The following is a 72,089-nucleotide window of genomic DNA, read 5'->3' as shown; positions in this document are numbered from 1 at the left end:
CTTCAAAACCAGCACTAGAGAAAATACTCAAAGAGATTAACTATAAAGAAGAAATAGGTAAAACACATCAGAACTAGAGAAACAAGATTTTCCATCCAACAGACAACTAAGATTGGTTATCTATGGAGATTCATTACTTATGTTAGTCTTTTACCTATCTGTAAAGGGTATTGTTTGCCTTTATTGTTGTTAATTTTTAGGATTTCTAGTTGGAATATTAATATAGCTTCAGATATAGCATTTGGAAATATTTTATCCCATTCTATTAGTAACTGTTAACTCTGTTTACATTGTCTTTGGATATACAATATGTTTTTTATTTTTTAGGGAGTTTGTATACTCTTCTGTTGCCTGTGCCATTGAAATCATAACCAAGAAATCACTGCCAATTTAATGTTGTGAGGTTTTATGACCCAGATTTTCTCCTAAAAGTTTATAGTCTTAAGATTTATATTTAGGTCTTTTATCTATTTTGAGTTAATATTTGTATATGGGATTAGGTAAGGGTCCAATTTTATTCTTTTCCATGTAATTATTATTTTTCAACAATATTTAGTTAAAATATTATTATTTCTACCACCAAATGTTCGTGGAAACCTTGTCAAAAATAACTTGGCAATATAGGGAAGAATTTAGCTCTAGGCTTTTATTTAACTCCAATGGTTTATATATCTGCCTTTAGAATAGTACTACACTGTTTCAATTATTGTAGCTTTATATGGTTTGAAATCAGAAAATATACATCTTCTAGCTTTGTTCTTTTTCAAGATCGTTGTGGGTACCTAGAGGCCATATTCCATATTAGGATAGATTTTTTTTCTGAAAAATAAATATATAAATATATGATAGTTTCACCTAAAAAATAGAAAAAATAGATTCTCTGGTAAGAAAGAAAGCAAAAAGAAATATTGAAATGTTATCTTTAAGTCATCAAAAGCTTGGTATCAGAAAAATGAAACTGTTATGTGAGATTATCATTTTTAATTTTTGATAAATTGCTATAATACTAGATGTCAATCACTAAGCCAACCATGGGAAGGAGGGATAGGGAGAGAATGGGGTGGGGATTGGGTGGGGGCTGACTGGGCAATGTGTGCATGTATGTCTACAAAGTATGTATCCCACTATGATGTATGAATACAGTGCACCAATTAAAAAAAATAAACAGAAAAAAAACATGAATGAATGGATTACAAAACTATAGGATATGTACAGAATGAAATTGTACTCAGCCATAAAGAAGAACAAAATTATGTAATTGGCAGGGAAACTTATGAAACTGGAGAACATTATGCTAAGATTAGTCATAAAAAGTAAGAAATAGGCTGCTGCCCCTAATATTCAGAAGCTAGGGAGAAAATGGGTCTTAGGAAGAAATCTAGATGAAGAAGGAGAAACCATTGATTAGCAAATAAGGTAACCTAACTGAGGGGGATAGGAGGGAGGAAGAGGGAAATTCCATAATGTACATGATGTATATTCATAAACATATCAGTGTCTACACTAAGCCAAACATGAGAGTGAGTGGGGAGGGAATGGGGTGAGAATTGGAGAAGGGCTAAATGAGTGTGCATGTATGCCTCTACCACCTTATACCCCATTAAAATGTATGACTACAATGTATCAATAAGAAAAAAAAGAAAAAGAAAGGAATTTGCCAGGCCTCCTGGTAGCCCTCACCTGTAAGTCCAGCGACTAGGGAGGCTGAGGCAAAAGATCGCAAATTTGAGGCCAATCATGGCAATTTAACAAGACACTGTCTCAGTTCACACACACACACACACACACACACACACACACACTCACACATATGGCTGGGGATATAGCTCAGTGGTAGAATGATCTTTGTGGCCTGAGTACCAATCAGTGACCTGTGTACCACTCCTCACAGACACACACATAGACCAAAAAAAAAAAAAAAAAAAAAAAAAAAAACAGTGTTGCCTAATCAATTGATTTTTTTTTTTTTTGGTGCTAGAGATTGAACCTAAGGCCTTGAGCATGATAAGCACACAAACTGCTACAAAGCTACATCCCCAACTCTAATCAATTGTTTTATAGATTTCTAACAGATTATGGAAAATAGGCATAATCTTAATTATAAAATATAGCCAGGCGTGGTGGCACACGCATGTAATCCCAGCATTCCGGAGGCTGAGTCCTGAGGATTGCGGTTCACAGACAGCCTCAGCTACTTAGTGAGGCCCCTTGCAATTCAGTGAGACTCAGTTTCAAAATAAAGGATAAAAAACAGGGCTGGGGGTGTCACTCAGAGGTAGAATGTCCCTGGGTTCCATCCCCAGTACCGCAAAATAAATAAATAAGTAAGTAAGTAAAATACACCTACTCATTTTAGCATTATTTCTATTCATGCTGATATTCATCCTTTAAACTAGCTTCTTATATTAGGAAGCCATTCCCAAATATAATCCCATAATGCATGTTCAGTGGTATATGTTTCATGTAGCCTATGAATCTGGGTAGATCAAATGCCCTGCTCAGGTCCATTTACCAGCTAGCTCTCTCAGACCACATTTCCATCAAATGCAGCTTGCCCCTCTTTGGTTAAGGAGTAAGTTATTTGCCCTGGCCTTATGGGAGCCTGAGACATTATGTTCCCCATCTTCCTGGACAGACAATTATTTTAGTAGCAGCCAAGGAGCCAATCAAGCTTTAGTTTAGAAGCTTAAATTTAGATGAGAGGTCCGCTGGTAATGATTTTTTTTTTTTTTGCTACTAGGGATTGAACCCAAGGATATTCCACCTCTGAGCTATACTCCTAGTCCAGTGTGTGTGTGTGTGTATGTGTGTGTGTGTGTGTGTGTGTGTGTGTGTGTGTGTGTGTGGTTCTGGGGATTGAACCCAGGGGCATTCTACCTCCAAGCTACATCCCCAGTCCATTATTCTTTTTTTTTTGGGGGGGGGGTCTGGGGATGGAACCCAGGGGCATTTGACCTCCAAGTTACACCCCCTACCCTATTTTTTATTCTTTATTTTGAAACCGGGTCTCACTGAGTTGCAGAGGGCCTCACTAAGTAGCTGAGGCTGTCCGCAAACCGCGATCCTCCGGTCTCAGCCTCCCAAAGGTTGGGATTACAAGCGTGCACCACCATGCCCAGCATTATTATTATTTATTTTGAAAGAGGGTCTCACTAAGTTGCAGAGGGCATCACAAGTTGCCAAGGCTGGCCACAAACCTGTGATTCTCCTGTTTCAGCCTCTTAAGTACTAGGATTACAAGCTTGCGCCACCATGCCCAGCTCCTAGTCCAAGTCCAGTTTTTTTATGTTTTATTTTAAAACAGGGTCTTGGTATGTTGATGAGGTTATCCTCAAATCAGAAATTCTCCTATCCCAGACTCCCAATTACTGGGATTTATAGACCCCCAAACACAAATGATGCAGAATTTCTTCTCTCTCTCTCTCTCTCTCTCTCTCTCTCGCTCTCGCTCTCGCTCTCGCTCTCGCTCTCGCTCTCTGTTCCTGGAGATTAAACCCATGGGTATTCTACCTGTGAGCTATGTCCCCAGCTTAGTTTTTATTTTTAATTTGTTTTTTTTACATTGCCATTTGAGTTTTTATTTGTGCATTATAGTCTCACATCATGACATAGATCATGCTGACATTGGCATACATTCACAGTACTTAGTGCTCTCCCCTGCTCCCACCTCCCTCTTGATGCTGAGTGTCCAGGTTAACAATGTACACATGTACACACATAGTTGCAGGTAGCATTTCCATGACTGAACCTCAGCCTTCTTTCTCCCCTACTCTTCCTCCCTGGCTTCACTGAGGATATCCTCCATTATCTGGAGTCCCTCTGGTATCCCAAATACTCTCTGATTCAAGCATATTAGAGAAAACATATGTCCCTTCTCTGTCTGTGCTTAGCTAATCTTACTTAACATAATGTTGTCCAGGTCTTTTCATCTTACAAATGACATAATTTTGTTCTTCTTTATTGCTGAGTAGAATTCCATTGTGTATATTTTCCATAATTATGTAGTCCATTCATCCGTTGATGGATACCTACATTGGTTCCATAGTTTTGCTATTATGAATTGTGCTGCTATGAACATGGGTATGTATATGTTACTATAGTTCTCTGATTTCAAACCCTTTGGAAAGATACCTAGTAGTGGTATAGTCAGATCCCATGGTGGATCCATTCCCAGTTTTCTAAGGAATTTGAAACAGAGTTTCCCTAAAGTTAATGAGGGCCAGGCGTGGTGGTGGCGCACACTTGTAATCCCAGCACTTGGGAGGCAGAGACAGGAGGATCACACAGGTTCGAAGCCAGCCACGCTGTCTTAAGAGACCCTGTTTCCAAATAAAAAGTATAAAATAGGTCTGGGAGTGTATCCCGGAGGTAGAAGGGCTTCCAGGAACTTCCATACCACCAAAAATAAAAGTTAATGAGGGCCTCACTAAGTTGCCTAGGCTAGCTTCAAACCTGTTATCCTCCGGTCTCAGCCTCCCACATACTGGGATTACAGATGTGCACTACCATACCCAGCTGCTAATGAATTTTTAAGAGAATGTAGAAATAAAAATGGCTCGGTGGTAGAGTGCTTGAATGAAACCCTGGGTTTTATCCCTGTTACTGCAAAACAACAACAAAAAGCAACCATAGCAATTGACATACTTTTAAGTCCAGAATTGGAAATGGAGTTAAAAAGAAAGAGCCTTTGTTTATGCCCGTAGAAAAACAGGAGGGACACAAAACAATGTCATATGACTCCCAGACAAATCACCACAACTAGATTTCTTGTATCAATTTTACTCAGCCCTATTTGGTTTTCTCATAGTTTAGCAGTCTATCTTGATGAAGCCATCTGCTTTTGGGCTAAAATAGTTCTCAAAATCACTAGTCTTTTTTTAGAAAAAATTATTTTTTATTTGTGATACTGGGGATGAAACCCAGGGGCATTGTACCTCCAAGCTATACCCACAGCACTATATTTTAGCCTTTTTATTTATTTTTTTAATTTTGTTGATTTTGGGGGTGGAACCCAAAGACTTCCTACCTCTGAGCTATACTCCCAGACCTATTGTATATTTTATTTGGAAACAGGGTCTCACTAAGTTGCCGAGAGCCTCACTAAGTAGCTGAGGCTGGCTTCGAACCTGTGCGATCCTCCTATCTCAGCCTCCCAAGTGTGGGGTTTACAAGCATGCACCACCATGCCCGGCTTTAGTCTTTTTTATTTTTGAAACAGGGTGTCACTGAGTTGCAAAGGGTCTCGTTAAGTAGCTGAGGCTTTCTGCGAACCCTGATCCTCTGAAAATTTATATTTTTTATTGGGGCATTGTAGTCATACATCTTAACGGGGCACAAGATGGTAGAGTCATACATTCATGCATCACTCATTTAGCCCTTCTTTACTTCCCTCCCTATTCCCTTCCCCTTTCCCTCCTTCTCGAGTTTGGCTTAGGGACTGACTTTGATATGTTTGTGAATGTACATCTTGTACATTAGAGAATTTCCCTCTTCCCCCTCCCATCACCCTCAGTTGGGTCCCATATGCACCAGGTAACAGATATTCCTAGATTAACCTTTCCTACTAAGGCTCTGAAACTATTCTTTTGTCATTCCCTCCAGAAGACTCACTGTCTAACCCAGGGCTCTATATAATTCTATGCAATGATGGAAATGTTCTACTTTTGCCACCATGCAAAACAGTAACCACTAACTACAAGCAGCCACTGAACATGCTAATTGGATTGAGGGACCAAATTTTAAATTTTTAATTAATTTAAATTTAGATATAAATAGCCATCTGTGGTTAGTGTTTGCTCTCTTGGACAGCATGGCTCTAATTTGGAGCAGGGATCTTTAGGCAATTGTAAATGGAGAGCAAAGGCCAGCAACCAAAAGACCAAATAGTTCTGGTTCTTTTATTATAATAACTTAAAGTATCAGAATGTAGGAATGTGGAATACTCCATTAGGGAAAAGTACATGTGTGAATGGACCTATCTTTAACTATTTAATTTATGATAACTCTGAGGGTAAGAACATATGAAAAGAGAAGGCATAGATCTCTGAGGTGTTAAAATCTGCCCTGCACAGTATGTGTTATAGTTCCTGTCAAACAATGGAGGTATTTTAAATGTAGCAATAATTTTTGTATGTGTGTGTGTGTGTGTGTGTGTGTGTGTGTGTGTGTGTTACTAGGGATTAAACAGAGGGAGGCATTCCACCTCTGAGCTACATCCCCAGACCTATTTTTATTTTTTATTTTGAAACAGGGTCTCACTGAGTTGCAAAGGGTCTAAGTATCTGAGGCTGTCCACAAACTGGGATCCTTGTGTCTCAGACTCCCAAATGCAGGCATTACATGCATGTGCCATTATGCTTGGCTACCAACACTTTTTAATTTTTTTTTGTTTTGTTTTGAAACAGGGTTTTGCTAAGTTGCTGAGAGTCTCTTTACATTGCTGAGACAGACCTTGAATCTGCAATCCTCCTGTCTCAGCTTCCCAAGTATTGGGATTACAGCCATTCACTTATAAAATCTTCATTTTTTGTGGTACTGGGGTCTGAGCTATACTTCCAGCCCTATTTTTAGTCTTTATTTTAAAACAGGGTCTCACTAAGTTGCAGAGGGCCTCACTAAATAGCTGAGGCTAGTTATGAACCTTTGATCCTCCTGTCTCAGTCTCCCAAGTACTTGGATTACAAGCATGTGCCATCACATTCAGCACATTAAAATCTTCTAATAAAATCTTCTGTACAAGTCAGTTAATTTAATGTCTTCTTGTTAACTCTTACACTTAAACATGAATTTGTCACTACCCTGCTTGATCAGCTATAATCTCATTACAACATTTTACCTATATAAAATTATTAACCTAAAGTAAATTAGCTTGATTTTGACTTGCCGAAAGTTTTCCATATATTATGAGCCTACAATATAAAAGACTGTCATTTGAGTTCATTAAGAATATATGTCTGGACTTCCGGGAAGATGGCGACTGAGAAAAGCAGCATTTATGAGTCCTGTTAAAACTCGATCTCTATTGCCACAAAATCAGCGCTTTTCATAGCCAGAAAACACTATCAGCAGAGAAATAAAAAATGTAAACACAAGGGACAGAGGAAAGAAAGACTAGAAGAACAACCAGAGACCAGAAAAGAAATCAAGCCTGCAATGTGGCGGCAGAGCTGCGCTGGCACCATCTTCTCTCACAGCACCAGGCTCAAGAGAGGTAAACAAGGAGCTGAAGTGAGCAGCTGCGGATCATTCGGATGTATTTCAGCAGTTATTTCAGCACAAAGAACATCTAACACTCCGAGTGGCCAAGCTCATCACGCCTTCCAGGGACTCAGAACGGAGCTCAAAACCAGAAAAGAAATATGCCAGCCTCACGGCCGAGGGTGTAGCAGAGGCACCATATTGCCAGCAGCGACAGCCAGTTCACTGCGCCCCGCGACAGTTCCTGATCAGCATGCACAATATCCGTGAATGAAATTGCGGCCCCTAAAGGAGAAATCCCTGTACTGCACTCCCAGGGAATTGCGCGGCTTTGATAATCTCCTTGGGTCTGAGATTTTGCGGTCCAACCCAGTGAAGGAGTAGCGGTGGCAGAGATACCACACCCTAGTCACGGCTCCCCATGGGAAAATGCCCAGCCCGGCACTCCCACGATCTCACCCAGCCTCGATTAACTTCCTGGGTCTGAGACTTTGTGATACAACCCAGTAAAGGAGTAGTGGTGGCTAAGATTACCACAGACTCGAGATACAGAGCACCCTAAGTGAAGTCATAGTGATCCAGGGAAAGCACAAACTTCTGAAATCATGGGAAAGAGGAACCAAAATAGAGCAATGAATGCCCACAACCCCATATTATCAGAACCTGATAACACAGAAATTCAGAGATCTCCAGAAGATCAAATCAGGAATATAACTGTAGAAATAATACAGGACCTTCAAAAAGAATTTAGAGAGAGTCTATTTATTTATTTATTTGTTTATTTATTCATTTAGTGGTATTGGGGGTGGAACCCAGAGGCTTTCTACCTCCATGCTATATGCCCAGACCTACTTTATATTTTATTTGGAAACAGGGTATCACTAAGTTGCTGAGAGCCTCACTAAGTAGCTGTGGCTGGCTTCGAACCTGTGCGATCCTCCTGTTTCAGCCTCCCAAGAGCAGGGATTACAAGCATAAGCCACCATGCCCAGCTAGAGAGAGTCTAAAAGAAATAAAGGATGCAATCATTGAGGTAAAGGCCTCAATTAAAAGTATAAAGAATCGATTAGACCACATGGAAAATAGAATCTCGCTCCTAGAAGATGATCACTCCAAAAACAAACGCATAATTTATAACTAAGGAAAAAAAAACTCAGACAGCAGGAATCTGACATTGAAGAAATATGGGCCCATTTTAAGAGAGCTAATGTAAGAAAAGAAGGTGAAACCAAAGGGATTAATAATATCTTCAAAGAAATAATGGCAGAAAAATTTCCAAACATAGAGCAAGAGGTCAATACACAGGTCCAGGAAACTTATAGAACTCCCTTTAGACAGGATCAGAGAAGAGGTTCCCCACACAACATAATTGTCAAAATGTGGAAGCCAAGCAGAGAATCTTAAAGGCAACAAAAACAAAAGGCCAAGTGACATTGAGAGGCAAGCCAATTAGAATCACCCCAGACTTCCCAAACCAAGTCATGAAAGTCAGAAGGACTTGGAGTAACATATTCCAAACTCTGAAAGAAAACAACTTCCAGCCAAAAATTTCCTACCCAGCAAAACTATCTATCAAATTAGATGGGGAAATAAGAAGCTTCCATGACAAACAGAAACTGAAGGAATTTGTGTCTTCAAAACCAGCATTAGAGAAAATACTCAGAGATTAACTACAAAGAAGAAATAGGTAATACACACCAGAACCAGAGAAACAAGATTTTCCATCCAGCAGACAACTAAGCAAAGAAGAATAAACAGTATTTCAAACATAAATAAAATCTTAACTTGTTAGGAATTAAAAGTTATCTCTCAACAATCACATTGAATGTAAATGGCCTCAATTCCCCCAATAAAAAGACATAAAGTGGCAAAATGGATTAAAAACCAGAATCCATCCATCTGCTGCTTACAAGAAACACACTTTACAAGTAAAGAGAGTAACAAACTCAAGGTAAAGGGCTAGAGCAAGGTAATTCATGTTAAGCAGCCATCCTAACAAATGTGAAGTAGTATTTCACTATAGTTTTTATTTGTATTTCCTTAATAATTAGTTATATTATGATAATTATGAGTGATATTCATGTGTTTATTGGTTATATAAAATATTTGAAGATTCATTAGTTTAGTCTTTTACCTATTTCTAAATTGTATTCTTTGCTTTTACTGTTGCTAATTTTTAGGATTTCTATTTGGAATATTAATATACCTTCAGATATAGCATTTGGAAATATTTTATCCCATTCTATCAGCAACTTTTAACTCTGTTTACATTGTCTTTGGATGTACATTTTTTTTATTTTTTAGGAAGTTTATTATTTTGTTGCCTGTGCCTTTGAAATTATATCCAAGAAATCACTGCCAATTTCAGTGTTGTGAAGGTTTATGATCCAGGTTTTCTTCTAAAAGTTTATAGTCTTAAGATTTACATTTAGATCTTTTATCTATTTTGAGTTAATATTTGTATATGGTGTTATGTAAGGATCCAATTTTATTCTTTTTCATGTAATTATTATTTTTCAACAATATTTAGTGAAAATATTAGTATTTCCTCCACCAAATGTTCGTGGAAACCTTGTCAAAAATAACTTGACCATATATGGAAGAATTTATTTCTAGGCCTTTTATGTTACTCCACTCGTTTATATATCTGCCTTTACAACAGTACTACACTGTTTCAATTATTGTAGCTTTATAAGGTTTGGAATCGGAAAATGTACATCTTCTAGCTTTGTTATTTTTCGTGATTGTTTTGGGTATTTTTAGTTCATATTTCATGTTAGGATAGATTTTTTCTTGAAAAAAAAATACATGTATGATAGTTTCACCTTAAAAAAAGAAAAAAATATCCTCTGGTAAGAAAGAAAGCAAAAAGAAATATTGAAATGTTATCTCTAAATGATCCAAAGCTTGATATCAGACAAATGGTTCTGTTATGTGAGATTATCATTGTTAATTTTGGATAAATTGCTATAATATTAGATGTCAACCACTAAGCCAAGCATGGGAAGGAGGGATGGGGAGGGAATGGCGTGGGGATTGGGTAGGGGCTAACTGGGTGATGTGTGCATGTTTGTCTACACAAGTTTTTTTTTTATCCCATTATGATGTATGAATACAGTGCACCAATAAAAAAATTAAAAAAGAATATATGTCTGTGTGTGCTGACACATGCTTGTTATCCCAGTACTTGGAAGGCTGAGACAGGAGGATTGCAGGTTCAAAGCCAGCCTCGGTAGCTTAGCAAGGCTCGCAGCAATCTAGTGAGACCCTGTTTCCAAATAAGAAAATCAGGCTGGGTTTGTAGCTTGGAGACAGAATGCCTCTGGATTCAATTGCCAGTACCAAAAAAAATCCCCAAAAGTATATATGAAGCAATATCTGGTACATGCCTGTAATAACAGTACTTGGGAGGCTTAAGACAGGAGGATTGCAAGTTCAAGGCCAGCCTCTGCAACTGAGTAAGACTATTTCAAAAGAAAAAAGGTTGAGGGTGTAACTCAGAGTTAGAACACCCCTGGGTTCAGTCACTACTATCCAAAAAAATAATATTTGATGCAACCAGGTATATTGGTGCACAGCTGTAATTCCAGTACTTGAGAGTCTGAGACATAAGGATCACAAGTTCAGTGACAGCCTCTGAAATTTAGCAAGGCTATCAACAACCTCTCAAGACCTTGCTTCAAACTAAAAAAATACAGACTTCCAGGAAAACGGTGAACAAGGGAAGCAGCACATATCAGTCCTGCCGACACTCGATCTCTACCGCAATTAAAAAAAGAATTCTGAAAAAAAGAAGCCAGAATAAATTTGAACAGAGCACCGACAAGTGAAAGATGACAGAAAAAAAAAAAGCTACAGGGCAGATCAAAGATCAGAAAAGTACCCCATCCACCTCCAATAGCTTTGGCTGTGGGCATCGTGATGGTGGCATCTTGCCTCACTGTGCTGAGACTGCCAGGGACCCACATCAAAAAATGCCAGCAACTTGAAACAAAGTAAATGGCGGCAGCTCATGGGAATTGTCAACAGTCAGCCTCTCCTGTGTGGACATAGGTTACAACTTGCAGCAGTGGTGGCTGAGGTCACTGCACCCTCCAGAGAACCAGAGAAGTGCTCAACAGCACCCCTCTTTCCTCATGCATATCTACTCTCTTCTCTCCATCCCTTAACTTTTTTTCTCTTCTTTGTCTTGTATTGCATCTTCTTCATATCACTGTACTATATATACTACATTGGTTATTAGAATTCTATTACAGGCTGGGCGTGGTGGCACATGTTTGTAATCCCCGCACTTGGGAGGTGGAAACAGGTAGATCACACAGGTTTGAAGCCAGGTGTGCTGGCTTAAGAGACCCTGTTTCAAAAAAAAAATTAAAAATAGGTCTGGGAGTGTAGCCCGGAGGTAGAAGGGTTTCCAGGAACCCCAGTACCACCAGAAAAAAAAAGAGAAGAATCCTATTGCATATTCACTATATGTAATCTCTACCATATACAACCTACCAAGCTCATACTATCTTATTTTATTTGATCCTATCTGTGGCTTTACCATATTTTTGCATTTACAACTTCACTTTCCTCCTTACTCAATCTTCACCATTGAATACAAGAAAAATTGTCCTTGTATACAACAGCTGACACCTATAGATTGAGAGAAATCTATCAAAAGCAATAAAGACAAAAAACTTCTGAAATCATGAGAAGGAGGAATAACAAAGAAGCAATGATCTCCCACAAACCCACAATAACAGAACCTGACAACACAGAATTCCAGAGATCACCAGAAGGACAAATCAGAAATTTAACAGTAGAAATGATACAGGATTTCCATAAAGAATTGAGAGAGAGAGAGAGGCTGAAAGAAATAAAGGATGCATTGTTGAAGTAAAGATATCAGTACAAACTATAAGCAATATATTAGAATACATGAAGAATAGATACCTCAGAACTAAACAACACCATAAACCAAATGAACCTATTAGATACATAAAAATATTCCACCAAACTACAGCAGAATTCACATTTGTCTCAGCTGTTCATGGAACCTTTTCCAAAATAGATCAGATCCTGGGCTACAAAGTGAACACTAGTAAATTCAAAACATATGACATACTCCTCTGCATCTTTTCAGACAACAATAAATTGAAATTAGAAATCAACTATCAGAAGGCCCAGGGCAACAACATAGTAATGTGGAGATTGAACACCACATTACTGAACAAGGAATGGGTCATAGAATAAGTAAGAGGTGAAATTAAGAATTTCCTAGAAAAAAACAAAAATAGAGATAAAATATATCAAAACCTCTGGGACCCCTTGAAGGCAGTATTAAGAGGAAAATTTATAGCATTGAGTGCCCACATAAAAAGAACAGAAAATCATCAAATAAATAACCTAATGTCACACCTCAAAAACCTTGATAAACAGGAACAGTTTAACCCCAAAGCCAGTATAAGATAGGAAATTATTAAAATTAGAGCAGAAATTAATGAATAAGTGAATAAAAAATACAGAAAATTAGCAAAAGCAAAAATTTGTATCTCAAAAAAAAAACTAGATAGATAATCCACTGGCCAAACTTACCAAAAAAAGAGAGAATCAATTCAAATTACAAAAATAAGACATGAAAAAGGAGATATTACCACAGACAGAGTAGAAATTCAAAGGATTATCAGAAACTACTTTGAAAAACTACACTCCAATAAAATGGAAATTCTGGAAAAAAATTAAAACCTTTCTATATAAATACAACCTTCCTAAACTGAATAAAGAAAACATAGAAAACTTATACCAATGAATAGGAATCAAAGAGATTGAAACAACAATAGAGTCTACCACCTAACAAAAATCCAGGACCAGATGGTTTCCTAAGTGAATTTTAAAAAACTTTTATAGAAGAGCTAATCCCAATACACCACAATCTATTTTGTGAAATAGAAAGAAATGGGACCCTCCCAAATACATTGTATGAAACCAGCATCACATTAATACAACAAACAATTAAAGACAGCTCAAGAAAAAAAAAGACTACAGGCCTATATTGTTGATGAACTTAAATACAAAACTGCTAAATAAAAAAATAGCAACATCCATTCAAAACCACATCAAGAAAATCATACACCATGACTAAGTAGGGTTCATCCCAGGGATGCAAGACTGGTTAACATACAAAAAACAATATGTAATTCATCACATAAACAGAACCAAAGAAAAAAGTCACATGCTCATTTCAATAGCTGCTGAAAAAGCATCTGATGAAACCCAACACCCACTTATGCTAAAAGCACTGCAGAGAATCTGAATAGAGAAAAATATGTCTCAACATCATAAAGGCAATCTATAATAGGCCCACAGCCAACATCATATTAAATGGGGAAAATTGCAAAAAAATTATTTCCCTAAAAACAGAAGCAAGACAAGGATGTCCACTTGAGACTCTAACCACAGCAATAAGGGTAGAGAAGAAAATCAAAGGACTACCAATAGGAAACAAAGAACTAAAACTATCACTATTTCCAGATGACAAAATACTATACTTAGAATATCCAAGAAACTCGCCAGGCCTGGTAGCGCACGCTTGTAATCCCACACTTGGGAGGCAGAGACAGGAGGATCACCCAGTTTCTAAACCAGCTTTGTTGGCTTAAGAGACCCTGTTTCCAAATTTAAAAAATATAAAAATAGGTCTGGGAGTGTGTAGCCCGGAGGTAGGAGGGTTCCATCCCCAGTACCACCAAAAAGAATAAAAAATTAAAAAAGAATATCCAAGAAACTCAACCAAAAAGCTATAGAACTAATCAATAAATTCAGCAAAAATGTCTTGATACAAAAGCAATCTTTTTAAAAATCAGAAGCTTTCCTGTATTCTAATCATAAATCCACTGAAAAATAAATCCAGAAAACTCTTCCACTCAGGATATCCCACAAAAAAAATAAAATACCAAGGAGATAAAAGACCTCTACAAAGAAAATTATAAAACACTGAAAAAGAAATTAAAGAAGACCTTAGAAGATAGAAAGATCTTCCATGTTCTTGGGTAGGCAGAATAAATATCAAAATAGCCATTCTTCCAAAAATGATCTACAGGGTCAGTGCAATACCCATTAAATTACCAGGGTGATTTCTCACATACATAGAAAAACCAGTCCTTAAATTCATTTGGAAAATAAAAAACCCAGAATAGCCAAAGTAGTTCTCGATAACAAGAACCATACAGGAAGCATCACAATAGCTGACTTCAAACTATACTACAAAGCTTTAGTAATAAAAACAGCATGATACTGGCACAAAAACAGATACAGAGATCAATGGGCAGGAATAGAAGTCTCAGAAATAAATCTTCACACTTATAGCCAATTGATTTTTGCCAAACATCCAACAAATGTTGGCAAGGATATGGAGAAGTGGAAACTCTATTACATTGTTGGCAGGATTGCAAATTAGTACAATCTCTTTGGAAAACAGTATGGAGTTCTCAGAAGAATGGCAATGAACCTACCATATGATCCAGCAATACCACTTCTGGGTATCTACCCAGAATAATGGAAACCAAACTAATGCATGCATATTCACAGTCCCACAGTTCACAATTGTCTAAGTATGGAACCAGCCAAGGTATTCATCAATAGATGAATGTATTAAAAAAAACTATTGGATATGTACAGAATGGAATTTACTCAGCTATACAGAAGTACAAGATTACATCATTTACAGGTAAATGAATGGAACTGGACATTATGCTAAGTTAGATTAGTTAGTCACAAAAAGTAAGAAATCAGATGCTTTCCCTAATATTAGGAAGCTAGGGAGCAAAGAGTCCTAGGAGGAAATCAAATGAAGAAAGAGAAGCCATAGATGAGCAGATATGGTGGCCTAACTGAGGGATATGGAAGGTGGGAAGAGGGAAATTCTCTAAGGTACATGATGTACATTCACAAACATATCAAAGTCAATCACTAAGCCAAACAAGAGAAGAAGGGAGTGTAGAGGGTTGGGAATTGGAGAAGGGATAAATGAGTGACGTGTGCATGTATGCCTCTACCATCTTATAGCCCATTAAGATGTATGACTAAAATGCCTCAATAAAAACTTTTTGTGGTACTGGGGGTGGAAACCAGGGGATTTTCTACCTCCAGACTATACCCCCAACCCTATTTTATATTTTATTTGGAAAGAGGGTCTATAAGTTGCTGAGAGCCTCACTAAGTAGCTAAGGCTGTCTTTGAACCTGTGTGATCCTCCTGTCTCAGCCTCCCAAGAGCTGGGATTACAAGTATGAGCCACCACGCCTGGCTCAATAAAAATTAAAAAGAAAAATGACTGGAGGTAGAATGTCCCTGGGTTTGAGGTTTGATCCCCCCGGTACCAATCTCTCTCTTTCTCTTCTCTCTCTCTCTCTCTCTCTCTCTCTCTCTCTCTCTCTCTCTCTCTCTCTCTCTCTCTCTCTCTCATCAATTTTTGTGGGTTGGGACAGAATCCAGGGCTTTCTGCATGCTAGGAAAGTGATCTACTGCTGAGCTACATCACTAGCCTATACATATTTCTACCACATGCCTCACTCCTCTTTTGTTGCTTTCTCATATCATGTTGTGGGTCATGAGATGAAAGAGCAAACTTTTGATGCTAACATTTATCTAGGAGACCTCTAAAAATGGTTTTGTTGTAAGATAGTTATATAGAAAAAGCTGTTTGGGGCTGGGCGTGGTGGCGCATGCTTGTAATCCCTGCGCTTGGGAGGCTGAGACAGGAGGATCACACAGGTTCGAAGCCAGCCTCAGCTACTTAGTGAGGCTCTCAGCAACTTAGTGAGACCCTGTTTCCAAATAAAATATAAAAAATAGGTCTGGGAGTATAGCCCGGAGGTAGAAAGCCTCTGGGTTCCACCCCCAGTAACACACACACACACACACACACACACACACACACACACACACACACGCTGTTTGGTCTATTCTCAACAAAATGCTGACCACTTTTGTGACCAGCATGAGGGGGGTTCCATACACACACCAAAATCTTCTACAACAGACACCAGCTGGATGTCGTATAATTTGAGTTAGCCTCAGTCTTCACTGATTGGGGCTCTAGGGATTGAATCTAGGGGTGTTCTAATATTGAGATACCCCTCCAGCTCTATTATTATTATTATTATTATTATTATTATTATTATTATTTTATATATGTTCTTGGTAAGTTGCTGAGGCTGCCCTTGATCCTGCGATCCTTTTTCCTCAACCTCCCAAGTACTGAGACTGCAGGCATGTGCCACCAAACCAAGCAAACCCCATACATTAAGGGCTTAGTCCCACATGATTGGCCCCTCCCACTTCAGATGCCAACTGTAAGTCCCCGGTTGTAATCTGTATTGACCAGCTATGATTTCCATGATCCCCTCCTTGGGTTCAATTTACTTGCTGAGAGAACTCACAGAATTCACAGACACATTTATGTTAACCAGTTTATTATAAAGGACATTACAAATGATGAAAGTAAATAGCCTGATGCAAGTGATGTGTAGGACAAGGTATAGAGAGGGAACATGGAGCTTCTACACCCTTTCCAGGAAACTCTGCCCTCTCAGCAGTTGATCAATAACCCAAAGTTCATCAAATCTTATTGTCCAGCAGTTTTTATGGAGCCAAGTTTGGTAGTGCAAGCCTGTATCCCAGTATTTGGGAGGTGGAGACAAGAGGATCACAAGTTTAAGGACCACTTCAGCAACTTAGACTCTCAGTAACTTAGTGAGAACTTGTTTCGAAAATAAAAAATAGGGGCTGGGTGTGTACTTGGGAGGCCGGAACAGGAGGATAGCAGGTTCGCAGCCTGCTTCAGCAACTTGTGAGGCATTTTGCAACTTAGTGAAACTCTGTTTCAAAATAAAGAATAAAAAACAGGTCTGGGGGGTATAGCTCAGGGGTAGAAGGCCCCTGGGTTCAATCTTTAGTTCCATAAAATAAAATGAAAAAAAATAAAACAAAAATAGGGCTGAAATTTAGCTCAGAGGTGGAATGTCCCTGGGTTCAGGCCTCAGTAACACACACACACACACACACACACACACACACACACACACACACACAGAGTTGCTGTTTTGTTTTTTACAGAACCAGGGATTGAACCCAGGGGCATCCTACCTCTGAGCTACACCCCCAGCTGGAGTACTTCACTAAGTACCTGAGGCTGGCTGCAAACCTGTGATCCTCCTGTCTCAGCCTCCCATGCCCTAGTCTGGGATTGAACCTAGAGCCTCAGACATTGCTAGGAAAATACTCTACCCCTGAGTTAAATCCTCAGCTCTATAAGGAGGTCTTTCAGATCATAGCTGAGTTTATGGTAATAGATGATTTAGGGTGAGGCCCCTATATAGCCTCAGGATGGGATTAGTTGCCAGAAAGACCATGTAATAATTAGAAGGTTAGACGGTTGAAATGTTCAACTACACTTACCCACCTCTATCAAGTGGGAAGATGAAGCTCTATTAAAAACTCTTTGTAGCTGGGTGTGGTGCACGCTTGTAATCCCAGCATTTGGGAGGCTGAGACAGGAAGATAACAGTTCACGGACAGTCTCAGCTACTTAGTGAGGCCCTTTGCAATTCAGTGAGACCCTGTTCCAAAATAAAGAATTAGAGCCCCTGGTGCCAGCACCTTCTGTTCTACTTTCTAGACTACTAACTCCAACCAATCCAGAAACCACAGCTACTTCTTCTTATGGACACCTCACCTCTGGGCCTGAAGGAAAGGGGATGGGGGAAGCAGTACAGATGTGGATGGGAGGAAATTAATGTGATTTCTGCCTGAGTCCTTCAATCTCTTCATCAATTAATGGGTGGAACATGTCTTTTAGAGTACAGCTACTTAGGGTTGAATGAAGACTAAAGGTCAGAGCATTACTGAGAGGAAGAAGAGAGGGAGCTGATCAAACACTTGTAAAGGACTAAGGAGTGGCATTGAGGACCTAGTTAAGATTGAAGACCTTGCCGGGCGTGGTGGCGCACGCTTGTAATCCCCACGCTTGGGAGGCAGAGACAGGAGGATCGCGCAGGTTCGAAGCCAGCCGCGCACGCTGGCTTAGGAGACCCTATTTCTCGATAAAAATGCAAAAATAGGTCTGGGAGTGTAGCCCGGAGGTAGAAGGGCTTCCAGGAACCCCAGTACCACCAAATAAAAAAAAAAGAAAAAAAAGATTGAAGACCATGAATCTGAAGACACATTCCCAAAGACTGCAATACTGCTCCCTAGGGTTGCTGGAACAATGAGGAGGGTGATGACAATAGTAGCCTTAGGCTACTATTTGCAGAGGACATTGAATAAAAATAATGGGGCAGAGATGTACTGGGTGGGCACTAATTTTTTTTCTAAAAAGGGATCAATTAGCCAATAAATTTGGGGATGTGTGCAGAGGGACCTGTCTTCATGGTTCTAAGATTTTTTTCCAACACTATTCAGCATCCTAGTAGACATGATAGGCCAACCTACTGGGGCCAGGGTGTAGCTCAGTCATCTTTACAGGGAAGAATCAGAAGAGTACAAAGGACTTCCCGGAGTTGGGAGAAAGTGGTTGAGGTGGGATTCAAATGGAACTGGGGCTGAGCATAGTGTCACAGGCCTGTAATCCCAGTATTTGGGAAGATGAAATAGGAGGATAGCAGGTTCAAGTCCGCAGAAACTTGGTGAGACCCTGTTTCAAAATAAAAAATAAAATAAAAAGGGCTGGGTGTGTAGCTCAGAGGTAGACTGCTCTGAGGATCAATCCCCAGTACTCCAAAACAAAAAAAAAATGTAACTGAGAAGCAAGGGAACCTGGAGACAGGAGTAATTATAGAACTGGAGTTCTCCATGATGGCCTGGTAAGAGTGGCCAAAGATAAATGGAAAGGAAACAAATTTCGGTCAGAGATTAGGACCCTAGAGTTTAAGAGCTTTCATGAACAGTGTACATGGTTGTAGGAGAACTACACATTCCACTTTGCTTGGAACAGTCTGTTTTTCCAGCATCTTACCTAATTTAGTATTTATCCCAGATTTTCCATTTTCTAATGAAATGTATATACTAATATAATCATTGCATTGAAACAAGACAACATGGATCTGGTGGAGAACAACTTGTTCCTTCCAACTTCTGCCTTGGCCTCATCTGCTAGCTTGTGAGATTCACACACAAAGGAGTTCTCATTTTAACAGAGGGTTAAACAAAGACAACCAGTGATAACCTTTCTCCCTTTTCCTAATCTTCTTCAAACACAATATAATACCTCCCTCTCAGGGACAGCAGCAGGGTGTTTAGCAAGCTGTTCGCTGATAACAGAATAAGGGCACTCAGGACTCTAGGGAGTAGGGACATGTAACTCATTCCAGTCCCAAGAGGAGGTGAGGGAGTACTGATTGTTGTATGTCTTATTGTACCAACAAACTGTACACATGCCAGAGCTTGCAAGACAAAGGAAGCTTCCAAGTCACCAGTTGGTAGGTTAATGGAAGTAGAAGTCTGTATTTATATGTATGCAAAACATATTCATGAAGTAAAGGGAGAGGAATCCTGCCACAGAATGTATAGTTGGGAGTTTGAATTGCCCTTGGTTCAATGGTTATGTCATTCAATATAAGGTACAAATCTACAACCCATTATTTGAATGTTTGGTGTGGCTTTTTTAAATTTTGGATTCAACTCTTTCAGCATATGAGTTCAAACCTCAATTTAATGAAAATTAATCACCAAATTGCTCACAAAAGTTGGTGATGAATATGCTCAGTGTATAAAACATGTTTGGACATTTATCATCAACTCTTGGGGCACGATTCTGTCACCAAGAACATGAAAATGAGAAAACATAAACCTTCCAAGATAAGCAAAAGCATCAGCATCTACCTCAAAGGTGTTTAACTATTTTAAGAAGACTGTGCCCAAATATAATAATTTTAAAAGGTGCTGCTGCAGAGAGGATATTCACATAAGGCTCTGGGAAGCACTTTTGTTTAGATCAAATGACTTCTTTTCAAAATTCATTTGTGCATTTTCCATTTTAAGTTTCCTTGCATGTGACAAAAGTGAAGCAATACTTTCAATGCATAGCTCTACTAGTAGAAGAAATTCAAAGCAGTTAAATGAGGCCAATTATATAGTGATATCCTTGGATGCTTCAATTAGAAAACAAATTCTATCAGTCGAGGTTCTCCATAGAAACAGAACCAACAGGATGGATATACATACATATCTAGATATTTCTATTGAAAGAAAGAAAAAGAGATAGATTTTGACTTTTTCTTTTTTTTTGTGTGGTACTGGGGATGCAACCCAGGAGTATTCTACCTCCGAGCTCTACCCCCAACCCTATTTTTTTATTCTTTTTTGTGTGTGTGGTACTGGGGTTCCTGGAAACCCTTCTACCTCCGAGCTACACTCCCAGACCTACTTTTACATTTTTATTTGGAAACAGAGTCTCCTAAGCCAGCGCGCGGCTGGCTTCAAACCTGCGTGATCCTCCTGTCTCTGCCTCCCAAGCGCGGGGATTACAAGCGTGTGCCAACACGCCTGGCTATTCTTTATTTTTGAAACAGGGTTTCAGTAAGTTGTGGAGGGCCTCACTGGCCACGAAGCTGTGATTTTCCTGTCTCAACCTCCCAAGTACTGGGATTATAAGTGCTGGCCACCACACCTAGCTCGATTTTGAATTTTTTTAAGTTTATTTATGTGGCTTTAGAAGCTTAATAAGTCCAAAGTTTGATAGAGCAGGCTGGCAAGCTGGAAGGCTGGCAGCTTGGGGAGGAGTTAATGTTTCAATCCAAAGTCAGTCTGCTGGCAGAGTTTTTTCTTACTCAGGGGAGGATATTCTTTGTTCTCTTAAAGCTATCAGCTAATTAGGCCCATCCAAATCATGGAAGATAATCTGTTTTACTCAAGGTCCAATGATTTAAATGTTAATATCATCCAAAAAAAAAACACTTTCACAGAAACATCGAGAATAATATTTGATCAAATATCTGGGCACCAATGCTTAACCAAATTGACACACAAAATTAACCTTCATGGTTAATTCCAACGATGGTTCAGTTCTGCATCCAATTCATTGAATCAAAGCAAAACTTTGGGAATTTATTCTGATATATGTGAAACTTCTAATATTATGGAGAAACTATTGTTACTTCAGTTTAAAAACTTGACATTTAGGGTATTTCCATAGTGACAACCTTTTTTTCAGACAGATAAAAATTTTGGAGGCACACAGCACCATGATAAAAAACAAGGAGCTTAAATTAAGCATTGTGTAGACTGGGTATTTTGGTGCATGCCTGTACTTAATTCCAGTACTTAAGAGGCTGAGACAGGAAGATAGCAGGTTCAAAGTCAGACTAAGCAACTTAACAATGCTCTCAAGCAACTAAGAAAGACCCTGTTTCCAAATAAAAAATAAAATATGGCCAAAGGTATATATCAACGTTAGAATACCCCTGGGCTCAACTCCAGGTACCACAAAAAGGAAGGAAGGAAGAAAGGGAGAAAGGCAAGAAGGAAGGAAGGAAGGAAGGAAAGAAGGAAGGAAAGAAGGAAGATGTGGAGCAAAATCATAGTTGAAATTGGTTGTGATGCACAAATAATTCTCAATTGTGTTTAAAAATGTAGACTAAAAATTGATTCTGGAAAGTTAGGGACAGCAAAGGGAAATATTTTTATTTTTAACTTGGCAGTGCTATGTCAAACCCATACTCTCCCATATGCTAGGCAAATGTTCTATCACTGAACCACATTCTCAGCCCCAGAGTAGATTTTTATAACATCTCTGACACTATATGACAAAATTATTCTCAGTAGTATCATGTAAACATTAGTAATAATCATTTTTATTTCATCTTTAATTTGAAAGCAATTAAGAATTTATTTTTTATTTTTTATCTTTTTTTTGCAGTACTGGGGATTGAATACAGGAGCATTCTACCTCCAATCTACACCCCCAGTCCTATTTTTCATTCTTTATTTAGAAACAGGGTCTCACTAAGTTGCAGAGGGCCTCATTAAGTAGCTGAGGCTAGCCCAAAACCTGTGATCCTCCTGTTTCAGCCTTCCAAGTACTGGGATTACAAGCCTGGCAGCAGTTAAGAATTTAAAGGGACACATTTTAATGTTAAAAGCATCCAAGTTCAGTAAAGTTTTTTTTTTGTTATTTTTGGTGGTACTTGGGGTGGAATCCAGAGGCTTTCTACCTCCGGACTATACTCCCAGATCTATTTTATATTTTATTTGGAAACAGGGTCTCACTAAATTGCTGAGAGCCTCACTAAGTAGCTGAGGCTAGCTTCGAACCTTTGTGATCCTCCTGTCTCAGCCTCCCAAGCGCGGGGAGCAAATGTTACCCCCAAAATACTACATCTTGCAGATTGCAGTGTGCTGTTTTCCATTTATTATTTATTTATTTGTTTATTTATTTATTTATTTTTGGTGGTACATTGGGTTTCTGGAAACCCTTCTATCTCCGGGCTACACTCCCAGATCTATTTTTCATATTTTTATTTGGAAACAGGGTCTTTTAAGCCAGCATGGCTGGCTTCGAACCTGCGTGAACCTCCTGTCTCCGCCTCCCAAGCGCGGAGATTACAAGCTCGCGCCACCACACCGGGCTTGTTTTCCATTTAAACACAAATAAAAACGCCAAGTTGTCACATAGAATTTCAGAATTGAAATAACAGTATTCTTTTTTGTTCATCTGTACAACCACCTGGCTATCACTATTTATTTCAAGTCTACTGTTAAAATACAGAAGTATCTAGTTTTGGAGAAAGGAATGGCAAGCCAGAAGCAAGCTGGAAGGATTCCGAACTGTTAAGTACCTAATTTAGAAACACATGCTGGTATCTGAATCCACATTTGTTGGAGCCAAATATATAACGGAAGTTCTCAGAATTAACTTTCCCGTAGAGCACAATGTTTGTTGAAAGTATAAATAATGAGAATGTGCTGATATGAACTTCAAAGTCTATAAAAAGGAGAAATGCATTCATATATTCACTAAAAGATAGGTTAAAAACTTTTGCAGCAGCACTATAGAAACCTGGAAACTTCATATGTCTATCACCAGGAGGGAGAATGGATAAGAAGTCTTGGAGGCCAGAGGGATCGTATGAAGGACTGTTTAAAGCAAAATTATGGAACATATGGCATTGGTATTGTCATGTATTCAATCAAGTACTCTGCTAGATGCTTTTGCATACGTTTTTTAATCTTCACCATAACTTGTGATGGGGATAATATCCTCATTTGTAGTATGAAGATACTGAGGCACACAGACATCAAGGATCTTGCCTAAGGTCACAGTGCTCCTTGATGAGAAAATCTGCATTTGAATTTAGATCTAAATTCAAAGCTCTCATGTACCTTTTTTTTATTATAGCCTTTTGCCTCTTCATGATAGGAAGGCAGAGAAACTAGGGAAGTATAGAGTTCATATATTAATATACAGTAGCTGGGAGTGGTGGCACACACTTGTAATTCCAGTACATGGGAGGCTGAGACAGGAGGATCTGGGTTTGTGGCCAATCTCAGCTACTTAGTGAAGCCCTCTGCATCTTAATGAGACCCTGTTTCAAAATAAAGAATAAAATCGGGTTGGAGATGTAGCTCAGAGGTAATAGGCCCCTGGGTTCAATCTTCAGTACCACAAAAAATCTTCAACCCTCCAAAAAACATTAATATACAGTAAAATTATAGGAGCTAGTGTTTATTGAGAACCTACTATGTGACAAATGCTATGCTAGTTGCTTTAAATAAATAATTTTTATAGTTCTCATAGTAACTTTTTTGTGGTCCTGAGGATTGAGGCCATGGGCATTCTATTTCTGAACTATAACCTCAGGTCTTTTTGTTTCTTCTTATTTTTAGGGTCTCATTAGATTGCTGAGAATCTCACTAGATTGCTGAGGCTGGCTGAGAACCTGCAATCTTCCTATCTCAGCCTCCCAAGTACTGGGATTACAGGTGTGTGCCACCACGCCTGGCATATACTAACTTTTTACAGCAGTAATTATTTTTTGTTATTTTATTTTAATCAGAGAGCTCACTATCAGTCTATACAGTAGTTGGGACTACAAGCGCAGTCCACCATTCCCAGTTTATGGCTGGCCTCAAACTTGCATTTCTTCTGCCTCAGCTTCCTGAGTTGCTGGGATTATGCACATGTTTCACCTCACCTGATTATTCTCATTTTTTTTTAGAAGGAAAAGTTTAAGGTTCGGAGAAATGTAATGATTTGCCCAGTTTTGCGACTCTACAATCACGTATCTTCAATATCCTTAATTAAGAGGGAGGTCACTGACTCTATCCAGGTTATTGTGCTGGGTGTTGGGAGTTATACAGATAAGGCCATTAGGAATGGCATTGCTGGAAGCAACTGTTGGTTGCTTACCCGATCTATTTCAGAGTTACTAGGAATAAGTGCTTTTCCAGATTACATAGTGAATTGTGAGGGAAAAATAATCATTCCCGTTGATTATGAACTGTCCTAAGTATTGTCGGTCTCTCTCTCTCCAGTCTTCAAAGATCCTGTTAATGTCCTTTTACCATGCATACTTTTATATACTGAGGCAAAAAGAAGCTCAGAGGCTGCTCTGCACACGAACACAAAACAGTGTTTCAGATCTGTACCCTGATCTGGCTGCCTCTAGGCTTTAGGTCTCAATTTTTCCAACCAAGTAAGGATTTCTGAAAGAAATGGGCCACGGAGTCTGGAAAATGGAAGCCAACATATAGTGCAAGGTCTTAGCAAGGAGACGCCTGGGTCGGGGAGCCACGTGGTGACTGGAAGAGCAGGCGCCAAGTATAGGGGCACAGGTAAAGCGCGGGCAGAGGTAGGTTTGGGAATCCAGGAGTCCTCCGCATTGGAGAACAAGGACCAGAGAAACGCTGCTTCCGGAAAATTCCCACGGCTGCCTCGTGAGCGCCAACAGCAGCCGCCAGAGGCGGGGGCGCGCCGGGAGCGCGCGGGCGGGGGCGGGGCCGGGGCGGGGCTAGGGCGGGGCTAGGGCGGGGCCTGCGTCTCCTCTGATCTGAGCGGTTGCCTCCGCCGCGGCGAAGAGCGTTCGGGGAAATCTCACGGCTTTCCCGCGCCGCCTACTCGGCCTCTCCGCCCGCTTCCTTCTTCACAGACTGCAGCCAGTCTCCGCGCCGGCCTTCTCTGTTATGGCGACTCGCAGCCCTAGCGTCGTGGTGAGCAATTTCGCTAGCTAGCCTGGCCCCGGGCGCACGCGGCCAGCGGCGGTTGGGCCCTGAGGCATGGGGCCCGCACTGTGTGCTCTGGCCGAGGTGGCGCGGGAAAGCGCGGGGAGGGGGCTGGCGGGGGCGCTCACAGGTTCCCTGGTTTGGCTTTACGTCACACGAAGGCGGCGGGGAGGACGGAATGGCGGGGTTCAGGGTGGGTCCGTCCTTGGGAGAGCCCTGGGAAAGAGAGCTGCGTGTGGGCAGCGAAGGTGGAAATGGCGCTTTGGTTGACATGTGCCGCCTGCGAGCGTGCGGGTGGGGGGGCGTGGGCTGATTCGGGAATGATCCGGCGGGGCGCGGGCCTGGGAGCTTTCTCGGGAGGGGTCGTTCTCTGGAAGTTTGATGTGGGGTGGGGGATAGTGAGTGCCTCCCCCACCTCTGAGGAAGCTTCGGCACCGAAAACAACTGCTTGGGCGGGCTTATGTAAAACTGGGCTTTGCTTTTCTTTCTGCAGATGCTATAATTCATATTTGTGGGAATGCACATTGCCTCAGATTGAATCCTCACCACAGGCTCCTATTTTGAACGGGAAGAAGCTAGTGGAAAGACAGGTTATTTTTCCCACGGCCCCAAAGCAGCGGGCCTTAGCCTTGTGGGATGGCACACGCTTGTAATCCCAGTATTTGAGAGCTTGATACAGGAGAGTCGTAGGTTCAAAGCCAGCCTCGTCAACTTAGTGAGGCCCTGTTTCAAAATAAAAATAAAATAGGTCTGGGGGTGTAGGTAAAACTCCCCAGGTTGAATCCCCAGCAAAACACATACACGCACACACTAGCGGGCCTTGAAATAAGAAAAGCTTGAATCAGAATCCCTTGCCCTTTGATGCTGAAGAGGATAAAAAAAATGCCAATCTGGTTCTTACCTTCAAGAACATTCTTAATACAGTCAGCCTCTGATTGCATGCATCCACCATTTGTTTTTCTTGAACGAGTCAAGCTGTTGTCTCCCCAACCTTTCTGATCATTCCTTTGAAAATTGCCCAAACTCTTTTTCCACCACTAGTTTAATGCCTTAACCTGCTTTTTTTTATCGTTATTGTTGTTGATACAGTAATTACCTGTTTACCTGTTGATCGTCTCACACTTCAGCAAACTTATTTTTGCAATGCTATTAATTGAACCCTGGGCCCTGCCTTGAACATGCCAAGCAAATGCTCTACCACCAAGCTACTACCTCAACCCTTAAACTTATAGGTATAAGAATTGTCACTGTAACTCCAGCACATAGTGCCTAACTAGTAGGTTTTCAGTAGTGGTTTGTTAAATGAATAGCTACGTGTCCCCTAAAGATACCATTCTGTTTAATATTAGGCACTTTGACTTAAGGTGAAGAGCAGTGTTCTTAATAGAGCCTTACATGGAACCCTGCTTATTTAGGCTATTTACTAGCTCTGTGGCCTCGGGCATCTTCATCTCTCTAGACTTGTTTCCATCAGTATATTTGAAGTGCAGAGTATAGGTGTTATTGAAAAAACTGTAAAATAGTCTTTGTGAATAAACAACTTTTGCTTGGTCTCTGACTGGGAATAGTAATAATAACCATAGGGGGATTTACATATGTAGTCCTAATTATTTAGAAAAAAACTCAGTTAACAGTGGTATGATCATTACCTTTTTGGGGGGTGTGGTCCTAGGGATTGAGCCCAGCCATATTTTACTTATGAGCTACACCGCCAGCCCTTTTAACATTTTTTTATTTTGAAATATGGTCTTGCTAAGTTGCCAAAAGCCTCGATAAGTTGCTGAGGCTGGCCTTGAACCTGTGATCCTCCTGTCTCAGCCTCCCAAGTACTGGGATTAGAGGTGTGTGCTACCATACCAGTCTTGATCATTACCGTTTTACAGAATGAGATACCTTCCAAGTCTCAGAGAGATTAACAGATATACCCTAAGTAACACAGTTATTGAAGGGAGGAGGGGAGATAGGGCTGTAGCTCAGTGGTAGAGCCCACTAGAACAAGGACCTTGGTAAGAGCCCAGCACTAGGGCATGAAATAGGTGAAAACAGGAGCTCTGAGTTTTAATTTAGGTCTTTGTCCAGAGCCTATGCACTTAAGTGGTGTAGTAGTCACAGTGGGTGCTCAGCATGTGTTAATAACATTCTGTTGCTAGGTTTAATTAGGTAGATTAGGGACATGCAGTTTTAATGTTAGAACTGCATGCTGTATTAGTTAATGTTTGATCATCAAGATATTTGTAAGCTGGGCCTGGTGGCTCACACTTGTAATCCCAGTACTTGGGACTCTGAAACAGGAAGATTGCAGGTTCTTGGTCAGCCTCAGCTACTTAATGAGGCCCTCTGCAATTTAATGAGATCTTGTTTCAAAAGTAAAGAATAAGACCCCAGCGTGGTGGTGCGCCCTTGTAATCCCCGTGCTTGGGAGGCTGAGACAGGAGGATCACACAGGTTCAAAGCCAGCCTCAGCTGGTATAAAAGACCCTGTTTCCAATAAAATATAAAATAGGTCTGGGAGTGTATCCCAGAGGTAGAAGGCCCCTGGGTTCCATCCCCAGTACCACCAAAAAAAAGTAAAAAATAAAATACGACTGGAGGTTTAGCTTGGAGGTAGAATGTCCCTGGGTTCCATTCTCAGTTCCAAAACAATTCATTTTTTTTAGTTTGCAAATTCATGTTCCTTTTAAAAATTTTCTTCCCCTAATCTGTTTGCATGTTAGCAATAATGAACATTTAAATACTGCTTGCTCTGTGCTAGTTACTATTCTAAGCCGTGTATGTGTGTGTATGTATGTGTGTGTATGTATGTGTGTATATATAATATGTATATATACATATACATATACACACATATACATATACATACACACACACACACACATATATATATGTATATATATACCTAGAGACATTCTGCTATACTCCTAGCCTTATTTTTATTTATTCATTTTGTGGTGATGGGGATTGAACCCAGGGGCAATCTACCTCAGAGCTATTCTCCAAGCCCTATTTCTTATTCTTTATTTTAAACAGAGCCTCAGTAAGTTGTGGAGGGCCTCACTAAGTAGCTTAGGCTGGCCACAAACCCAGATCCTCCTGTCTCAGCTTCCCAAATGCTGGGATTAAAAGCATGCACCACCATGCCCGGCTAGCCTTATTTTTTTATTTTGAAACAGTCTCATTAAGTTGCTGAGGGCTTTGCTAAGTTGCTGAGGTTGGCCTTGAACTTAAAATACTCCTGTTTCATCCTCCCAAAAACAGATTACAGACATGCACCATCATACCCGAGTTTATTTGATTCTTAAAAAATATTTATGTGGCTCAGAAGGGTCGAGTAACTTGCCTAAGGTTACTTGACAGTACTACTATGATTTGAATCCAAATTCTCTGACCCCAGATCTGCTCTTAACCTCTAAATTTTTTAAGAGTGACAAGAATAGATATTTACCACTTATCTTAGGCACTGAAGTAAATGTTTAGCAGACATTATCTAGTAAGTGTGTTAAAGTTACTTATTAAGTACATAAACACTAACTAGTATTGACCTTGGAGGCACAGATAGTGCCCTAGAAGCTTTGATGAAATTGACCCCTGTGTCTGCCTAATACAATCAACCTACGCTGCTTATAACTATCATTTTAGAAAGGACCTCTAGGTTTTTGGTAATTAATATGAAACATCATATATGCTTTATGTGGATAGAATATCTTCTAAATTTCAGGATGGTAGTGCTAGAAATGTAATAACCTGCTAACTGAATTTAAATTTTATCCTACTGGTCATTTGGGGAGTTTGTGCTGGAGATTGAATGCAGGACCTTGCCCACACTTTACTACTGAGTTAATACCCCCAGCCATTGCTAGTGATTTTTACAGGATTAGTAAAATGGTACACTTTTTTTTACAGCCCTATTATTGTTACCAATAGGGTTTAAAATAATATTTGTTGGTAGGTATAGATTAGAATTATTCCATTAGACCATGAAAAATGGAGTGGTTTGGTTTAGGGGTTTCTTGCTATGAATTGAGTATTGTGTCTTGAATGCTACAGATCCATATTGATTATTTCTATTGTTTGTATCTGGGTAGTGCAGTCAGTGAGAAGAAGACCAACCAAATCAGCAGGGAAGAGATTTATTTGACTTTTGTACTGGGGAATGAACCCAGGGGTGCTCTACCTCTGAGCTACACCCCCAACCCTACTTTATTTTTATTTTGAAACAAGGTCTCAGTCAGTAGCTAAGGCTGTCCTAGAAGTACGAACCTCCTGTCTCAGCCTCCCCCAAGTACTGAGATTATAGGTATGCACCACCATGCCTGGCTGACTTTTACTTTTTTAAATATTTGGGTTTCTTCTTTCCAATTTTAGAGTACTGGGATTGAATCCAAGGGCACTCTACCACTCAGCTACATACCCAGCACTTTTTAAAAATGTTTTATTTTGTGATAGGGTCTCACTAAGTTTCCAGGGCTGCCTCAAACTTGTAATATTCCTGATTTACCCTCCTGAGTATTTCGGATTACATGACTGTGCCACTAGACCTAGTCATTTTTACTTACATTTTTAAAGTGACAGGGTCTAGCTATGTTGTCCAATCTGGCATCAGGCTCCTAGATCCAGAAATCTTTGTGCCTCAGCCTCTCAATAGTGGGACTATAAACATGTGACCCTATACCCAGCCGAGTTTTTGTTTTTTAGTTTCCTGTAGTTCATTAGACAGTAAACAAGTCAAATTACCCTCTTCCATTTTGAAGGGATGCTAAAGACATGCTTGTATATTCTACTTTTCTGTTAAATTATATTATGTGCATTCAATGAGATTTATATGCTATAAAAATGCCTTCGCTGCCATTAATTTCAATATTGGGACTCAATTGTTATTTTCCTGCTAGTGGCCACCAAATTACTAACATTTAAAAATATGCTACTGATAAAAATTCAAACATTTCAAATACTATCTTAAACATTGTGCTTCTGATAATTGATAGGTATAATATTTTTGTCCAGAGTGAACATGCCTATTATTCTACCTTGTACATTAATAAAATCAAGGATTATGATGCTGGGTAAATTCATATCCTTATACATGTAGTAGTGATGAGACCACTTGTCTAGAGTGGATGATAATTTATACATGGGATTCTGATTTTATTTATTTATTTTGGTGGTACTGGGGATTAAACACATGATGATGCATTTGGTAGGTAAGTACTACTGAGTTATATTCCCAGATTTTTTTTGATACCAGGGAAACCCAGGGGCATTCTACCTCCATGCTACACTGCAGCTTCATTTTATTTATATTTTGTTATTTTTGAAACATTGTCAATTTTTACTTCCAAAAGACTTAAGCAATCCTAGTCACAGATGATAAATGGATATTGCAAGGGTTATATTAACTTGAATTGATTTCCTTGCCTCTTTTGATGTTAGATGGTATATCTTTGTAATTAGAAATTTTATTTGTGAGTCACAAATTTTCCCATGAAGGCCATTATTATAAATGTGACACAATGTAATTATTAAAAATTCATGAGCCAGGCATGGTGGTGCACACCTGTAATCCCAGTTCTTGGGAGGTTGAGAAAGGAGGGTAGTAGGCTTAAAGACAGCCTCAGCAATTTAGTAAAGGCCTCAGCAACTGAGTGACCCTGTGTCAAAATAGATAAAGTAGGGCTGGAATGTAGCTCAGAAGCAGAACATCCCTGGGTTCAGTCCCTATTAACAGAAGGGAAAAAAACATTTGTAAGCTTGGCATTGTGGCACACACTTGTGATCCTAGTACTTGGGAGGTTTAGACAGGAGGATAGCAGATTTGAGGACACCCTCAACAATTTAGTAAGACCCTGTTTCAAAATTTAAAAAAATAGGGTTGGGGAGGTGGCTTGGATACAGTATGTCCATGAATTTAATCCCTAGCAACATATATACACAAACACACACACAAATAAAATATAATGCCAGTATTACTGGAAAGTAAAATTATTTCAAGAATTTATAATAGCAAAAGTATTTATTTTGATTCTAGACAAAAGGTGAAAAGCACCTGTGTGGATTTAATCACTGACAAGTATATTGCAAATAGATTAGATTTTAAAAGCTATGTTCTAGACCTCTGAGGAGTTACAGTCAGATTTCTGAATTGTCTGGGTAATGGTAAGTAGCTGAGAGCTATTAGTAATCTGTCCTTTGATTTCCATTTCAGCCAGAAATGGCCATAGTGGAAAAGGTGGTCCTGGGGGGAAACACCCCTTTGTTTACTACTACTGGCCGTTCCAGAGCTCTCCCCAAATATTTTGGGATTGTTTTCCTCAAAGCCATCCAAGACATTTTTGTGATATTCACTAGCCATTTTTATGTTGGATGTTTATTTTATGGCCTGAGTTGTTTGTGTGTACCTCTCTTCTAAAATTCAGATATTGAATCCCTTTCTTCCAATGTGATGGTATTTGGAGATGTGGCCTTGGGCATATAATTAGAGTTTGGTAAGGAGGGTCCTGATCTGATGGGATTAGTGCCCTTATGAAGAGGTGCCAGAGAGCTTGTTATAGAAGAGGTCATGTGAGCACACAGTGAGAAGGCCCAGAAGAAAAGAGGCCTTAGAGTGAAGCCTAACTGCCAGGCAACTTGATCTAGGACTTCAGTCTTCAGAACTGTGAGAAATATGTTTCTATTTGTTTAAGCCACCTAGTCTATAGCATTTTGTTATGACGCCCTGAATAAATATAGTTATTTTTAGGAAGTGTTGGTAATAACCACCTGGAGCACTAAGTCATACATTATAAAATGTGGTTAAGTATCATCTAGGAATTGGGCACGACTATTGCTGAGCTAATTTTTTTCATGTGTGTGGTACTAGGGGTGGAACCCGGGGCTTTTCTACCTCCAGGCTATACTCCCAGACCTATTTTATACTTTATTTGGAAACAGGGTCTCACTAAGTTGCTGAGAGCCTCACTTAAGTAGCTGAGTCTGGCTTTGAACCTGTGCCATCCTCCTGTCTCAGCCTCCCAAGTGCTGGCATTACAAGCATGAGCCACCACGCATGGCGTTGCTTAGCTAATTTAAAAGGCTGTGCTAAATCAGTGTCAGAGTAATGGTGGTCTCTTACACTGTTTATAGTCTAGGCCACAAAATATTACTGCTTTAAGTTTGGTTTTGCTTATAGAGGGAATCATTGGTTGTAGGTAACCTTGGTTCTGATTTTATCTTTAGTGCATATACAACTGTATTTGAAAATTCATGTTTATGGGGTCATCAAATTAGACTTTGTTAGAGACTACAGTTTTTATCATGCTGTACAGTTAGCTGTATATATACATTTTCACTAGATTACAAACTTTTTAAGGGCTCTAAATTTATCATCATTTTTGTATTCCCCACAAAACCTATTGCACAATGCCTTAAGGTAAATACTGAATGCATTTTTGTGTGGTTGAATATATTGCAATTCCCAGCTTCCTATGAAAGTAGCCACTAGGTTCTTAACTATTCCATATCAGATGGAGTTAATTTCTGTTAAATAATAACCAGTATCAGATGGGATAAATAAGTTAAAAGGATTATGCACCACCATGTGTGTTTCTGTTTAGATTTTGTAGAGATTGTGTTTTGTTAGACTTGTTTAACATTAAGCTATGGTGTTTGAGGTGATTAAAACTATTATCTCTAATTTATGTTACTTCTTATCAGTGGTCCAGGTACCAAAAAGGCTTTTTTCCTGTCTCATCTTCCCAAGTCCCTATGTTTATAGACATGTGCAACCACACCTAGCACAAATCTATTTTGATTGAATTAAAAACTTTGGATTGGAGATCAATTTGGTGTGTGGACAGACATAGACTTCCTATTTTGGAGTACATGCCTGCTGAACTGTTTTCTTCACTTTCTATAGTACTGAGGATTGAAGATTGAACCTGGGGGGCTTTATTCCTCCAAGCTACATTTCTATCCCTTTTTTTTTCAATACTGGGGATTGGACCCAGGGCATTCAACCTCTGAGCTACATTTCCAGCCCTATGTTTTATTCTTTATTTTGAAACAGGATCTCACTGAGTTGCAGAAGGCCTCACTAAGTAGCTAAGGCTAGCCCACAACCTGTTATCCTCCTGTCTCAGCCTTCCAAGTACTGGGATCACAAGTATGGACCACCATGCCCAGCTCTCTATTCCTATTTTATTTTATGTTTTAAAACAGTGTGTTCACTAAGTTATCCGGTCTTACCTGTAACCTGTGAACCTCTTCCTCAGCCTCCCAAATACTTGGATACAGGCATGTGCTACCACCCCCAACCCAGTCTGTCTTATATTCTTAGCCTACATATCTAAGATGAACTTTGGGCACAGTTCACATTCACTTTAATTGAAACAAGACTATTTTTGTGGTACTGGGGATTTAACCTAGGGGTACTCTACCATGGAGCTATCTTTTTATTGTGAGACGAAGTTTCTCCAAGCTGTGGAATCTGGCCTCAAACTTGTGATCTGCCTTTGCTCACCATATGTCTCTGGATTATTGGTGTATCACCACACCTGGCAGAAACAAGATTTTTGAAGTTCTTAGGTTACCTGCAGAACGTGTAGCCAAGCACTGAGCCATTTTATAGATACAGCAGTATTTCTGAAGAGTACTTGTGGGTCCTGGTTTGTATTTGTAGCAGGAGTGAGTAACTGGTAGAAAGGAATGAGTACATTCAGGAAGTCATTTTGGTACTATGGATCTTGATTTTGTGTGTGTGGGGGGGGTACTGGGCGTGGAACCTAGAGGCTTATTACCTCTGGGCTATACTCCCAGACCTATTTTCTATTTGGAAACAGGGTCTTGCTAAGTTGCTGAGAGCCTCCCTAAGTAGCTGAGGCTGGCTTCAAACCTGTGCGATCTTCCTGTCTCAGCCTCCCAAGCGCAGGGATTACAAGCGTATGCCACCACACCCGGCTACTAGATCTTGATTTAAAGCACTGTGAAATGGTACATTTTCATACTGGTGAGACGGACATGAATAATTATTATATCAAAATTGAATAAGGTTGCCAGGCGTGGTGGCACACGCTTGTAATCCCAGCATTTGGGAGGCAGACCGGAGGATCGCCGTTTGTTCAGACAGCTTCAGCTACTTAGTGAGGCCCTCTACAACTCAGTGAGACCCGATTTCAAAATAAAGAATACAAAATAGGGCAGGGTGTAGCTCGGAGGTTGAATGCCCCTGGATTCCATTTCCAAACCTGCAAAAAAAAATTAAGGTTTTATCTTTTCCCAAAACTTGAACTAAATTTCATTGTATACCATTTATAAAATCAGAACTTGCTTGTAAAATATTTTTGGAATGCTCTTGTACATGATACAAATGTTCTGTTTTCAGTTTTTGGTAGTAAATATGTTCTGATATAAACATGAAGTGAAAATATTCAGGAAATAAATTATCTCTTAATCTTAGAGGATCTGGAATAATTTCTGTCCCTGAAAATAGAAAATTTTCTGCTTATGAAAGTAGAAAAAAAGTATGTGTGTTTAAAAACACATCAGCATTGACTTCCGCCCATTGCGGAGTACTAAAGGTTGCACTGACGACACATATATAAAATCTTATAAAATGAGCTTTTGAGATTGAAACAGAGACAGTTTGAACCTCAAATTTTTCAGCAGTAAACCCCTTAAAACCTAACTGGGTTCTGTGAATTATAAGTGTTACATATGTATTTTTTAATTTATTTTGATAGTCAAACTACTTTTTCAGCTTATAATCCAATGCTAGCTGAAAGAGAAAGTACTCCATAGGTATTAGCTGATACAGTGAGGTTTAATTATGGTTTGACCAGAATTTATTAAAAAACTGATAGAGTTTAGAGCCGGGTGTGGTGGTACACGCTTGTAATCCCCGCGCTTGGGAGGCTGAGACAGGAGGATCATGCAGATTCGAAGCCAGCCTCAGCTGGTTTAAGAGACCCTGTTTCCAAAATAAATATAAAATAGGTCTGGGAGTGTAGCCCGGAGGTGGAAGGCCCCTGTGTTCTATCCCCAGTATCACCAAAAAAAAAAAAATTGATAGAGTTTATACCACTAATTTCATGAATGTGTTCAAATGATATTTAGTTCTGAATATCATGTAGAGTATTGCAGTTGTTACTGGTTTATTTCTCTGAATGAGCTTTGAATTTTTTTGTGGTGTTACAGAGGATGGAACCCAGGGGCCTTCTACCTCCAGGCTTCACTTCCAGACGTATTTTATATTTTATTTGGAAACATGGTCTCGTAAGCCAGCTGAGGCTGGCTTCAAACCTGCACAATCCTCCTTTCTCAGCCTCCCAAGCATAGGGGTTACAAGCGTCTGCCACCATGCCCGGCTTGTGCTTTAAATATTTTGCTTTAATTTAGTGTATTGTTTTAAAATGTCTCATCCTTTTTGGGTATAAATAATTAGATCAAGCCAGGTATTCCTGTAGTCCCAGTACTTCAGAGGCTCAAATAGGAAGATCACAGGTTTGAGGCCAGCCTCATCAACTTAGTGAGACCTTGTTTCAATATAAGAAGGGATGGGTATATAGCTCAGAAGTAGAACAGCCATAGGTTCAGTCTCCAATACAAAACAATAAAATAAAAAGTCACTGTAACTCGCTCCCAAAGAGAATGTTTTATGATTTTCTTATATTTTTATCACCACCAGTACTGCATTATTGGGGTTGAGTTTTCTGCATGCCGGGGACTATGCATACTAAGACAACAAATATGTGTCTTACTCAGACACTTTTGGAATATATACTATGAAGTCATCTCATGAGTTGATTTTAATCTCAGACTTCTAGGAGTTTTTTTAAACTGGTATTCATTTTTTAAATTTTTTATTGGTACATTGTAATCATACATTTTAATGGGGTATAAGATGGTAGAGGCATATATGCACACATCACCCAATTAGCCTTTACCCAATTCCCACTCCACTCCCTCTTTCTCATGTTTGGCTTAGTGATTGACATTAATATGTTTGTTAATGTACATCATGTACATTAGAGAATTTCCCTCTTCCCCCCACTCTCATCCTCTCAGGTCACTTTATTTGCTCATCTATAGTATCTCCTCCTTAGTTTAGAGTTCTTCCTATAACCCATTTTCTCCCTAGCTTTCACATATTAGGGAGAGCATTCAATTTCTTATTTTTGTGACTAACCAATCTCACTTAGCATAATGTTCTCCAGTTCCATCCATTTCCCTATAAATGACATAACTATGTTTTTCTTTATGGCAGAATAAAATTCCATTGTGTATATCTCCCATAGTTTTGTAATCCATTCAACTGTTGATGGACGTCTTGACTCGTTTCATAGTTTGGCAATTGTGAATTGTACAGCTATGAACAGAAATATGCATGCATTAGTTTGGTAGTTTGTTTTTTTTTCATTTGGGTAGATACCCAGAAGTAGTATTGCTGGATCATATGATAAGTTCATTCTCATTCTTCTGAGGATCCTCCATACTGTTTTCCAAAGTAGTTGCACTAATATGCAATCCCAACAAATTTGTTATTTGTGTTTTGAATGATTGCTAAATTACTGCAAAGAATCAGAATAGAAGGAATATACCTCAACATAATAATGGCAATCTATGATAGGACCACGGCCAACATCATATTAAATGGGGAAAAACTACTAGAATTTCCCCTAAAAACAGGAACAAGACAAGGATGTCCATTATCACCACTTCTTTTCAATGTAATACTTGATACTCTAGCCAGAGCAATAAGGCAAGAAAAGAAAATCAAAGGAGTACAAATAGGAAAAGAAGAACTCAAACTTTCACTATTTGCAGATGACATGAAACTATACTTAGAAGACCCAACAAACTCAACCAAAAGGCTTATAGAACTGATCAACAAATTCAGCAAAGTGTCTGGATACAAAATCAATCTTCAAGTTTTTCCTTATACCAACCATAAATCCACTGAGAAAGAAATCCAGAAAACACTTCCATTCAGGATACCCCCCCCAAAAATAAAATACTTAGGAATAAACTTAACCAAGGAGGTAAAGGATCTGTACCAAAAAAATTGAAAAAAGAAATCGAAGAATACCTTAGAAGATGGAAAGATCTTCTATGTTCATAGGTAGGCAGAGTAAATATTAAAATGGCCATATTTCCAAAAGTACTCTAAAATTTCTAGGAATATTTATTTATTTATTGTTTATTTGTTTAATTTTGGTAGTACTGGAAACAGAACCCAGGGGCCTTCTACCTCCGGGCTACCCTCCCAGACCTATTTTATATTTTATTTGGAAACAGGGCCTCTTAAACCAGCTGAGGCTGGCTTTGAACCTGCGCGATCCTCCTGTCTCAGCCTCCCAAGCTCTGGGATTACAAGCGTACACCACCACGCCAGGCATCTAGGAATTTTTAAAGTGTCCATTAGCTTTAATTTTTTTTCTGGCACTCAGGATTGAACCCAGGGGCTTTTTACCACTGAGCTTCATCTCTATCCGTGTGTGTGTGTGTGTGTGTGTGTGTGTGTGTGTGCGCGCGCGCGCGTGAGTGTGTGTGTGTGTGTGTGTGTGTGTTTATTTATTTACTGATTATTTATTTTGTCAAACTGAGGATTGAACCCAGGGGTATTCCACCTCTGAGCTACACCCCCAGACCTATTTTATTATTATTTTATGTTACTGAGGCTGACCTTAAACCTGCAGTCTTTCTGTTTCAGCCTTCCAAGTACTGAAATTACCGGTGTGTACAACCACACCTGGGCCTTTTTATTTTTACTTTTTAAATTTTGATACAGAGTCTTGCTATGTTGCCCAGGGTAGCCTGAAATTTTTGATCCTCCTGCCTTGGTCTTCCAGTATTTGAGATTACCATGTGGACTAATTTAGCTTTTTAAAAATATTATTAATTTATTGGTTCTTTATAGTCTCACATTTTAAGATAGACCATGCTGACAGTGGCATACATTCACACAGTACTTGGTGCCCCCCAACCCATTTCTCTACCTCCCAATTCCAAGTGTCCGGGTTAACAATGTGTTCACTTATATACACATAGTCGCAGGTAGCATTTCCATTAATGAACCTCAGCCTTTTTCCTCCCCTACCCTTCCTCCCTGGCTCCACTGAGGATCTCTTCCATTATCTGGACTTCCTCTGGTATCCCAAACACTCCCTACTGTGAGCATATTAGAGAAAACACCAAAGGGGTTGAAATCAGAGAACTCCAGTAATATATGCATACCCATGTTTATAGCAGCACAATTCACAATAGCCAAACTATGGGAACAAGGTAGGTGTCTATCAGCAGAAGAATGGATTACAAAATTATGGGGAACATACACAATGGAATTCTACTCTGCAGTAAAGAAAAATAAAATTATGTCATTTGTAAAAAGATGGAAAGATCTGGATAACTAAATATATTAAGTGAGATTAGCTAATTTAGCTTTTTGTTGTTATGTTTCCTAATGTGAAGTAAGAAGCTATTTGGATCTGAGGTGGAACATAGCAATTTTTGTTCTGTATGATATTTTAACATGTTAGACTATAATGCATTGCATTAATTTTTTGTGTAAATTAGGTTTGGGAGTGTAGCCCAGAGGTAGAAGGCCCCTGGGTTTCACCCCCAGTACCACAAAAAAAGGAATGGATTTCTTAAATAACTTTAATTTATTATCATACTTACAAAGTTAACTGTTCTCAATTATCTAAGTGTCTTTGGAAAACTAAGGTTTATTAATCTAATTTCATTCAAGTGTTTGTGTCCTTTAATGCTCTCATTTGAAATAGGTATCTTTCTTTTTCAGATTAGTGATGATGAAGCAGGCTATGACCTAGATTTATTTTGTATACCCAACCATTATGCTGAGGATTTGGAAAAGGTGTTTATTCCTCATGGACTAATTATGGACAGGTTAGTAGAATCTCAAAGGTTTTTTTTCCTCTTGATTTCAAGTGCCAGTAATTGTTGAGTAGTTGGTATTTGAATATAAACTAGGCCAGCTTGTTAAATAATAAATGCTTTCTATTTTTAAAGTCCTCATTATAAAAACCAAAAGGAGCCTTAACTGATTACCCAGTATAAGTCATGGTATAGTGAGATTCAGTAGGGAAGAGAATAAAATAAATGTTGAAGAAAAGCTGGAAAAATGAAGACAACAGTATCTTTGAGTCCACAGTCCTTAACAGGGTAATGAGTTGGGGCTAAATCACATAAAGGCAAGGTCCAATTTTGATTATTATGCAGTCTAGTTTGAAAACTTCCCCTCAAAGGAATTAATAGTGACAATCCTGCTTGATATTTAAATATTTGTCTTTTATATCTGGCTGTTTTGTTAATTTTTAAATTGCAATATCAATGTGGTTATGTTATAAAAACCTCTCTATGGAAGCTATAAATGGAAAGAGTAAAGTTCTTTCTTTTAGCTTCCTGTACATATTCCCTCCCTAGACACTGGCTATACACAATATATATATATGTGTGTGTGTATGTGTGTGTGTGCATGCATACATATTTGTATGTGTAAATTAACACATGGGTATATACTAACATATAGTACTAAAGTTTATTGGATTTTTATAATTAGTACTTCTAGAGCTGTGACTTATGTTTTCCTTTCTTTGCAGAATATTTCATATATTCTATTTTTATTTATTTTTATTTTGTGGTGTGTTACTGGAGATCGAATCCAAGGGCTTTCTACCTTTAAGCTACATCCCTAGCCCTGTTTTATTTGTTTTTTTGAAACAGGGACTCACTAAAATTGCTAAGGGCCTAAGTTGTTGAGGCTGATCTTGAACCCATGATCTTTCTATCTCTGTCTCCCAAGTACTGAGATTACAGGTGTGTGCCACCATGCCTGGCTCGTATATTTTAAAGGCTTCATAGCTTTTTATGTATGGTTGTACCAGTCCACTATTGATGGACACTATCATTTAATCAGAATTTGCTAATCTAATAGGTAAAAAATTATATCTCTTTCTTTGCATATTTGAAATTTACATGAGTTCTTTTGGTGTTCCTGTTTTTTTTTTTTTTTTCTTTTTTTTGTGGTTATTAGAGATTGAATCCAGGGGCATTCTGTCTCTGAGCTATACCTATAGCCCTTTCTATGTTTTTTGTTTTGAAACAGGGTCTTGCTAGGTTGCTGAGAGTCTCAGAGCATTGCTGAGGCTGGCCTCAAACCTGCAATCCTCCTGTTTCACCCTCCCAAGTACTGAGATTACAGGAGTGTGCGATCACACCTGGCTTCTACCTGGTTTTTGAAGGTACAGAATTTTAATTTTGCTTTATTAAATAATAATATCCTTTATGGGGACAAGATGTTTGTTGGAAATTTAATGCTTTAAAAATACTTGTTTTAAAGCTTAAACACATGGAACTTTCTTTTAAATCATGATTTTGTTTCCACAGGACTGAAAGACTTGCTCGAGATGTAATGAAGGAGATGGGAGGCCATCATATTGTGGCCCTCTGTGTGCTCAAGGGGGGCTATAAATTCTTTGCTGACCTACTGGATTACATTAAAGCACTGAATAGAAATAGTGATAGATCCATTCCTATGACTGTAGATTTTATCAGACTAAAGAGCTACTGTGTAAGTATATTTGATAGGATTTTTAAATTTTTGACCTCTTTAGTTTTGCCTGTATTTTCTTTGAAGCTCCTCAAACTATACTTATATGTTCATTTCATTTGGTTACAGTGGGATTTTTCTAACATTCATTAGTAATTTGCATCAAAGTGAATATTGTCTTTTTCAAACTAGTCACCTGAGAGTCTACACTTATTTATTAGGTATTTCTGTTTGGTTGGCTGATCTGTGCTTTTGTTTTTTTGGTACCAGGGATTGAACTCCGGGACATTTTACCTCCAAACTACACTCCCAGCCTTTTGGTTTGTTTTGTTTTGAAACAGTCTTTCTAAGCTGCTGAGTGTCTCACTGAGTTGTTGAGACTGGCCTCAAACCAGCAATCCCCTTGTCTCAGCCTTCTGGGTACTGGGTTTACAGGTGTATACCACCATACCCAAATTGGTTTTGTTTCTGAGACAAGGTCCCTCTATGTTGCCCAGGCTGATGTTGAACTCCTGGGCTCAAGTAGTCCTCCGGAGTTATACTACTGAGTATTGAAACTACAGGTATGGGCCACCAAGCCTGGCTTTGTTTTGGGATTTCTTTTTTTTTTCCTTCTTTTTTTTTTTTTTGTGGTACTAGGGATTTACTCCAAGGATGCCTTACCACTAAGCTACAACCCCAGAGCTCTTTTTAATTTTTATTTTTAGACAGGGTCTCACTAAGTTGCCCTTACCCAAAGTCAGGAATATAGGTATATACCACCATTCCTGGCTGTTTGGGTGGTTTTTTTGTGTTTCTTTTCTTTCTTTTTTTTTTTTTTTTCAGTTCTGGGTATGGAACCCAGGGGCATTTGACTTCTGAGCTACACCCCCAGCCCTATTTTTTATTCTTTATTTCTTTGTGCGTGTGTGTGTGTGTGTGTGTGTGTGTGTGTGTGTGTGTGTTACTGGGGTTGGAACCCAGGATCTTTTCTACCTCTGGGCTATACTCATAGACCTATTTTATACTTTATTTGGAAATAGGGTCTCACTAAGTTGTAGAGTAAGTAGCCGAGTCTGTCTTAGCCTCCTGAATGCTGAGATTACAAGTGTGCTCCATCACACTCCTTTTAAGAATTTTGTTGGCCAGACATGGTGGCACATGTTTATAAGCCCAGTGCTTGAGAGGCTGAGATTGGAGGTTTACAGGTTTGCAGGCAGTCTCAGCTACTTAGGCCCTCTACAACTTAATGAGTCCCTGTTTCAAAATAAAGAATAAAAAATAGGGCTGAGGATGTAGCTCAGGGTGAGAATGCCCCTGGGTTCAATCCCCAATATCTAAAATAAAAGTAAATAAAAGAAATTTTTTGAAACTTGTGGGATGCTTTTTTTTTTTTTTTTTTTTTGTGGTACTGGAGTTCCTAGAAGCCCTTCTACCTCCGAGCTACATTCCCAGACCTATTTTTATATTTTTATTTGGAAACATGGTCTCTTAAGCCAGCATGGCTGGCTTCGAACCTGCTCGATCCTCCTGTCTCCGCCTCCCAAGGACGGGAATTACAAACATGCGCCACCACGCCTAGCGTGGGATGCTTTTTTGACTTAGTGTTACTGGTGTCAAATGGCCTCTCTGGAGCTAGATTGATTTGGGGGGAGTCAAAAGTCATTTGAACTGAGGTTTGATTAACAGGGCTAACAATTGTTGCCCATATAGCAGAAATTACTTTTGATTCTGCCAATCACTCTGCCAGGGTCACACAGTCTGAAATATATGAGAATATTGGCTGTGATGAAACAAAATCGATATAATCTTTACAAGTGAATTTCATTATCCACAATTTCTTTGATTGTGTGAAAATTTGATTTTTATTGATAAAATCTATTTGTTTCTGGTTTCATGATAAAATTTTAAATCTTGTGGCTATTTTTCTTTAGAGGCATTTCTCCTAGCTTTTCCAAAGATCTGAATTAATGTCTAGTCTTTGCCATTTATTGAATGAGTATTATAGTCCATTTTTTAAGAGATTTATCTTTTCATTCATGGTTTTATTAAGACTAAGAATATTTTCATTTAAATTTCAACTTTCTTTCCATTAATAATCCCTTAACCTTTTCTACTTTTTTTCAGTATGATTTCAGTTTTTCCATATAATAGATTTTTCTTTGTGTTTAAGGACTTAGCTCCCTATGTGGGTTTGGTTGTGGGACAGCACCAGCAGGTCTGAATTGTGACAGAGTTTTCAGTCTTTTATGAGATCAATTCCTGACCACCTTTCTGTGAATAGCAGAACTCAGGCAATAATATAAGTTCACATAGAGCGTGGGAAGCACATAAATGTTAAAGACATTCTCTTGGGAAATGTCGTTTTGAATGAGAGTTCTTAGCAACCTTGGTTTTGGGCATACATTAGGCATGGGTTGTGCAGCAAGTACAGTGCATGTGCCTATAGCACTTTTTTTTCTTCTTTACCTTATATTTATTAATTAGTTTACATGTTCACTTACATACTCTTTACCTGTTTGCTAGCATGGCTGCACCTTCCTTTCCATTTTTTAGCATAACTGTTGTTTCTTCTTTTTATTTATTTTTTGTCCATCTTGGAAGCAAGAACCACAGGAGACCTTTTTCCACAGTTTTTTCAGTCCTTTGGATAGGGCAACCATTTAATTTATTATCATAGTTATCTTTTCTTCTTCATTAAACCTTTTATGCCTCTGTGTCATGATGCCATTATTTTGAACCCTTACTTGATTAAAGACCGATTTAAATACAACATTCAGATTCTTACTCAACAAGTTATTGATTGTACTGGAACTTAATTCTAGTCAGTATAGTTGTTGGCAGTATAGCTGGCTACTCTTTAATAATTGTTGCTTAGAGCCAAAACATGTATTTACAGTCCATGATATGATTTCTCTTTTTGGTCTAGTTTAGCCTCCCCACCCTCACATACAAAGTAAATCTTATTACTTTATGACTCCTATTTGAGGATTTGTGCAGAATGTTCTTTCTTTGGGAAGAAAAAGCAAAAAATGAGGGGAGTTTAATTTTAAAAAATTATGGTTGTAAAAGCAGTGTAGAGCAGTAGAAATACTTTTAACATTTTTTTCGGGTCTGGGGATGGAACCAAGGGGCATTCGACCTCCGAGCTATACCCCCTCCCCTCTTTTTTTATTCTTTATTTTGAAACAGGGTCACACTGAGTTGCAGAGGGCCTCACTAAGTAACTGAGGCTGTCTGTGAACTGCAATACTCCAGGTCCCAGCCTCTCGAATGCTGGGATTACAAACGTGTACCACCATGCCCAGCTTACTTTTAACATTTTTATTCCATTATTTACTTTTGATTTTTTCTCTTTTAGATCTTAGAGGATTATTAGGCTGTAACCAACTGATAAAAGAAGACAAAATCTTTTTTTGAATTTTTAAATTGATATTTATTTATTTATTTTTAGTACTGAGGATTGAAGCCAGGGGCATTCTACCACCGAGCTACACCCCTAGTCCTATTTTATTTCATTTTATTTTATTAATTTTAGGACAAAATCTTATGCAGGCAAATCATATTTTATGTTCATTTTCATGTAGGAAAAATCTGTTTCTTTTGTGTGAAATTCTGTGTCAATTTACTACTGAACAGTAGAGATTCAGAAAACTAAACAATTACTCTGATGATTTGAAGTAACTTTTCTTTGCTATACTGGGGATGGAAATCAGGGGCATTCTACCTCTGAGCTATACCCCAGGCCTATTTTTTATTCTTTATTTTGAAACATGGTCTCACTAAGTTGCAAAGGGCCTCACTGAGTAGCTGAAGCTGTCTGCGAACCATGATCCTCCTGTCTCAACCTCCTGAATGCCGAGATTACAAACATGCACCACCATGCCCAGGTGAAGTAATATTTTTAATATTTAGTAATCCAACAGCTTGATATCGGAGGTTTTTACATATAAAAATGGTGATCTTAATTTGATAAAACCATGAAATGGAAATTTTAAATCATAGCTTCAGTAGCATTGCTATTTAAATGATTTTACATATTGATCTTGACTAATTTGAAAGGTAAATTAAAAGCTGCCTAATCTATACTACTCCTAAAGAAATGCTCCAGATATTCCTAGAATATAAAATAAAGAAGCCGGGCATGGTGACGCACACTTGTATTCCTTGCACTTGGGAGGCTGAGATATGAGGATCGCGCAGGTTCGAAGCCAGCCTTAGGTACTTAGTGAGGCTCTCAGCAACTTAGTGAGACCCTCTTTCCAAATAAAATATAAAATAGGTCTGGGAGTATAGCCCAGATGTAGAAAGCCTCTGGGTTCCACCCCAGTACCACCCAAAAAATAAAAATAAAAAATATATTTTTCTTTAAAATAAAAATTGTATTTTTCTGGTTAATAAAATACATAATCATTTAAAACATAGTAGACAATTATAAAGGAATTATGTCATTTCACATTTTGCTACTACATTTATTTATTTATTTATTTATTTATTTATTTATTTATTTATTTATTTGCTGTACTGGGATTAAATTCAGGGGCATTCTACCTCCAAGCTACACCACAGCCCTATTTTGTAATCTTTATTTTGAAACAGGATCTCACTAAGTTGTGGAAGGCCTCACTAAGTAGCTGAGGCTGGCCGAAAACCTGGATCCTCCTGTCTTAGCCTCCCAAGTACTGGGATCATACGCGAGCACCATCACGCCTGGCATAATTTTCAGTTTTCTTTTCTTTTCTTTTCTTTTTTTGGTCAGAGGATTGATCTACAAAAGCTGAAGTTTTTTTGCTACCTGGATGTTTTCAAGATTCCCAAGGATGAACAAAAAAGAAAATTATTTCCTGTTATCCTCAATTTTTTCACTTAGACTTCAAGAGTTACACAAAATAGCAACACAGACACCAATAGTATTTGTCCAAAGAGCTTCTCTGGGAATATTAGGTAGTTGTCCTTTAGACTCTGGAACTTTCTATACTGAAGGGCGTGAGAAGGGATGCTAGAGGGATGGGTACAGCTGATCTGGAGTGGAGGACTTTCCCCTCATCCATGCCATTCTTGTCACTTCAGACTTTGCCATAATTAATCATGAGGCTTATAAGAGGCACTCAGTAAAGTACTATAGTAGGAAGTATATTAAGGAGAAAGGTTGGTACAGTTCCTCTGGCTTCCAAGGTCAGGTAATTGATTCACAGATCCCATTAGTGTACAATTTGGGCATTTATACACATCTTTCAGCAAGTGGACTGTACCATTACTTTTTTTGTATGTGTGGTGCTGGGGGTTGAACCCAGGGGCATTCTGCTTCCGAGCTACACCCCCTGCCCCATTTTTTATTCTTTATTTATAAACAGGATCTCACTAAATTTTGGAGGGCCTCAGTAAGTAGCTCAGGCTGGCCACAAACCGCAATCCTCTTGTCTTAGCCTCCCGAATGCTGGGATTACAAGCGTGCACCACCATGCCTGGCTTGTACCATTACTTTTAAATGATTGTTTATTAGCTTCCATATAAAAGATTTTATGTTTCCATGAAAAGTTTCAGGAGAAACATGAGCTAAAAATCTGAGGGTGAAAAGGAATGTGGTGATTTGGATGCTAGTAGAACACCAGTGACTTATGTGCTTATAGTTCTCATTTCTTACTCTATTAAAGCAGCCTTTGAATCACAGGTTTTTTCCAGGATTCAATACTTCAGTTAATGGATATTTCCTCCTCTCATTTTTCCCTATCTTAGAAAAGTACTCAAGTTGGACTGTAATACCACATTTCTACAGAAGAAGGCACTATTTGACAAGGTTACAATGGAAATCATTTTAACATGATTCATTTTCAGCTAAAGCTTTAGGTTTTGTACAATTTTATTATTTTTGCCATTAGCTAATTCTGTGTGTATGAAATTTTGGATTTAAAACTAATTAGAATAAGATGTCCCTCATTATCCTAAGATGGGAAGTAATATGCAAAGGTTTTTTACTATCTCAAAATCATACCTTTAGTTGACAACATGGACCAGTTAAGTGCGATTTTTTTTCCCTTGTGCTGGGGGTTTAACGAAGGGCCTCAAGTATGCTAATGCAAGCAAGTGTTTTACTACTACTCAAGCAAGCAAGTACTCTCCTGCTGAACTACACTCTTAGCCCAACATGGAATTTTTTGTGTGTGTGTGGTACTGGGGATGGAACCTGGGGGAATTCTATCTCTGAGCTACACCCCCAGCCCTATTTTTTATTCTTTATTTTTGAAAAAGGGTCTCACTGAGTTGCAAAGGGCCTAAGTATCTGAGGCTATCTGCAAACCCGATCCTCTTGTCTCAGCCTCCCAAATGCTAGGATTACAAGCATGCGCCACCATGCCTGGCTATGGAATCATTTTTAAATGCTGAATAAAAATGGTTTCCTAGGTAGCACATTGGTCTATTACTTGGTTGTTTTGGGTTTTATTGTGGTGTTGGAGATTGAATTCCAAGGCCTTGCAACTGCTAGGCAAATGCTCTGTCTTGAGCCAAACCCCAGCCCTTTGTTTTTCATTATTCTTGTTTTATGTCAGCTGTCTATTAGGTTACCAGATTCTTTTTCTTTTTTTTGCGGGTCTGGGATGGAACCCAAAGGCATTTGACCTCCTAGCTACATCCCCTGCCTGATTTTTTTATTCTTTAATTTGAAACAAGGTCTTGCTGAGTTGCAGAAGGCCTCACCAAGTAGCTGAGGCTGTCTGTGAACTGTGATCCTCTGGTCTCAGCCTCCCAAATGCTGGGATTACAAGCATGCACCATCACACCTGGCACCAGATTTTTTTAATAGCTTCATGGTATTACTGTTGTGTAGATTAACTTGATTTATTTAAATAGTTTTCTGTGAATAGATATATTGGTTATTTTTAATGAACAATTGCTATAGTGGATATCCTTGAATATACTGTTGTATATTTATCAATGTTCTTGCAGCATCAATTTCTGGATATGGGATTGCTGGTCCAAATAGCATGCATGTTTACAATTTTAATAGGTATTGCTAAGCCGGGCGTGGTGGCACACGCTTTTAATCCCAGCATTCGGGAGGCTGAGACCTGGAGGATCGCCGTTCGCGGACAGCCTCAGCTACTTAGTGAGGCCGTCTGCAACTCAGTGAGACCCGGTTTCAAAATAAAGAATAAAAAATAGGGCAGGGGGTGTAGCTCGGAGGTAGAATGCCCCTGGGTTCCATCCCCAGACCCGCAAAAAAATAGGTATTACTATATCCTTTTCAAAAGAGATTTTACAGCTGAGTGTGGTGATAAGTGCTTGTAATCCCACTACTTGGGAGGCTGAGACAGGAGGATCACAGGTTTGCAGCCAGCCTCAGCATTTTAGCAAGGTCCTTCACAACTTTGTGCGACCCTGTTTCAAAATAAAAAAATAAGCCAGGAGTGGTGGTGCACGTTTGTGATTTTAGCATTTGGGAGGAGGAAACCGGAGGATTGCAGTTTGCGGACAGCCTCAGCTACTTAGCGTGGCCCTTCACAACTCAGTGACACTCTGTTTCAAAAAATAAAAAGAATAAAAAATAGGACCAGGGTGTAGCTTGGAGGTAGAATGCCTCTGGGTTCCATCCCCAGTACTGCAAAAAAAAAAGAAAATAAAAAATAAAATAGGGCTGGGGGTGTAGTTCAAATATAAACTGCCCTTAGGTTCTAATTCCCAGTACCACAGACAAAAAAGAGAAAGATATACCAATTTATATCTTCACCAATAAAAGTGCTAATTTCCCCTCAATGTATCAGGCTTAAGTTTTGTGAGTATGGATGGGTGAACAGTAGAATCCTATTATTTTGGTATTTGTTTCTCAGCTAGATATTTTATATGTTATGGTCTTATATGAAATGTCTAATTGTTTATTTCCATCTTCCTATGGGTTCTTATTTTGGATCCAAATGTGTATTACAGATATCTGTTCCAAATCTTTTCCATTTGTGTTCATGTCATGCCTAGCTAGAGTTTTACCCTTTTAAGAATGTGAAAAACATCCTCGTACATTTTCTTCAAGTTTGCTTATGGCTTTATTTTTACATTTAGATTTTAATCCATCTGGAATTTATTTATGTGCTTGCTGTGAGGTAGGGACCATACTTTATTTTTGAAAAATGGATTAGTTGACCAAACACCATTTATTGAGTAATTCATCTTTTCCTTACTGACTCGAACCATCTTTGTCATACACTAAATCCTCATATGTTTCTGGGTCTGTTTCTGGACTCTACTTTGTTCCTTTATCTCTTTGTAAGTTACTGTCCTGATACTACACCATTTTAATTGCTATATCTTTATAGTATTGTTTGCTCTCTGGTAGGGCAAGTTCATGCTCTTTTATTCACCTGCTCTTTCACCCAAGTTTTCTATCTTGGATCCAGCATATTCAAATTATTATTATTATCCCAATCTATAGTAGATGTTGAGCATTTTACTCAGAAACTCCCGTAAGGGTTTCTACTGAATTCTGTAGTAGCAGAAAAGTGAGAGCCTAAGAGTTATGCCTTAAAGGACTACAAACCTAGTCTACCAGATAGTGCTGAAGATGATCTGGGCCTGAGCTAAGCTTTTCAGGGACTTATCTTTGGTGTTGAATAGGATGTAGACCAGCCCTCAAAACGTACTTTATTCATGGGACTGGTATAGGGCCAGAACCAGACATCTCCTATGATAATAATTTTTCTTATGGTTCAGAGGTGATGGTAACAGATCATGGGTTGCTACTATAAAACTGCCCACTCAAAAATGGATGTATCCTATTTTTAGGACTCTTAAAAACCTCAAATCAGTAATGGCCAGTTAGGACTTTTTAATTTTTACTAATCTAATCTTGAAAGTTACCAAGTCATTCATTTCTAGAAACTTAATTCTTATAATTCATATCATTTAGAATATCATAATTTTATGGGCATTAGATAGCTAACTTCTTAAATCTTTAGTTTCCATTTGATAATGTGAATTTGTGTGTGTGTGTGTGTGTGTGTGTGTGTGTGTGTGTGTGTGTATAAGGATATACTTATATATGGTGTTTTTCTTAAACTAGAATGACCAGTCAACAGGGGACATAAAAGTAATTGGTGGAGATGATCTCTCAACTTTAACTGGAAAGGTATGTATCTTAAAGGGTACAAAAGAACTCATTATACCAATTCAATTAAGATTGTGTTTTTCAATCAATATTAAGTGGAAGTTTTCATAGCATAACTAAACAAGGGCTCCTTAACATTTGAAAGCAATCTAGTTATCTGTCCCTAGGTCATATAGCCAAAAAACAGTAGAATTCAATGTTGAACTTAAAAGTCTATATTACCAAGTATTTCTCTTTAATTCTAAGGGAATCCAATTGGGATTCTTTGAAAAATACAGATTGAGGTGCTGGAGGTATAGCTCAGTGGTATAATGCTTTCCCTAGCCTTCCCAAGGCCCTCAGTTGAATCCCCATCAAAACACATGTGCACAGACACAATGCAGATGGAAAATAGACTTTTTAAAAATAGACTAATATATTGTTTCTTAAAAGATAGAGAAGGGGTGTTGTGGGGGATAGCATGGGTTTTGGATTCTAGCAACTTTGGTTCAAAACCTTGCTCAGCATTTTCTAATACTGTGACTTTGGGCAGGTTATTTAAATTCTCTGTGTCCCAGAGTTAGGTAGGGTAGGGATTATAATGGCATACACCTCACAGAATCAAGGATTAAGTGATGTAACACAGTATAGCTCTTACAGCAGCAGTTCTGGTGAATAAATATATTAAGTAAATTCAAATATACCTTTTTCTCTCCCTCTTCAGTCTCCCTTCCTTCCCTCCCTCCCTCCCTCCCTCACATGCTGGAGATTGAACCTAGGACTTTGGAAAACACTCTACCACTGAGCTATATCCCCAGCTCCTCGGAGGAGATATTGTAATCTGCTAATTATTTCACTCTACTGCCCATTCTGTACATCCTTGCCAGAACTGTCCCCCCTCTCTTTCAGCTTGCTTTGCCTGTATTTAGAACCCTATTGAAGCTCTTACTCTTATAATCAGTTTTTAATGCTGAAAGAAGCCTAGCCTTTAAAGCTTTCTTTGAGTGAGTTTAACCTTGCCTTTTCCCCTTAATGGTAGCTCTGTGATCTTAAAGCAGGTCTCTTTGTAAAATAACTGGTATAATCACAGTAAAGCACATTATAGAAAATTCAAGAAATATAAATTGAGCCGGGCATGGTGTCCATATGCTTGTAATCCTAGTACTTGGGAGACTGAGACAGAAGGATCACAGGTTCATGGCTAGCCACAGTTTTGTGAGACTCTCAGCAACTTAGTGAGATCCTGTTTCAAATAAAGAATAAGAAGTAGGGCTAGGGGTATAAGCTTGGAGGTAGAATGCCCCTGGGTTTAATCCTCAGTACCACAAAAGAGTGTCATTTCCTTTTTTTTTTTTTTTTTGCGGGGCTGGGGATGGAGACCAGAGGCATTTGACCTCCAAGTACACCCCCTGCCCTATTTTTTATTCTTTATCTTGAAACATGGTCTCACTCACTAAGTTGCGGAGGATCTTACTAAGTAACTGAGGCTGTCCGTGAACCACGATCCTCCATTCTCAGCCTCTCGAATGCTGGGATTACAACCATGCGCCACCACACCCAGCAAGTGTCATTTCTTTTTTTTTTTTTTTTTTTTTTCAGATCTGGGGATGGAACCCAGAGGCATTTGACCTCCAAGCTACACCCCGTGCCCAGTTTTTTATTCTTTATTTTGAAACAGGGTCTCACTAAGTAGCTGAGGCTGTCCGCAAACTGTGATCCTCAGGTCTCAGCCTCTCAAATGCTGGGATTACAAGCTTGCACCACCTCACCTGGCCAAGTGTCATTTCTTGATGGTGATATTATGGTGTTTTTTAAATTCCTACTTTTTATCTTTTGTTCTCCAGTTAATGCTTGAGAATATAGGCTTTAGACCTAGAATATACCTTTGTTCAAATCCCTTCTCTTCCATTTGCTAATTAATGACTTTTGGCAAGTCATTTGATTTTTGAGCCTGGTTATTTTCATTTATTCAGTAGGGATATAATGGCTTAAACTCTTAATAAGGGTAGCAATTCTCATTCTTTTATTTGTAAACAGTATTGGAGTCATATTCTACTACAGTTTTGTATAAGACACATTTTTAATTTCTCTGAAATTTCACTTTTATAAATGGCCATTTACTAATAAAGTATATGATTATTATTTAATCAAGGTTGGGCAACTACTTAGTATTAGAGCCCAGGTTAGAATTCAGTTTCTCAGTCTCATAATTCCCTGCTGTTTTTCAAACTGTAACTCTATCCTACTGTGCAAATCTTGCTACAATGAGCCATAGTTACTGGGGGGAATATGTTATTCTTCAGCAGGGCTAGTTAGGAGAGAGAAATGTTGAGAAAGAACCACGTGGGAGATGGTGAAACAGGTATTGTTCCATTTGTTTATTATATTCAGTTTTGCTAAAGATTTAAAGTATAGTGTCTTTTTTTTGTGTGTGTAGTACTGGGGATGGAACCCTTCTACCTCCGGGCTACACTCCCAGAACTATTTTATATTTTTTATTTGTAAACAGGGTCTCTTAGCCAGCTGAGGCTGGCTTCGAACCTGTGCGATCCTCCTGTCTCAGCCTCCCAAACTCAGGGATTACAAGCATGCGCCACCACGCCCGGCAGTATAGTATCTTTATTTTTTTATTTTTTGGTGGTACTGGGGTTCCTAGAAGCCCTTCTGCCTCCGGGCTACACTCCCAGACCTATTTTTATATTTTTTGGAAACAGGGTCTCCTAAGCCAGCGCGTGTGGCTGGCTTCAAACCTGCGTGATCCTCCTGTCTCTGCCTCCCAAGCGCGAGGATTACAAGCGTGCACTACCATGCCCGGCTGTATAGTGTCTTTTAAAGAGACAAATTAATTATGATATGAGGAAAGAAGGAAAACCTAATGTTGTATTACTATATTTATTATTAAATTTAATCCTCATGGCTGCCCTATGAAGGAGGTATTACCTATTTCTATAGAGAAGGATGTTGAAATTCACAGTCATACATCATTTAGGTATAGAGCTAGTTTGAATCAAGGAATGTCTAACTCTATTGCTTGTATTCCTAGTACTACACTGGGATACATTTGAACACTTAGGTTACTTTGTTTTCAGTATAGTAATGTTTGCAATTTTAGAATTTACTGAGGCCTTTCAGTAAATACTAAAAAAGCATAGTTATATTATACGTTTGCTATGTGCCCTTGGAATGCCTCAATTTTTATCTGTTTTATTTCCTCCCCTTATTCTGAGCTCCATTTTATTTTGTTTTTTATTGGTGCATTGTAGTCATACATTTTAATGGGATAAAAGACTTGTGGAGACATACATGCACACATCACCCAGTTAGCCCTTACCCGATCTGCACGCCATTCCCTCCCCATCTCTCCTTCCCATGCTTGGCTTAGTGATTGACTTTGATATTTTTGTTTAAGTACATCATGTTCTTTAGAGAGTTTCCTTCTTCTCCCCTCCATTTTAAATACAAAGCATTTTTCCTGCCAGTAGGTTAGGTTACTAATAGGTTGCAGTAGTCTGTAACAGCTGTTCCACTGAGGATGGGTCAGAGTGAGATAGTGTAAATTGATGGGCTAGCCATATTTCATCTTGTACTTGGTCCTATCCAGGGTTATAAGAGATACTGCCTCCATTTCAGTGAAATATGGAAATGTTGAAGCTCTACTTGGTTATAATTTTACTTTTAATACCTAGACCAGTGATTCTGTAAACTTTGATTTGTGTGCCAAATCAATACAAAACTTGGTGAGCATTTAATTCTAATATATGTGCTCATAAATTATATATCAATTATGGTATTAATAATATATGTGTTGTAAAATACATGCACAAATATAGATTAAACAAGGTTAAGGATTTTAAGTTCTGATCTGTCATATAACCCAGTAGAAGTATATGTGTACTAGCACAGAAATAAATGTAGAACATTAAGATTCTCTTGGTATGAAAGTGTAATGAGAACTACAAACAAGTAATATAACATGAATATTATTGTGGCAACTGTTAGAACCATTATGTTAAATGCTGCCTCATTCCAAGAAGAACAGATAGACTGCTTCTCTACATTGGTGGGTAATTGTTAGATGATATTTTCCCTTAAAGACACTTTCAGTTATAAAATTCTGATATGTAAGAAAATGGGGTGAAGTTTTATAGTGGGGGGGCAGTATTGGTATCTTTTGTGTAGTCCAAAAATATGAAAACATCCATAATAATATTACCCTAATGGGAAAATGAATTCTGATTTGAAATCTATCCTATAAGTACATGACTTTGAAGTTATTTTACAAATTGCAGTTCTTAGAAATTAGCATCAAAAGATATATAAGAATCCAACTAGTTCAAGGTTCTCATTTTACATATGGGAAACTGAGGCCCAGAGAAGTTTTATGACTTGCTCAAGACTTTGCATTAAGTAATAAAAGATTTTATAAAAATAATACAGGGGTCTATTTTTATTTATGGAATTTTGGTATTAAGGACTTCTAAGTCCTAACAGATAGCCAATTGTTTCAAGCAGATTTCAATATAGTAAAGTATTTTAAAACAAGTATTTGGATAATTTCCTTGGAGTTTATTATAAAGTGATTTTACTTACAATTAGAAATACTGTCTTATTCACTATAACGATTTTCTTTTTCTTTTTCTTCTAGAATGTCTTGATTGTTGAAGTAAGTTCTGCATTTACTTTCAATATAGTGTTTGTTCTAATTTATTGTGTACCATCCTAAAGTAAGCCAGGGAAAGAAAATTCTCTTTTCATTGATTTTAATACTGGGCTTATGTTTTATAAAACAACTTAGGAGCCGGGCGTGGTGGCGCACGCTTGTAATCCCCGCGCTTGGGAGGCGGAGACAGGAGGATCGCGCAGGTTCGAAGCCAGCCGTGCTGGCGTAAGAGACCCTGTTTCAAAAATATAAAATAGGTCTGGGAGTGTAGCCCGGAGGAAGAAGGGCTTCCAGGAACCCCAGTACCACCAAAAAAAAAAAAAAAAAAAACAACTTAGGGACTTGTTTTTTACATATTTCCTCTTTTGGTTATATATATTTTTTCTTCTAAACACATTAAGACCACAAACACACAAGTGTATGTTTATTGTCTTGCTTAAATTTTGTCCTAATCAACATTTGGTACATACAGAAAAATATTTATAATTTTATATCCTATTTTCCATTTCCATAGGTCCTAAAATATTTTTGTGGTACTGGAGATTGTTGTAACTTTTTTCTTAATACTGTGAGTTGAACCCAGGTGGGTTCTAATTCCCAAATATACCTCTAGCACTTTTTATTTTTATTTTTGAAACAGGGTCTCACTGAGTTGCTGAGACTGGCCTTGAACCTATGATCCTCCTGTCTTGGCCTCATGAGTACTGGGATTACAGGTATTTACCACCATGTCCAGTTTAGATTTAAATCTCAGTATCTATCTCTATCACTCCCTTCGCTCTTCCTTCTCTCTTCTCTCTCCCTCTCCCCCCTCTCTTCTCTTTCCCATTCCTTCCGCTCTCTACCCCTCTTCTTTCTCTCCTCTCTCTCTCTCTCTCTCTCTCTCTCTCTCTCTCTCTCTCTCTCTCTTTCTCTCTCTCTCTCTCTCTCTCTCCCACCCTCTCTTCTCTTTTCTCTCTCTTTCTCTTTTTATTGGAGTCTGACCCAAGAGTATTCTACAGCTTAGCTATACCCCCAGCCCTAATTTTTAAAATTTTTATTTGGAAACAGGGTCTTGCAAAGTTGCTAAAGTTGGCCTTGAACCTGTGATCCTGCTGTCTCAGCCTTCCCAAGAACTAGGATTATGGGCATGTGTAATCACACCCAGCAGATCTCATTTTTAAAGACATTAAAGCATAACAGCTAATGATCCATTTCTATACTTTCCCTTTATTCCAGGAGATGCAACAACCATCCTTAAAATTGATTATATATTCCCATGATTGTTTTTTTTTACTTCTCAAGAACAGATTATCTGGGCCCCTTGGTCAGGATCTAATCAGGTTGAACCCAGTTGTCTATCTCATCTGTATCTCATGCTTTTCTCCAAAATTAATTTAGGGTGTTGCTGAATTCAGTTTCTTGTGATTATAGGAATAAGGGATCATTTTCTTCCTGGCTGCTGGCCAAATGTTGCTGTCAGCTGCTGAAGGCCGTCCTTGTATCTACCACATGGCTCTCTCACATGACAGATGGTTTTTTTTTTTTCTGATACTGGAGATTGAACCCAAGGGCATTCTACCTCTGAGATATACCCCTAACCCTAGTTTTTTAATTTATTTTGAAACAGGATCTCACTAAGTTGCAGAGGGCCTCACTAAGTAGCTGAGGCTGACTGTGAACTTGTGATCCTCGTGTCTCAGCCTCCAGAATGCTGGGATTATAAGCATGTGCTACCATGCCCGGCTGACAGATGGCTTTTTCAAATCCAGTGAGATAATATCTCTACAGCCTGCTACATTTTTTTTAACATAGCCTAGTCACAGGAGTGATTATCCCTTCATTTTCTCAGATCTCTGTCACATACAAGGGGTAGGTCCTTTTCTGGGGACTGGAATCTTGGGGTCCATCAAAATTCTGCCTATCAGTAGCTCAGAAATTTGCATTTCACAAGTGTCTAACCCTGTTGTTCCTCATGATTCCTAATACTTCATGCCATTTTTTTTGTGTGTGGTACTGGAGGTGGAACCCAGGGACTTTCTACCTCCAGACTACCCATCCTAGACCTATTTTTTTTATTTATTTATTTATTTATTCTTTTGGAAACAGCATCTCTCTGAGTTGTTCAGGCTAGCTTTGAACATATGGTCCCTCCAGTCTTTGACTCCCAAGTACTGGGTTTATAAGCATGCTTGGCTACTTTGTGCCTTTTTGTTGTTGTTGTTGTGGTGGTGGTGGTTGTGGTGGTGGTTCTTTTTTTCTTTTTTCAGTACTGGGGTTGGAACCCGGGGGAATTCTACCTCTGAGTGACACCCCCAGCCCTGTTTTTTATTCTTTATTTTCAAACAGGGTCTCACTGAGTTGCAAGGGCCTCACTAAGTAGCTGAGGCTGGTCGCAAACCGCAATCCTCCTGTCTCAGCCTCCCAAATGTTGGAATTACAAGCATACACCACCACACCCGGCTACTTTATGCCGTGTGTGTGTGTGTGTGTGTGTGTGTGTGTGTGTGTGTGTGGTACTGGTGGTAGAAACCAGGGACTTTTCTACATCCGGTCTGAGAGCCTCACTAAGTAGCTGAGGCTGGCTTCGAACCTGTGTAATCTTCCTCTCTCAGCCTCCCAAGCACTGGGATTACAAGTGTGAGCCACCACGCCTGGCTTACTTTATGCCATTTTAAAAGAGTACTTTCAGTCAGAAGTATTAAGGTTATGGCTTAAGAATTTGTTTTGAATAATGTCCCACTTTTTACTGAATAGCTGAAATGCCTTTTAATATAAAGTAATTTCATATAATAAAACCTTATTAATTTAGATTCCTTTAAAGGTAGTACCTAACAGTGTTTTTCAATGTGTCTATTAACTTCCTTTTGGAGGGAAAAAATCCCCCTCTTCAATTAATGCAGAAAAAAAAATATAAATTGCCTTTTATAATGAAGGACAGAGCCAGATACCTTAGTGCATTGCTATAATCCAGTATTTGGGAGGAGGGTCACAGGTTTGAGGCCAGCTTCAGCAACTTAGCAAGATTCTCAGCAACCTAGAAAGATCTTATTTCAAACATAAAGAAAAGGGCTGGGTATGTAGCTTGGAGGTAGAATGACCCTGGATTCAATCCCCACTACCACAGAAAAGGACAGTATTGTGACTTTAATAAAACATGCATCTGTATATAGTGTTTGCCTGTATCTCTTTAGATTTTCTGCCATTGACCTATTTATTAGTGCCTACAAAATCCAATACTACGGACTGTTATTCCCAATACTTGCTGAGGGCCAGGTGATTCACAAATTTCAGTATATCCCAGTGTGTGAATTGTGGTGAGAATTACTACAGTGAAAAAATTGGATGTCCCTGGGAGTAACATAATATTGGGGTTCTGGTATTTGTGTTTGAATAGTCACTTTGAATTTAAAACTATGCTGTTTTATTTATCATTTAAATGTCTTTTTTATTTTAAAGGATATAATTGACACTGGCAAAACAATGCAAACTTTGCTTTCCTTGGTTAAGCAGTACAGTCCAAAGATGGTCAAGGTAGCAAGGTATGTATGACATTTTGTTTTTTGTTTTTTTGTGGGTTTTTTTGGTGGTACTAGGGGTGGAACCCAGAGGCTTTCTACCTCTGGGCTATACTCCTAGACCTATTTTATATTTTATTTGGAAACAGGGTCTCACTAAGTAGCCAAGGCTGACTTCGAACCTGTGCGATCCTCCTGTCTCAGCCTCCCAAGCACAGGGATTACAAGCGTGCGCCACCACGCCTGGCTATGTATGACATTTTGAAGTAGTGTATTTTCTTCATTTAGAGGACTGATTGCTTCTTTTAGTGATACATGCTCTTAGGTGTCATTTTATCTTCTAAAAGTAATGCAATTTTAGATAAGACTTGGAATGTCCTTTGTAAATAATTTTGTTGTGTATAATAAAACTCTTTATTATGCTCACCTCCTCTCCTAATACAATTGTGACTTGGTATCCCTAATATAAAGTATAGATTACTTTTGGTACTATAGATTACTTGTAATACCTAATACAGTGTAAATATTATATAAATAGTTGTAGTGCTGCATTGTTTGGGGAGTAATGATGAGAACAATCTGTACATGTTAAGTACAGATGAAGTTTTTTGAAATATTTTAAATGAGCTGTTAGATGAGTTTGTAGAACTGAGACTCATATTATTGGCATTTGGATTTTCATCATATTCATCATATCAACATGTCCTGAATAGCATGGCAGAGTATTTGTGGCATTTTTGTAAATTGAGACCAAGGATCGCAATGAAGGTGAGGAAGTAATCAAAAGGGGTGAACCCTGAGATCCGGAGCTCCTAGACTTGATTGATATATGCTGCATTTTGTTTTGTGTACACATTGAAATTTTATAGGACAGCCTCACATTTTGGCCACACTTCTGCAGTTTCGCTTTTGCTTTTATACTTCTACCTGTATCTGCTCCTAATTTAGTTTCATTCTCTAACAGTTCCGAGCATTATTACTCCCACTTTACAGATAAGGTTACTGAGTTGTTAGGAATTACCCCAAAACACAGAACTAGTAAGCCATAGAGATGAAATTTGAACCCAGGGAACCTGGCTCAGCTAGTTTTTTACTACCTTACTTTTTGGTAGAAATAGCATCCCTGGGTTTACTTACCTTTATTTTGAACTTTTACTATTTCATTTTTAAATATTTGACCACAATCTGTGATTTTTGTGTAGGAATCATATATTGAGCCAACTTTTATCTCACCACACCCAGCTTGTAAATTTTAATAAACCCCTTATGAAAGATCAAAGTGTGTGTCAAGTATCTTTGAATCAGAATAAGCCTAGTAAGTCATGTACTAGCAGTTTGCCCTTAAAAGCTTTTCTGAGCCCGGCCTGGTGGCGCACACTTGTAATCCCAGCATTCAGGAGGCTGAGGCCAGGGGATCGCGGTTCGCGGACAGCCTCAGCTACTTAGTGAGGCCCTCTGCAACTCAGTGAGACCCAGTTTCAAAATAAAGGATAAAAAATAGGGCAGGGGGTGTAGCTCGGAGGTCAAATGCTCCTGAATTCCATCCCCGGACCCACAAAAAAAAATAAAATAAAATAAAAGCTTTTCTGATAGTTGCTGCAATTGTACATCTGAGTTTTTGTGTTGCTGGAGGTGTGATGCACAAAGAATATTTAGGTCATTTCCCAGTAACATAGTGGCCTATATCAGTGTTTCTAGACCCTTTCTCTAATTTTGTCCTTACCTTAAAATGTTAATATCACATATATTTTATATGTTTCTATGTAGATGTGTTTAAATTGTGTATGTTTATCTGTGCTTTATGGATAAAAATGAATAATAAAGCTCATTTTTATTCATTGTAGGGTTAAGAATGATTAAATGTTCAAAGTTATATTAAAAATAAAAAGCTGTTAACTGATAGGAATATAAGATGGCATGGAAACTCTGGAAAATGTTTTAGTAGTTTATAAATACCACATGCTAACCAATTATGCCATTGGACTATCTGGCAGTTAATTCCCTCCCTCCCTCCCTTCCTGCCTCCATTCCTTTCTTCCTTCCACTGAACCCAGGGACAAACTATCTCTGAAGTACATCCCCAGCCCCCCTTTTTTATTATGAAATAGGATCTCATTGATGAGTGCCTCGCTAAGTTGCTGAGGCTGGCCTCAAAACTACTATCCTCCTGTCTCAGCCTCCCAAGTACTTGGATTATAAGCATCTGCCACCATACCTGGCTCCTAACAGTTTCTTTAAAAACTAAACATGTAACTATCGTAAGACCTCAGAAGTTGTACTACTGAACATTTATCTTAGAGAAATGAAATTCAAGCATGTGAATGCAGACAAGCAAAATTATGTTCATGCAAAAACCATATATCATGTTCATAGCCAGCATCATTTGTGAAAGCCCCAGACTGAAAGCAACCAACATGCCCTTCAGTAGTTGAATGGTTATACCCCATTCTCAGCAATACAAAGGAAAGAGCTATTGATATACATAACAATATAGATGGGCTTGAGGGAATTGTATAAATAAAAGCCAATATATCAAGGTTGCATACTATATGATTCCACTTATACAACCTTCTTGCAATAACAAAATTACAGAAATGGAGACATGATGTTGTTGCCAGGAGCTGGAGTGTTCAAGAGAAAGCACTGTGTGCTGCAGACTATTTTGATTGTGATAGAGAATACATGTGTCCACATTGTTAATAAATTGCCTAAAACTATACATAATCAGATGGGTGCTTATAAAACTCAAGAAATCTGGTCAAGGTCAGTTAGCTCAACAATGTCCATGTCCTGGCTGAGATAATCTACTGTAGTTAAGTAAGATGTTACCACTTGAAGAAACTGAGTAAAGAACACTGAGGAACGTGTGTGTGTGTGTGTGTGTGTGTGTGTGTGTGTGTGTGTGTGTGTGGTTTCAACTTCTGTGAAAATAAAAATTTGAAAAAGCTATCAACAATTAACTTTATGCTTGCTGAGTCACTTTATGTATGACTTTACCTATGTAAATTGTATCAAATCATATTTGTAAGTTAGACATTTTTATAAATATGCAATAATAATAGCAATATAATCAATTTTTTAAAAAATCACTCAAAGTTGTTTCCAGCAAGAGTTGAACAATTGAAATTTTAATTACTTAAAAATTAATCTGAGCATGGGGGCGCACGCTTGTAATCCCAGTACTTGGGAGGCTAAGGCGGGACTACAGGTTTGTGGCTAATCTCAGCAACTTAGTGAAGCCCTATTTCAAAATGAAATAATAAAATAGGGATAGGATGTCGCTCAGAGGTAGAATGCTCCCAAGTTCAATCCCCAGTATCACCAAAAAATTTCACTTGTGAATCTGATGTGGTAGTACACTCCTGTAATTCCAGCTACTTGGGAGGTTGAGACAGTATAATTGAGAGAGTTCAAGGTCAGCCTGGCTATCTTAGTGAGACCCCCATCTCAAAATAAAAAGTGAAAAGAACCCGGTGCAGTTTCAAACACCTGTAATCACAGTACTTAGGATGCTGAAATAGAAGGATCTTAGGTTCCCAGCTAGCATCAGCAACTTAGCAAGACCCAGACAAGATAAACGGGCTGGTGCTCTAACTTGGAAGTAAAATACCCCTGAGTTCAATCCTCAGCATAAAAAACATCTAAAAGTAAAAAGGGCTGGAGCTAGCTCAGTGGTTGAATGCATGCTTAATCTGACAGAAGTCCTGGATTCCATCCTCAGCGCCCCGCCCCCAAATGGTTCCTTTAGTACACTAGTTATTTTTTTAGCTCAAAGTTTCTCTTTGTAAATATATTTTTTTTCCTTTTTTGCTTGTTTGGGGCTGGAACACAGGGGCATTTGACCTCCGAGCTACACCCCCTGTCCTATTTTTTATTCTTTATTTTGAAACAAGGTCTCACTAAGTTGCAGAGGGCCTCACTAAGTAGCTGAGGCTGTCCGCGAACCACAATCCTCTGGTTTCAGCCTCCCGAATGCTGGGATTACAAGCGTGCGCCACCACACCCAGCTTGTAAATATGTTGACTAAAGGTGACACTTTAGTCACTTCTCCCATACCCTTGACACCAGGGATTCTGGACCAGAGCACTTATGTTTTCCTCTTGGCTCATTGATAGTCCCCCAATTCATCCTCCTGATTAGCTTCCCTTCAGTGGACACATGAGGAGTGATGGTGCAGTTCTTAGAACCATCTATGAGAGATTAACCAAGGGCCTTATGTGTAGTGTGAACTCACTGCTGCCCCTTCCCAGGGATCTCTATAATTCAGCCCTCCCTTTTATAATATTTGCTCTGTGTTATGTTAAAACTGCCCATGGTATGCTAAATGCAACTGAAATCCTATTTAAGAATATGAATGTTCTCTTTTTTAATGCCATGTAGTCTTCCATATATCACATGTCACACTTTGTAATTAACAGCTTGCTGGTGAAAAGGACCCCTCGAAGTGTTGGATATAGACCAGACTGTAAGTGGATTACTTTTTGTCAATCACTTAGCCATCTATAACCTGAAGTTTTATGTAAAATGACTTAGAGTTACTTAAGATAATATTTTTAGAGAAGGCACATTTGTAAGTATTATATTTGAAAGTAATGTTTTCTGTGTCTAAATTATAAATTATGATTTTTCTAGTTGTTGGATTTGAAATTCCAGACAAGTTTGTTGTTGGATATGCCCTTGACTATAATGAATACTTCAGGGACTTGAATGTAAGTAATACTCTTTTTTTCTCACTCTCATTTTTCAAAACTCACATAAAACTATCTAGCACCTAATAATTTGAACAGACTGATAGTTCCCATTAGTCACAAAAAGCTGTAGTCAAGCACAAATGTCCTTAGGACTCGAACTTGTCCAAGCTAGGGTGACACTTTCTTTTGGCTGAAATAGTTGAACAGCTTTAATGTACAATAACTGTCTCATTCTTATTTCAGATGATAAATATGATTATTGGTAAGAAATAAATGAACAAGTTTAAGTCTTGTAATTCACTCTCCTTCAAATACTCACTTCCTACTCTGGAGACAGGGGTCCCGTGAATGTGTTTATAAACATGGTCGATGAAGATTTAGGAATACTGTACGAATAGCAGTATCTAAAGCAGATTTTTTACTCCATCTTTTTACCACTTACCCTGACCCCTATTTAGATATACTGAGAATTCTTTTTTTTTTTTTTTTTTTTGGTGGTACTGGGGTTCCTGGAAGCCCTTCTACCTCCGGGCTACACCCCCAGGCCCATTTTTAATTTTTTTTTTTTTGGTGGTACTGGGGTTCCTGGAAGCCCTTCTACCTCCGGGCTACACTCCCAGACCTATTTTTACATTTTTATTTGGAAACAGGGTCTCCTAAGCCAGCGCACGGCTGGCTTCGAACCTGCGCGATCCTCCTGTTTCTGCCTCCCGAGCGCGGGGATTACAAGCGTGCACCACCACGCCCGGCCATACTGAGAATTCTATACTTTGTTTTTTTGGTTTTTTTTTTTTTTTTTTTTTTTGGTGGTACTGGGGGTGGAACCCAGAGGCCTTCTACCTCCGGGCTACACTCCCAGACCTATTTTATATTTTATTTGGAAACAGGGCCTCACTAAGTTGCTGAGAGCCTCACTAAGTAGCTGAGGCTGGCTTCAAACCTGTGCGATCCTCCTGTCTCAGCCACCCAAGCGCGGGGATTACAAGTGCGCGCCACCACGCCCGGCTCTGTACTTTGTTTTTAAAAGTTACATACTAAGACAAACATTAAATTAATGGGAAAAACTACTTCTTTGTTTTCAAGACTACAAAATTTACTGGTCTAAAGTATAATAGTACTACCTCAGTTTATTAAGAACCATGACAAGCTGGGTGGGGTGGCACATGCAAGTAATCCCAGTACTTGAAAGCTGAGACAGAAGGATCACATTTGTAGCCAGCCTAAGCAAGTTAGTGAAGCCCTTAGCAACTTACTTAGACCCTGTTTCAAAATAAAAAATAAAATAGAACTGGGGGTGTAGCTCAGAGAGAATTTCACTGGACTCAATTCCTAGCACTATACACAAACACATACACACAGTATAATACTATACTTGTAAGATATTAAAATGCTGTACTTTCATTTCAGAATACTTTTTAATGTAAATTTCTGATTTTTTTTGATAGCATGTTTGTGTCATTAGTGAAACTGGAAAAGCAAAATACAAAGCCTAAGAGAAAGTTCACACTGAGTCCAGAAACATCAGGAGTCCCATTTGGCATCGCCAATAAATTACCAAATGTTCTAGTTCTGTGGCCATTTGCTTGGTAAAGCTTCCTGCATGAACTGTCTAAGAATTTTACCTGTTTTGTATTTTAGAAATGTCTGTTGCTGCATTCTTAAAATTTTTATTTGCACTATGAACCTATAGACTATCAGTTCCCTTTGGATGGATTGTTGTTTAACTTGTGAATGAAAAACATCTCTTAACCTATACCACTATTAAATGAAATTGTATCTGTATGAAGCATTTAAAGAGAAGATATATTAGTTTTTTAATTGGTAATTTAATTTTATATATTCAAGAAAGAACAGAAATGATTGAATATTGTTTATTATACGACCATGTGTTTAGAAAAGTAAAGAACAGGCAGATTTCACATCAGTGATAGCATTTAAGAGATATTGTTCAGTCAAATAAACCTGTTTCAGTAATATTAATTGTATTTTTCCACGTGCAGATTATTTCTGGTCAATCTTTGTCAACTGTTCATTTTAAATGCAAATAAATAAATTCCAAAAAATACTACTGTTTTAATGTTTCAAGTATTATCTCTTTAGAAAACTATATATATACTTTTTCTCTGCAGATTAACTTAATATTTTCTGTTTGTTGCCTTTTCCCTTGTTTAAGTTTTAATAGCTTGTTTAATTGTAATCTTTCCTTAACAAAGCAAGTACTGATTGTCTGGTAGAATGGATTGGTGGAGCTAGTCATGACTAGCAAGTGGCAGAGCCAAGATTTAACCCAGTTCTATATTATTCAAGCCACAACATGAAAAAACTGAAAAGTTCCACTTCTCAATCATTAAAAAATTGGTATTAGGAATTTAACCCAGGGGTATTCTACTTCCCAGCTACACCCAAAGCCCTTTTTAATTTATTTCATTTTAAACCATATCTTGCTAATTTGCTGAGGTCATTGCTAAGCTGTTGAGGTTGACCTCCTACCTGAGATATTGCTGTCTCCAACTCCCCAGTACTGAGATGCATCCACCACCAAGCTGGGCTATCATTTAAATTTTTTAGTCAAGTATAATGCTTAAGTTAGTTCTGGTTGCCAACCCAAGCTAAATCCCAGCTCATAGACAAGGAAGAAATGACAGCTTTACCAAACTTCCTTGAATTCCATGTAGGAACTATTGAAGCTTGTGCTGTTCTTTGATGGGAATATTCAGACTGGGTGTGGTATCTCAGTGGTAGAGCACCCTGAGTTCAATCTCTAGTGCTACAAAAAAATCCCTGACTTTTACTTAACCTAGTTTTCAGGAAACAATTCTAATAATTTTATTTTCTAAATCAATTTCCAACAGATGAGATCTAGTCAATTTATACAAGCTAGGGAAAAGGAGATGGTAGAGGAACAGCAGTCATTTTCAGTAAGAGAAAAAGTAAAATTAGAAAAGCCATCTTTGTTTGGGCAGGGTGACAAATGCCTATAATCCCAGTACTTGAGAGGCAGAGACAAGAGGATTGCCAGTCACACAACTTAGCAAGACTTGGTTTCAAAATAAAGGCCAGGATTGGTGGTGCATGCTTGTGATCCTAGTACTTGGAAGGCTGAGACAGGAGAAGGATTGGAGGTTTGCAGTCAGCCTCAGCGACTTAGTGAGATCCTGTTTCAAAATTAAAAAATAAAATAGGGTTGGGGGGTGTAGCTTGGAAGTAGAATGTCCCTGGGTTCAAAACCCCAGTACTACAAAAAAATAAAGGGCTGGTTTTTCTCAGACATAAAATACCCCTGGGTTCAATCTAAATGGTACCAAAAAAAAAAAAAAAAAAGTAAAGCTGTCTTCCTGGGATTTGTACTCCAGGAGCAAATGACCATAAATACCACTCTAGGGCTTCACTTTATTACAACCATGTATAATAAGGGGTGTTCATGAGGGAAGGAAAATAAAATTCTACTTAAGTTGATTTGGAGACAGGGAATCGGTTCATTTTAGGAACATTGCCATCCAAGAATGTGTAGATGTTTTGTTTCCTAGGAAATTTGTGTGTGTGGAATGCTTTGCATTGCTGTATTGTGAATGCTTACAATTGTATCTAAATATCAGTAGTTCCCCCATTTTATTCTATGTATATAAGATTTGTGTATAACCTGCTCTTCCATTAGGTTGGAAAGTTTATCAATTGACCTCCTTCCCTATATTTGAGATTCTAGAAACACACAGCCCTGTTTCCCAGGTGCTAAAAAGACAGGCAAGTTTCCTGGTTCAGTCTAGTTGGAGAAGGGAATACTAAACAAGGTCTTGCTAAGTTGTGTGACTGGCAATCCTCTTGTCTGCCTCCCAAGTACTGGGATTATAGGCATGTGTCACCATGCCAGGACAAAGATGGCTTTTCTAATTTTACTTTTTCTGTTTAAATAATGGCAGGCTGTGGAGAAACTAAAAAGCAGTGTGCTGGACTTGAGGGTCAGGCACTGGTCCCTAAATATGGTGATTAGGGAAGACCATGGCTGAGCTGAAAGGAAATGGAGAAGCAACCAGTGCAGTGGAAAACTAGTCTGATGGAGTTACTTGCAGGAGGAAGCACAAAGCAAAAGGAACTGAGACAGTGGCAAGCCACCTGGAATACTTCGGGGAGAGCAGTAAGACCTGTGACCAGAGAGCGAGGCCAGAGCTGCCTGACCATGTATGGTCTCCAAGCCTATGGCAAAGAGTATGACTTGCATTCAACCATGGAGAGAACCTTGGTTAATGGTACTGGGGATTAAGCCTGTAGGCATTCTACCTCTGAGCTATACTCCCAGACCTTTTAATTTATTTTTGTTTTGTTTTGAAGCAGGGTGTTGCTAGGTCATTGAGGCTGGTCTTGAAAATGTAATCCTCTTATCTCAGCCTCCCTAGTACTTCTATTACTGGCTTGCTGCACAGCCCCACTTGCCCTTGAAGTTTTAAGCAGGTTTCATTTGCATTTTTAAAGGCACAAGAATGTCTAAGAGCCCTTTTGAAAACAAGTTCAGGAGCTTCAGGAATAATACTGGCAATGCCAGCAGTAACTTATTTACTGTGTTGAAAATACATCAGATAGCTGGACGTGGAGGTGCACACTTGTAATCCCAGTACTTGTGAGACTGAGACAAAAGGATTGCAGGTTTGCAGCCAGCCTCAGCTACTTAGTGAAGCCCTCCCAACTTAGTGAGATCTTGTTTCCAAATAAAGAATAAAAAAATAGGGCTGGGAGGCTGGGCATGGTGTCGCAAGCTTGTAATTCCCGCGTTTGGAAGGCAGAGACTGGAGGATCTGGCAGGTTCGAAGTCAGCTGCGCTGGTTTAAGAGACCCTGTTTTCAAATAAAAAGTAAAAAATAGGTCTGGGAGTGTAGCCTGGAGGTGGATGGGCTTCCAGGAACCCCAGTACCACAAAAAAAAAAAATAGGGCTGAGGGTGTAGCTCGGAGGTAGAATGCCCGTGGGTTCCATCCCCAGTACCGAAAAAAAAAAAATATATATATATATATATTTCTTGCCTGGATTTTGTGTGTGTATGTGGTACTTTGGATTGAACCTAAGGAGGCTCTACCTTTGAGCTATACCCAGCCAGATTTTTTTTGAACTTGAGACAGGGTCTCCTTAAATTTCTGAGGCTGGCTTTGAACTTGAGATCTCTCTGTCTCGGCCTCCCAAGATCTTGCCTGGATTACTGCAATAGCCTCTACCTTGGTCAGATTCCATCTTGCCCACCTGTCCGTTGACATGTGCACACACTTGATATTTTCACATAGCAACTAATATGACGATTAAAACTGAAGAGAGAAGGAGAAAGAGGGAGGGAAAGAAAAAATTGGAGAGGAGGGAGGGAGGGAGAGAAAGGAAATGAAGAAAGGAAAAAGAAAAAGTAAAACACACTTTCAGTTGCGCTGAGTCTGAGGCTGGAATCCCTCCTGTGGCTCTTCATTTTGCAGTAAAGGCTGAAGTACTGTCGATGGGGGAGGGGTAATCTAAGCAGGTTCTGGAAACCTTCTTCTTGACCAGAACACTTGGCCTGCCCTATGCACCTCCAATTCATCTCTACTCTTCCAGTACTCTTCATTCTCTACCTTGCACTTGTTGGAATAATCTTTAATTTGTAATTTTTGAAATTATTGTGGGATTATTATCTTTCCAATATATAAATCACCTATTACTTGCTTGATTACCAAGAAAGCCACAGACTATTCTATGGCCTACAAACCCATTAGCCCCTGTTCACTTCTCTATCACATCCTTAACTGATTTATGCTTCTCCTCTTTCTCCACTTCAACCACACATCATCCTTTGAGTTCCTCAGACTTGCCAGTCTTCCTCCCTTATGGCTTCTAGCTGCTGCTCCTTCCTATCCATCCCTCTTCCCCAACATCAATACTGCTGGTTCACTTGTCAAGACAACTTGTTGAATCAATCGTGGCCTCTCTCTCAGCCTCAAGTCAATCTTCATTATCTCTTGTATTACCTCATTGACCTAGTACTATCAAGTGGCCTTTAGCAATAATTGTAGCTGCTAGCTTGAATTTGCCACTTGGTCATAGATTCCACTGGGAAAGAAACAAGCCCCAATGTCGACTCCCAGTACTTGGGAGGCTGAGACAGGAGGATTGCAGGTTCATGGCCAGCCTTAATGACTTATAGCAAGACCCTCCAAAACTTAGTGACACCCTGCTTCAAAATAAATAAGGCTGTGGGTGTAGCTCAAAGTTAAAATGTCCCTGGGTTCAATCCCCAGTACTAAAAAGAGAAAGAAGAAAGAAAGAAGGAAGGAAGGATGGAGAAACAGAAAAAGTAGAATAAACCCAAGTGGATATAGTACTTTATTACTTTGCATGACCAAGAAAAGCATGGTGTCAGCTCCCTGAATTCCCAGTGCCAAGAAATGACATGAGTGGTGGGTTGTTCCATCATGGGGGAGTCAGATTCAGAATCGAGCTAAATGATTTTATGGGGAGCCGGGATGTAGCTCAGTGGCAAAGTGCCTGCTTTGTAGGTGCGTTGCTATGGGTTTGATCCCAGTTCCAAAAAGACAAAAAAAGAACCCCTTTAAATGATTTTATGGCCTGCAGCTGTACGCTCTGAGGGGAAACAAGGTCAGAAAAGTCCCATGCCTTACCAAGATCAGGGAGGCAGATGAGAAACTGCCTCATGGCAGCCCCCACAAGATAGGGAGGTGAGTGACAAATGGCCTTGGGACAGCTCCTCACAAGACTGCTCATGTTATTGTATTTCGAAGAGGGTCATGGGGCATTTCTCCAAGACAGATCAGGCTGCAATTGACCTTGTCTTAGAGGTCTGTGTGCAGACATACACAGCGTAACCTCCTGTGTACTTTAAATCATCTTTAGATGACTTATAGCTACCTAGTACAATGTGAATGCTATGAAAATTGTTGTCCTTCATTATTTAGAAAATAATGGCAAGAAAAAGTCTATGTCTACAATATGGGTTCATTTTTAAAAAATCTTAATCTGAGGTTTGTTGAATAAAAAATACAAAACCTACAGATAAAGGGCAGACTGTATGTTTTTCTTTTTTCATTTTGCAGAAAGTCTAGCTACTGGTTTGTCTTTGTTTCTGTTTTTCATTTTTGTGAGATGATCTCACCAGTGCACCCAGCAAGAGATTATTTTGTTTTTATTTTTGCAGTACTGGGCATTGGACCCACAGTGTCGCACATACTGGGCAAGTTCTCAACCACTGAGCCACATCCCCAGTCCTTAACTGTTGGTTATTTAGTATAGCTAACAGTTGGCCAGGCACAGTGGCACATGCCTGAAATGCTAGTATTTGGTAGGTTGAGAGAAGGATTGCAGGTTTGAGGCCAGCCTCAGTAACTTAAGACTGTGTTTCAAAATTTTAAAAATTATTAAAAAGGGTTGGAGGAGTAGCTTCAAGGTAGTATATCCCTAGGTTCAATTCCCAGTACCTCCTCAAAAAAAGCTAGCTAACATTTATTAAATTACACAGCAGAATTCTACTAAACACTTTTGAATCTACAGTAACTTCTACAATGAAGGTTACTTTGGTTTTCAAATTGTCCCATTTTACAGATTAAGAGATGCAGACCAGAGAGGTTATATACTTTCCCCAGATCACACAGTTATTAAATGGCATGTGAGGAATTTGTGCCAAGATAATAATTTTATTCCAGAATCTGTCCTCTTAGTTCATTGCCACTTAACCCGTAGTGTCCAACTCTTATGTAGAAATCAGTACATCGATAGCATAGAGAAAAGCACCGGGCTCACTGGAGATAATAATTCCAAATGGCTTATACATTCCAAGCAACTTTTTAGGTCACATCTTTAAGAAGGTAAAGTCACTTCCTTTGGCACAAGGCAGCAGTTTTTAAGGGGTAGCAGAGTTTTTGCAATGTGCTCTTCAGATTTTTTATTTTTTGCTGGCTTATTTGACAATGTGGGCAGCTTCAGACAAAACCTTTTAACATGAAGGATTATATGTTCTCTTTGCCATTTTTAAATGTGAATTTTATAGACATTTCAAACCACTTAAAAATAATGATTGTTAATGGTTGTTCATTATTGTTTGTAACTTTAAGCGTTACTGATAAACTGTCAAATTAAGCTTCAAGTTTTCTCTCTACACAACATGGGTATACTCCATAACAGACTTCCTCATTATGCTTCACGATTGAAGTGACAGTCAAACTTGGTAGCGTTTCAGTAGAACTTCCTTTCCTAACATTGTTGTATTTCTTTAATTACATTTGAGATGTTTGAAATCAAAGGTTTAGTTATATTGCATGTGGCTTCTGTACCAGTATTGGGAATGGCCTAGGAAGATCTGAGAAAGCTCTAATTATTTTTTTCTTCTATTTTTTTCTTTTGTGTGTGTGGTACTGGGGGTGGAACCCAGAGGCTTTCTACCTCCGGGCTATACTCCCAGACCTATTTTATATTTTATTTGGAAACAGGGTCTCACTAAGTTGCTGAGAGCCTCAATAAGTTGCTGAGGCTGGCTTCGAACATGTGCGATTCTCCTGTCTCAGCCTCCCAAGCATGGGGATTACAAGCATGCGCCACCACACCTACCTGAAAGCTCTAATTATTAAGTTATTTCAAAAATTGGGTGAGGGGCAAATCTGTGAAAGACTTGGTCTTGGTTTAGGTCAGAAAGCAAAGAGCTATTGAAACTTAGATTGACTTAGCTAAAAGTAATTAGCAAGTCCATAGGAGAGGGGAGCTAGAACTTCCTCTTTCTAAAGACAGATCTACATAATAATCTAGCTGGGATGGGAGGAGGGGATTGACCTTCGTGAAAGGAGACACCTTGCCTGAGGAGGAACTTTACAGGGACTTTACTATGTCAGAATTACATAAACAAGATGGAGGTCATGGGTATAAAAGGTCTGGTCCACATGTTGTATCTTTGATGGGGCATTCATTTGAACCAACCCCTCCATGCCGAATGGCATGGGGCTGTAACTATCTTCTGTATTTCTTTTTTCTTTATTTTTTTTGGTGGTACTGGGGGTGGAACCCAGAGGCTTTCTACCTCTGGGTTATACTCCCAGACCTTTTTTTAAATATTGTATTTGGAAACAGGGTCTCACTAAGTTGCTGAAGGCCTCACTAAGTAGCTGAGGCTGGCTTTGAACCTGTGCGATCCTCCTGTCGATCCTCCTGTCTCAGCCTCCCAAGTGCGGGGATTACAAGTGTGCGCCACCACACCCGGCATCTATCTTCTGTATCTTTTTAATAAACTTCTTAAGTCTTCAGCA

General features: G+C 38.9%; 1 protein-coding gene across 1 annotated transcript; it reads left to right on the top strand.

The window, feature by feature from the left end:
* Positions 1-25,315: 25,315 nt before the first annotated feature.
* Positions 25,316-64,329, top strand: HPRT1 (hypoxanthine phosphoribosyltransferase 1; the record flags this gene model as incomplete). Its single annotated transcript, XM_080719393.1, has 9 exons — positions 25,316-25,386; positions 39,167-39,273; positions 40,774-40,957; positions 49,965-50,030; positions 54,634-54,651; positions 58,087-58,169; positions 62,564-62,610; positions 62,778-62,854; positions 64,282-64,329. The coding sequence occupies exons 1-9, from the start codon at positions 25,360-25,362 to the stop codon at positions 64,327-64,329; spliced, it is 657 nt and encodes a 218-aa protein (XP_080575519.1). The 5' UTR covers positions 25,316-25,359.
* Between the last annotated feature and the right edge of the window lie 7,760 nt (positions 64,330-72,089).

This window comes from Muscardinus avellanarius (assembly GCF_963383645.1).
Source record: "Muscardinus avellanarius genome assembly, chromosome: X".
NCBI lineage: Eukaryota > Metazoa > Chordata > Mammalia > Rodentia > Gliridae > Muscardinus > Muscardinus avellanarius.
Note: the sequence above shows the minus strand (reverse complement) of the source record. Positions and strands in the feature narration are given on the sequence as shown.